The sequence below is a fragment of the Phalaenopsis equestris genome, unplaced genomic scaffold (assembly GCF_001263595.1).
Source record: "Phalaenopsis equestris unplaced genomic scaffold, ASM126359v1 Scaffold001278, whole genome shotgun sequence".
NCBI classification, from domain to species: Eukaryota; Viridiplantae; Streptophyta; class Magnoliopsida; order Asparagales; family Orchidaceae; genus Phalaenopsis; species Phalaenopsis equestris.
In genome coordinates, this window is record NW_018165717.1 from 123,574 (window position 1) to 179,502 (window position 55,929).

A 55,929-nucleotide genomic window follows, 5' to 3' on the forward strand; every position below is an offset into this window, starting at 1 on the left:
TAAAACATTCATTGTCTTTTTCTATTGTAAGATATTTCAAAGTTTTTGTACTATTAAATTTTACTTCTTGATCATTAACTCTCATTATTAATTCTCCTTTTTGCACATCTATCACAGCTTTTCCTATTGCAAGAAATGGTCTCCCCAAAATAATATGAATCTCTTTATCTTCCTCCATATCTAATACTATAAAGTCTAGAGTGAAAATAAATTTATCCACTTTTACTCATACATCTTCTATAACTCCTTTAGGACAGGTGATTGATAGATCAACTAAACTAAAGAGTTACAATAGTAGGGGAAATATCTCCTAAATCTAAACATTTAAAAATTGATAGAGACATAAGATTGATACTTACTTATAAATCACATAAGGTTTTTCCATAAAACTTTTCACCAATTGCACAAGGTATAGTAAAACTATCAGGATCTTTTCACTTTTCAGGAAGCTTTTATTGGATAATAGCGCCAAACTCTTCACTAAGTACAATAGTCTCACGATCTACAAAATTCTTTTTCTTGTTTAATATATCTTTCATAAATTTCACATAACTTGGCATTTGTTCCAAAGCCTCAATGAAAGGAATGTTTATCGTTAACTTTTTAAGGATTTCCAAAAATTTTGTAAATTATTTGTCTTTATTCTTCTGTTTTAGTTGTTGAGAAAACGGAAGTAATGGTTTTTCTTGAGGAACTTGTGTTTGTTCATTTTCATTATGGTCACTTTTCATCTCTTCCTTCTTCTCATTAACTTCAGTTTCTCTTTGAATTCTTGTTTCAATTTCTTTTCCACTTTGTAATTGAATTGCTTTAATTTGTTCCTTATTTTGATCTTTGGGATTAACTTCCACCGTACTTGGAAGATTTCCTGAAGGTCTGTTACTAAGTGCAGTACCAATATGTCATAATTGATTTTCAATATTTATAGTAGTAGCCCCTTGATTTTGTATTTGATTTCCCATATTCAACATTACCTCTTCCATCGTTAACTTATTTTCTTTAACTTGTGGGTTAGGGTTAGAGTTAAATCCAAGAGGATAATAAGGTTGATAATTAGGATTTCCTTGGTAATTTAAATTTCATGAGGGATTCATTGAATTGTTAAAATTATTTCAACTAAAATTAGGGTGATTTTTCCATCCAGGATTGTAATAGTTAGAATAAGGATTGTTATTTTGATTATTAATAGCATTCAAAGTTTCATAAGATGATTGGGTATCAATTATCAAATTTTCTTCTAACATTGGTGGTATTTGAGAATAGTTCACTCTAATTTGATCAATCTTTTTTAATATAGTAGCAATTTGAGATGCCAGCATCAATTTGAGATGCTAAAATACACATTGCATTAGATTCATGGATACTGACTACTCTCTTAGAATTTGCCCGTTCAGAGGATAATTAAAAATTATTAGTAGTCATTTCTTTTATTAAAGAGTATGCTTCATCAAAAGGTTTTGACATTAAAGATCCACCTGCAGCAGCATTTATAATAGATCTAAGTGATCCTACTAATCCATTGTAAAAAAATTAAATTATTAACCAATCTGGTAAAGCATGGTGTAGACATTTTCTATGGAGATCTTCATAAATTGATTCCCCTTCAAACTGAAAACAAGATGTAATATCGTTTCTAAGCTTAGCGTTTTTCAAGGGTAAAAAATATTTAGCCAAGAATTTTGGTGATAGTTCTCCCCAAGTTCTAATAGATTCAGGTGTTAATGAGTTTAACCAAGCTTTGGCTTTATCCCTTCATGAAAAAGGAAAAAGTTTAAGCCTAACATCATCATTAAACACTCCATCATATTTAAAAGTAGCACAAATCTCAAGAAAACTAGCAAGATGTAAGTTAGGATCTTCAGTAGATGTTCCTCCAAACTGATTATTTTGTACAATTTGGATAATAGCAGGTTTAAGTTAAAATGAATTAACAACAATATTTGGATTTTGAATAATTAAGTGAAGTTTATCTGCTGTTGGATTAGCATAATCTTTTAAAGGTCTTTATCGATTTTCATTTATTTGATTAGCTAAGTTATTCGTCATTTTGTTCAAAATTTTAATTTCTTTTTGTTGTTTTCGAATTTTTTGAACTTTTAAAGGTCTTTGTGATTTTTCATTTATTTGATTAACTAAGTTATTTCCCATTTCATTCAAATTTCTAATTTATTTTAGTTGTTTTCATACTTTTTTAATAGTACGTTCTAATTCCGAATCGTAAGGTACTAAACCTTCAAATCCAATAATACGCATAAACAAATATAATAAGCAAAGTAAAATTTCTATAAAAGTACACTTAAAAAAGTATTTAATAATAACTTTTTTTATGATTTTTAATTTTTTTATTTTTTTATATTTTTTATCTATAAATTTCCTAATTTACCAAATTTATTTAATTTACCGTTACCTTCCCCGGCAACGACGCAAAAAACTTGATCATGATTTTTTTATAAAAAACTTGATGTGAATTTGCTGAAATGTAGTTGTGAAAAATTTATAAAGTTGACTCCGCTTTACAATAATGCCAAAAACTTGAAGTGATATTTTATTAATAATAACGTTCAACACTTAATGTTGGTATTCTACGCAAGTATACATATCGTTATCAAATAATATAAGATTTTTTTTTAAGTTTCAAATATCGATCCCACTAGGAATGTTTAAATTTGAAATGATAAATTAACTACAAAATTCACAGAAATTAAATGAAATTACTGTAACTAATTTTGAATGTTTAAGATACTATAAAAGTTAAATTATTAACTACTAGCAGAATTTAAATGCAGTGTTTTAAAATAGTAATTACTAAACTAGTAAACTATGTTTATCTGATGAAGTTTTCTAATATGAAAAAGCATCTTTCCTACTACAATGAGATTTTGGTAAAATGAGATGAGATAAATGGTTTAATATATATTTTGCCAAACAGGAGAAGTTTTAATTCTCTACCATAATATAGTGTTATAGAAAATCATTGGCTAATCCCAGGTCTAGTCCCTAAATTCGTGGCTAGGCTAGGAGGATACTGGCTCCCTACTCCAGAGTTCCCACTTCCCTTCCCCTGAAGGTTAACTCTCGCTTTAGTTTTTAAACACTAAGATCGAATTAGAGATTTTTAGTCTGTCACCTTAAAGATTCTCCAATTCTACACCCAACAAAGAATATTTTAATTCTACACCCAACAAAGTATATTTCCATATTTATTTGCACTTAATTCCATGAACAAAATACTCTTTCATGGACTTTAATGTGATTCTCACTCTATTGTAGAACTCATACTCCATTTCCCGGATCATATGTTTCACAACATATTTTAACAATTCAATTGGTTAGATCAAAATGTAAATTAAGAGCGGAGTTGAAAAATCATCAAAATTTATTTTAAATTTTAACATTGGCACATCCATATTATCTATTCATTTCACCATATCTCAAAGTAAGGAGAAAGATAAATGAAATTACTAAAACTTCATGAGAAAGATACAACAAAACACGAATTTCATATATAAAAAAAAGTTCATACAATAATAATAAACAAACAACACTTATTTGAAGCTCTTTCTCAAAATAAATCTTTTGTAACCTCTATTAGGAAATGTAGGAAGAAGAAATCTCTCACATCTCTTCCTCTACAACACTTAGAATTCACACTTAAACTAGTCACAAAAACTCAAAACTATCAAAACAATAACTAACTAATGGTGTTGAATGACATAGAATGTAGGTGTGTGAAGAGGAAAACTAATTGAGTGGAAGAATTTGAAATGGTGCGAAGGGGGGGAGGGTTTCTGATCAAATTTCGACCCTTAATAGAGCATAGGTTGGTTCTCCAATAGGTGCATCCAAAAACTCTTTAAAAAACGTCCAAATTCGTCCAATATTCTAGAAACATGTCCTGCATCGACACTGGCGCCGTCGGCACCAGAGGCCAATCAATTAATTCCTTCTTCTCTATCAAACGGCGCCGTCAGCGCTGAATAATTTTTTAACTTATCCATTTTGACTTTAAATTTCATCATTTTTGCTTCAAGTCTTCAAAATCAACAACCTGCAATAAAACACAGAAAATATCTTCCATTAAAGTGTAATATCACAAAAAATGAGTATAAAATATGTGTCTAAAATGCATATATTTTTTGTGTATCAGTCCTCTGCCTTTATGGTCCAAACGTGTTTTGACGTATTGAGATACCCTTGTCAAGATAATTTAGGTTATTTCGTGGGCTAAGTATGTTGATGAGATGCTACCCATTCAGGATGTGAGAGACTCTCTCTCTATCCTATGACTTAACATGAGCTTTGAAGCGTCGGGGTATTCCCACACAGAAACAATGCAAACATGTGAAAATTACAAAAGATAAGCAGGTGTGAGATCTCAGAGAGCTCACCACACTAATCAACGAATCTGCTACTACAAGAAGACATTAGACTTTGTAAAAAAATGTGATTCTTGGTTGCCTTTTACCTAATTAAAATCAAACTCACATGTGTCATATATGTATATCACAAAAAAAGATCATCGAGAAGATCCTAAAAAATCATATCACCGAAAATACAAGAGGAATTCAGTTGTCTTCATTAGTAACTGAAGTGTCATTTTTTGTTGTTGTGATTTGAGATAATAAAAAATTTGGTAGCTGGTAGTAGCATTAAAATGCACATGACCAAAACAAAAAAGATTAATAAATTCATTCACAATTTTAACTTCACAAAGAATGTTTAAAGCTAGACATCCAATGGAGGCAACGATTGCTTCTACTCAAGAGCTTTATCAAGCGAAACATCCATCTTCTACCAACATATATTTAATTTTCAGACATGCCATTAAAAAGCTCCCTACCATCATCTAAAGGTATTCGAAATCAAAACAAAAACAGAAAATGAAATTTCTGACATCCCCTAACCAGATTTAGACATTAACCAAGCTCGATCTACCAAAAAAAAAATATGCCATCACAAAAAAAATTACAAAGATAATTGCGAGATCGGAAACCACAGAGGGAAAACCGGTGCAACGACAACCATAAAAATTTAAGAAAAGATACCAGCAGATCAATAGGAACAACCAGACAAGAAAGAGGGGCAGGAGAGAAAAGGCGAGGGCAACTGCAGTCGAGCGAGAGAGAAGGGCACGAGAGGAATTCTTTCCCTGAAATACACAGGCCACGATATCGATCCCGAGGCCCACATATAATATAACTGTCAAACTGTCGTTCTCTACCCGTAACACGAAACATGTGTTTTCAAAATGCTCAACGCATATGTAAGGAGCACCAAACACAGAAAAAATATTACCTCAGGAGTACTGATGCATCGGTACTCCAATGAGGGGGTGCCACGTAGGCAATGGTCCCACCGTGGTGCCTACGTGGCACACCCTCATTGGAGTACAGATGCATCAGTGCTTGCTCCTGAGGTAATATTTTTTCCCAAACACACCTAAATCTACATTTGTGATACATTTTTATTTACTTCGCAAGGATTCAGGGCATTTGCGTAAATTCACAAAAAACTGGAATAGGGTTTTTACTCGGTGTCGAATTATATAACACCACTGCGCTTCAGTTGTGCTAGGGTTTGAAGTTGCCGCTCGCCTTCAGATCTACCAAAGCAAGAGCGGCCATTGGACAATTCGGAAATGGTACTACACGCTTTGTTTTCTAGAGATATTTTTGATTTCAAAGTATATTTAATTTTTCTGTAGATGTTCTACTTGTTCTTTAACGTATCATTGTATCAAGTTCCGTAATCTAATTCGAATAAGCATATTAGATGATGAACTTCTTTCATATATTCTCGTTGGTAATATATTAGTGTTTAGAAAGGATTATTGTAATCACTGACGATAAATGATCGGCAAAACCTTGTAGGAAAATCAGATTTAAGGATTTCCAAATTTTTATTTATGATTAGAACTGAATTGTAATCGAATTTTTTGATGTTGAATTGGCTCAAGCTCATTTAACTTTCTAGGATTAAGTGCATCTCTATCTTGTGTTGATATATTTGAAAATTTAATCACATTTTCATTCGTCTTTTTGTGTTGCTCTTAGTAGGGGATTAATTATAATGATCTGCTGATTTATGCTTTTTAATGGCCAAGGGTGCTAGTTACATTTTGCTATCTTGTGACCTAATAAGCTTTGCGGAATTAGTTTTCTCTGAACGTCATTTCTTTACCATCACCATAATCATCTGCTTTTTGATTGGAGGCCTGCTGCATATTTTGCTTTATTTTTTTTTTAAAGATCTATAAAGAATATTACTTTGAGATGTGCAATGAATCTTTCTTTCAAAATTTTGATTTATGATACTATACTATGTAGAATTTAAACTATCATATTTACGAAAGCAATCTTTGTTGTACTTTTTCAGTGATGAAGGAGTAGCAACTTATCTATAGCCTCTTCATTTTTATTTATTCTTAGTATATATTATTTTGCTTTTATATATCTCCTTTTTGTTTCATTTTACATTATTAGCTCACATATTTTAGTATGCTCCACTTTTTACATTGCTTGAGGTAGCTATTCTCCTTTTTCTCTTTTCGTTTAAAACCTAAGCACAGATGTAAGAAAAGAGCCATACATAAATTTATACTTGAATATTTTGGTATTTCCAATTCATTTAATTTGCTTCTTCACTATAAAAGTAGTATTAGAGCTTTGAAGAGATTGTGCAATGGCTAGTGGAGGGGAAGGAAGTCAACATGCCGAAGTTGAAGAGCCTGATATGCGGCTTTGAAGAGCATGTAGTATGGCCTTTGAGATGAGATTTGATTCAATTTTGTTGGATGTCTAATTGAGCTATTTCGTTGAAGTGTTTGCTCCACCACCACTCCAACTATATAGAGTAAGCAGGAATTAACACTAACAACAACTCGGATGATGCAAAGGCCATCGAGAGGGAAGGCATGCTATGGTGCAAAAAACCAGTGACAAAATTCCAAAGAGACCTTTTAGTCCTTACATGGGAACATCTTGTTGTCAAAATAACTCCATCTCCAAACTTAATTGATTTTGATTATGACAACAAATCCAAAACTTGGGCTTTGTTTGGCCCTTAGCATGCACAACACCCTCCAAATTTGCATTACCAAAAATACAAACTTAAAGTTTGATATTCCTCCTCTCTTTAATGGTTACATGAATAGTGAAGAGTGTTTGGATTTGATTAAATTTATTGAATATTTTTTAGTACTTTGATATCTCTGAAGATTAATAAGTTACTGGCTTATAAGCTCAAGGGGTGAATAGTAGTTTGATGGAAGCAACTGCAAACCCATCGTCGATGTGAATGTACAAAACCTTAGCCCTAGATTTGTTTGTAGAAGTTGTTGAACGAAATCTTATTTTTGTTTGATTATGACCAATTTTTCTACAATCAATACCAACACCACCAATAATGGGGATAGTTAATCAATGAGTATACAAAGCTCTATCGCTTTAATGCTCATATCAACCTCAAAAAACTAAAATGAAGGTTTCTCGATATCTTGATGGTTTGAAGGATTTTTTGCATGCTTAATTAGCAGTTTAATCGATAAGGTGATTGTTTGAAGCTGTTATTTTAAAAGTAGTACTTCTTGGAACTTCAACTAATTTGTTTATAGTCATAGATTATAGTAGCAATCATCAAGTACAAAATGATAGCTTATTGCTGGCCAGACTTATTTAGGCAAGCTGACCTCCAAACTCATCGCACTGTGGCCTTCCTATGACCCTTCTATACTTGCTGAGAAAACCCAACTTCAATTTAAAGGAATAGTACTTATCATATTGATCCCATTTATTGTTATTCTTGTAATCAAATGTGACATAAATCTAATGAGTTTTTAATGGAAGGCATTAAACGTTATGGTTGAAAGAACTACTGAAGTAAATGAGCGAGAACAATTTCTTAACAAATTCTTGGAGGACACTGAAATTGTTGAAGTAGATGATAGAGAGCCAATTGTTTGTATTGTTGAATGTCTCTCACTCATCGAGCCTTGAGACTCGACTCAAGTCCATTTCATATTTAGATTTGTTGTGCAATATTTTAGGAAGTTTGTAATGGAATTGTGGTATCTGTGAAAATATTGTATCAAAATCCATCGTGAATTGCCCTTAGCTTGCTGACAGAAAATTATCGCAACCCTTGAAGATCAGATGATAAAAAAAATGAAATAGAACTTACCAATGTATGCAGGGGAACACTGCTTATTATGAAAATCTATTAGGCTGATGTTCATTGTGATGTTGATATGGATGTTTGCCACATTCTCATTGTCCAGTCATGACAGTGTGATTTGAATGTGACTCGCCATGTTATGGATTACAGGTCACCTTGATAAGGAAACAACTATTCCTTTCATTGACGAGAGAAAACAATTGACCCCAACCTTTTCAATTGCATGAATGCTTAGAGAAGGTGAGTCTCTTGCACTTGTTACCATCTTTGGAATTGAGCTCTGTGTGGAGATTAAACATATTGAAGTAATCTGGCTCATGGTCACCAAACCTTCCTTGACCAGTCTCGCACCAATTCCACTCAATATGGAAGATTTGCTAAATACTTTCGGACTTGCGAGTAATAATCATTCCTTGAATTGCTATGATTACCAAGTTGACTTAATCCCGGGTTTGAGCCTATCAAATTGGGCACACTATCTTATGTGCTCGAAAGAGCAAGGTTGAAATGAATCAAGGATGAATTACTTGCCATGCACTTAATTTGAGTAGGCAGATGAAAAAAAAAAAAAAAAACTGAATTGGCCTGTACTTTGAAATATTCATGTGATACAAAGCTTCCATAGGCTCATTACGTTTTATTACTATTTTGTAAGAAATTTAACACTATCATGCTGCCACTAATTGATTGGCTCAAGAACGAGAAATTTTATTGGGGTGACAAGCAAGAAGCAAGCTTCTGCATATTGAAGGGGAAGTTGAATTTCACTCTCGTGTTCATTTTTTATTGTTTAAACTATCTTTGAAGTTGAAGGTATGATTGTAATTGTAACAGTGCTTATACAAGGGGGTAACATATCTATTGAGGCTATAAGAAATATGCAAAATAACCACGGATTGAATTAGATGATGTATGAACAAAAATTTTATGTGAACAATATCCAATGAAAAGGTGTTTGTCCTACTCAGCTTCCATTATGCCTACAACTATATGTACTCTCAAAAGAACCTATGTTGGATGCACGCTTCTTGGTTACTCCTTTTTAAAAAAATGTACGTTTGCTTTTAAAAATTTAGTTAGGAACTTAAATTGTTTCTTGGATGCTCCAAGTCAAAACACACTTTACTTTTCACACGTTAGGTTAAAGGTATTGGGTTCAAACCTCCTAAAGAATAGTATGCTAATGATGAAGAATTTGGCAACATATGTAGAAATTACAATTAACAAAAGTATCCTTGAAACCTTTAGATTTAGAAAGATATTTATTCAAGGGAAATCAATTATGCATACCTAAAATGTCATTTACTTGTGGGCGGTATTGTTGCTCACTTGGGGCATGATAAAATTATAATGATCATGATGGTTTAAATTTATGCAATATGAGGCGTGCCTTAATAGTTGTCAAGAATTTTTGCCCATATTGCATGTGCCTCTCATGGCCTGTCACATGAGGCACACAGTTCCTTGCTCTAAATTTTAAATTTTATGAGATGTCTGCTTCATGTTTAATATATAGCTCAAATGAGTCAATTCTAAAAGATATGGTGAGTGCAAATTAATAAATCTGGACATGTTCATATAATATTCAAATTTTGATTTAATCTTGCTCGAACATAAACATTGATCGAATCGACTAACCTTGCTAAAACTTATTTGAGTTGATCAAATCTTGTTTGGATTTTAATGTTTTGAATCATATTCAGACCTTGTTCGGAAGTACAAACAATATTCAAATAATTTTTGAAAAATGTTTGAGCAAAATTCAAATGTTATGTGTTGAATTTAATTTAACTTGTTATATTCTTACTTTGACATCCTATATTACTTCGATATTTGGATGACAACTTTTACATTATGAATTGATGTTAGAATGTTAGTATGTTGCATTTATTTGATATTTTGATGTTAATATGATACTAATCTTGCACAATTTATCGGTTTAGAGGTTTACGTCTTGCCTTGTAGAGAAAAAGATGCCTCAATACTCATTTGTGAAAAATTTTAAAACTTGGTGATCATGGCGAATTGATTTTGTAAGCCAAAGATGCAAAGAGTAAATTTTCTATATAGTAATGTCTTCTTTCAATCCGCTAAATTCAGGCCCAAAATACTGTTCTCTACACAACCCATATCAATCTACATTTTGGAATATATTATTATTATTATTATTATTCTTTTACTACCTCTTAGCGGAAGAAGGATTTGATGTTAGTGCGTGTTGCTCGGTTCAAATATCAAACCTTATCGGAAGACAGCTAACGCCATCAATTTTGATAATCTGTTTTTTGAAGTTGCTCGGCTTCATAAGTTCCATACGACAATCATATTTGTTTGTGATATCATATTCATTGTAATTTTTGGTGAGTTTTATGGAAGAAACATGATATGACCTTAACTTTTAATAGCACCTTTTACCCAAAACTGACAAACTGACCGAAGTAATTAATTGCAACTTGATCTCTACAATTCGATGCATAGCTCAAGCAGGCCTAGGGTATGGGATCATGCCCTTGCACTGGCCAAATTCCTCTTCAATAACATGTGAATTGGTTAACTAGCCGAACCCCATTCTCTATTCTCACAAACTCTTAAGAATAATTAAACGATTTCCAATCATGAAAAAGATTGGCGACAGTGCCTACCCAGTTTTGAATTGTTGAGTGATCTCAAAATAGGCAATGACGGTTAGTTTAGAAGACATTTTCAAATATCACCCTCATAAACCCAAGAATTGAACTCGGAGACCAGTTCTTATAAAAACTTAGGGATTTTATGGACGAGAAGAATGTCCCCTCTATTCTCTTAATTTGCATCGTCAGAGGTGGTTATTTTCTTATTTCTCTTTTCATATATGAGATACACACAGCTGTAAGAATTAAGGGGTCATGTGGAAAATAATACCTCGTTTATGTTGGTATTTGGCGTTTCTTAGCATTTTTAGACATGTATTGAAGTTGTGCTTGTTTTGTTGGCACAGCCGAAGCAGATCCATGAGATCAAGGATTTCCTTCTCACAGCTAGAAGGAAGGATGCTCGCTCTGTAAAGATTAAACGGAGCAAAAGTGTTGTGAAGTTCAAGGTCAGATGTGCAAAGTATCTTTACACGCTCTGCGTGTTTGATTCTGAGAAGGCTGATAAGCTCAAACAATCTCTACCTCCTGGTAACTTTTACTGATATGACATTCATTCTGTTATTTAATATTTGCTGTAGTATACCTTTGGTCTTCCATTCACTTTTGTGAAAGCTTTGATTCTAAATTTTACAATTTTCTTGTGTTATTACTTATTTCTTTATGTAATATTCGGATAAAAATGCTATGTAAAATTATGCATGCTTCTTAAGGATTGTATTGCATGTATTAGTAAGTTACGGAAAATGTATACAACAAAAACAACAACAACAAGCCTTAATCCCACTATGTGAGGTTGGCTGCATGAATCATTTTTCTCCGTTGCATCATATTTAGTGTCATATTTTCATTTAGTTTTAATAAATTAAGATCATTTTTTATACAATAAGCCCAAATCTTCCTAGGTCTACCTCTGCCTTTCTTAACACAAGTCAAATCTAAAACATCTACTCTCCTAATCGGATCATCAGATGGTCGGAGCTTAATGTGACCAAACTATCTAAGAACTTTCTCTAATTTTGTCTGTCACGGTGTCACGGGAGTTACACCAACCCTATCACGGATATATTCATTTCGCATTTTGTCTTTAAGTGTAAAGCCACTCATCCACCTAATCATTCTCATCTCGGCAACACTAAACTTAGTATTATGCTTCTCATTTAAAGGCCAATCTATTCATTTAAAAAAAAATTTCCCCCTGCTATAAGATCCTTGTTTACCTTAAATGGTTAGGAAATATATAATGATATTCTTTTGGGGCGATTTACATACATACCATGTAATTGTTATGTGTCTACATATCTCACACCTAGATTTTAATATTTACTTCTTTAACATCACATAAAAATATCACTAATAGTGATATTTTAAACTAAAAAAAAATGTCTTTTCATGCATAATAGTATCAAATTTTATATGCTACATGTGTAAATTTTAATTTTATTTGTTTAATTTTGCAGGTTTGAGTGTACAGGACCTGTGAAAGCGAGAGTAGTACTATGGCTGTTTTTCTATTACTTGTGATGAATCGTTCATTGGCATTGCAAAAGTTTTTCTTAAGAAATTCAACTCTTAATTGAACTATTATTTTTTTTAAATGCATGAAACTACGTACTCTGCTAACGTTTTGACAGTAATTTAATGTCCGCCTTCTTTGCTTAGCATTTTATGTTGATTGGTTTACTGTTAGCTGGAAAAAAGTATTTCGTCCGGACGTGCCGGACGGGTAACCATTGGTAGTCATGTTGATCGCCGATGATGTTGCCCGCCGGTGATGTATATGGCAACGTGACTACCAGTATTTGGCCGTCCACGTGTGATATCTGAAAGGAATATTTCTCCTGTTGCTGCCATCGCTCGCAGGCCCCGTCCATTGCAGAGCATTTGTTGCAGCCACTGGTCAGTGCTATAACAATTGCTAAGCATGCTTTACATTAATATAATATTTGTTTGAATCAAACACAGAAATGTAAGCTCTCTTATTTATTTTAAACTAAACAAAACAATATTCTTTAAATGTAAATGAGAGAATAAAGATTAATTAAAAACCTAACAGAACTTAAATGTCACAACTATTCTTTACTTTTCTCTTGTAATATCAAATATCACTACTATCTGAAGAGGATAAAGTAAAAAATTAAATTCCTCTAAAACATTTTTTTCATTTTAATCATACAATTTTATCTATATAACTTAATCACATTCTTGTATGATCAAACAAGTTAAAAGTAAATATTAGCTTTATGTAAAAAATAATAATGATCACCCCGAATATATCTTATAATTTTGAATAAAAATATGAAATAGTTTTCATGTTCATTTCTTTCACCAAATTATGTATGAAAAAGAACACAATGCCATCAGTTATTAAAAACCGTGGTCGATCGATTTGACTCCGGTTTTCACCGGTCCAATTCCTGCTATTCAAAATCCGGTTATCTCAGCATCCAGGCCGGTTTTCCTACTGGTTCATGGTCCGACCGTCCGATTTGATCTGGTTTTAACAACCTTGGTCTAGATGAAAAGTTGCCTCAGCACTAGGCTTCGTTTGGGGCTGCTTTTTCACGCGGCACGACCCGCAAAACTTTTCCATTTTGGTTCCCAATTTTGCGACCACAGGAAGCTGAAGCGGGGGGAAAACCTGCTGCGGAATTGACCCTGCGCCCAGCTTTCCCTTCCCGCGTTAGTGAGTAACGTTCGATAATACCTCCTCGATCGCAGCATACAGAGCCGAAGCCCCTGCCTTCGAAGCCCCTCCATCTAATTGCTTCTTCTTCTTATTTTCTATCGCTTCTTGGCAGCAAAATCATGTTCTTCCTTCATCGATTTCAGCACCAGTAATGTTGATTTCTCTTCTATCCTCGCTTTTTTTTTCTGAATTTTTGTTTCCCCTTTTTGTAGTTTTATTTGTTTTCCCCCTTGTTTTCCCCCTTGATTGATATTCCTTAATTAATATTGGGGAAACTCTAAATTGGTCTTTGGGTCCCGTCCAGCGAGGAATGGGGATGCGATAATCTGTTTTCGTTTTGGTCTCAAAATTTCTGATTTTACTTGTATTGTTTCATGCTTTCTTCTTTGTTTTAAATGAGATTGAAATGGTTTTTGAAGCTTCAAGAAGAACATATGGGGCTGAGTTTTGTGTTTATGGGAAGTATTTGATGTTTGCGCCTACAATCTAAGAAATTTGTACTAATTAGGAAAGCAAACTATTCTGTTTTAGGCTCCTAAAGTTGCAGTAAGGTCATCTATTTTCTCTTGCAGATTTTATTATAGCTTTTTTGAAAATTTTGCTCAGATGGATAAAATGCAGCAACATATGACAGTTTCTTTCCTTGCTTAACTGAACTCTTCCCTATTTCAAAATTGTGTGTCGAGGGATTCTTTCCATTTCTGCATTGTTTTTTCGTATGCTCCTTTGTATCAGTTTTATGAGTTTATGTTAATTTTGCTAACCCTATTGTATTTGGCATGTGGAGCTTGCTATTGGCGCTCTTCTCATTTCAACGCAATTTTAGCATATCATCTTGTCTTTTCCTGAGAAGTATCAAATTTATGGGTTTTGAGGTTGGCTAAAAATTATAGAAGTCTATTTTTTACATTTTTAACTTGTAAAGTGAATTTCTGCTTCTGTTGTATCATATATATATGATTGTCATTATTTTGTTTCAAAAAGTTTAATTAAATAGGGGCATAATTGTCATTTTTCAAGAAAGTTGCAACAAATAACTAGCCAGCTTCCCCACAGCAGCTTCCTAGGACAGCGTAGCTGTAGTTGAAAATTGGAAAGCTGCAGTTGCCCCAAACAGAGCGTCTTGATAGGAAAACAAAATTTTAGCCAGCTTCCCCACAGCAGCTTCCTAGGCAGTTGAAAATTGGAAAGCTGCAGCTGCCCCCAAACAGAGCGTCTTGATAGGAAAACAAAATTTAAAGCCAATTTGGAATATTATTTTTATGTTTTGCTTCTGGGGAGGTTTCTTTGAAAGAGTGCAAATTGCATTCCTATATCAAAACCGCTAATATGGTGATTAATATGTAGGAAGTTGGTTTATGAAAAATTGCCAATTTTGTGAAGAAGTAAATGCGCAGATTGTTATTAATTTTTTAATATAGCACTTGAGAAAAATGAATGGAAAATGATTTTTTTTTTATTTTATTTATCAACAACAATACTGTAATTCTTGAATATTTTGGGTGATATAGATATAAAAAATAAAATTTTGGTCAGATATTAAAATACATAAGAATGAGGTGGTATGTATGTAAATACCCCTTTCTTACATCTTAATTTGTGTTTGTTCAAGAAAAATCCTTAATACCATAGTTATTATACAATTTTGTAACTGAGATTTTATTTTTATTATTATTAATTTACTTAATTTACTTAATTTGTCCCAAAAAGAGCAAGATGTGCTTCGTGTTTCATAATCTTGAAAATGAAAAAAATATTGCATCAAGACTGCATTTAGAGTCACGTGTGGAGTCCAATAAAATCACACAACGTAGATGTGACAGGAAAAAAAAATCGGCACGGTAACACGAGGAATATTCTCCATTGTTATTCAGGTGTTATTATATGTTATTCACGTGTTATTGTGTTCTGAGAATATTTTCAGTGTTATAATAACATAATAACACATCAATAACACTTGAATAATACACAATAACACTTGAATAACACACAATAAAATTTGAATAATACGAGAATAATATTCCCTTATATTACCGGGCATATTTTATTTTATTATTGTCATCGCCACGTGATATGATTTTATTGGGCTTCACACCTAACTCTAAGTGCGGAGTCCTGATGCAATATTTTCTCGTTGAAAATAGGGTTAATTTTGTTACTTCTGACGATTGATTGTGTAGCATGAAAAGAAAATGCACAAAAAAAGGAACCAAAATCCAATTATTTTTAGAAATCTTTTAGATTTTTCCCTAAAACTATGAATAAAAATGTACAATTCAAGGTTTAAAATGTCATACATATATTTTGTGTATTATATTCTAATATTTACAAAAAAAAAATAGTCTTTAATATCTCTTTTAGATAAGTACATTTTGATTAAAATATGGTCATATATGTAATTAAAATTTGGAAAAAAACATATATAACTTTTTAAATTCTGAAAAAAAGATTAAAATATTTTTGAAAATTATTGAAAGTCGAAATATAAAATGAACGCAATAATACAGCAAAAATGACATATCAATGATGGATTACATGACAGAAATTGAAGGAGCTATGAGCTATTGGAGTCATCTTCAATAGAATACTTATGACATATTCCATCAATATCGATTGAGAGAAAATAAGAGATTAAGGGTCTATTTGAGACACTTTTCTGTCAGTTTTTGCATTTCAGACCGTTGTCACGGTTTTGTTTGGGGAATTGTTTTCTTATTACTTTTCAGAAATTTCTATGTTAGAAATATGTTTTTTTTTCTTTCAATTTGAGTTGTTAAAGTGTGGTGATTGTCAGAAAGATATGACTTTTTTAAAATAAAATAAATTTGCAATAGCCACCGCAATTTTTTTAAAAAATAAATTCTTCTGCAGTAGCTTCACAGCTGCTTCTTCAAACAACTACAACTATCTCGAACAAATCCTAAGGCCTCTAGTATAAATCTAGGTGTTGACATCACAACGAGTTTCTACAATGTGCATCAACATATTAGCGATGGTGTGTTAATGTTGTTGGCATGACATGCAATGAAATTGATAGACGGTTGACAATATGTCAATGATATGCATTAGTTGTATATACAATGACATGTATAAATGTTTTTTTTTTCATCTACTCCAAAGATTTTGGCGTGCATAACACAATGTCAATAAGAGATGAAAACAATGTAACATTTCTATAGAGTCCAAGTTGAGCGAGTTATTGGATAGTAGTAGACCGATGAAATTCGAGCAATGATAATAAGGAAATGGTGATCAAGGAACCATAAGCAATCATAATTGGGCGAAAATAATTGCCTGCAGTGATTTTTGACTTTGAATACTTCAAGTTCTCCCAAATTTTACGTGAGTTTAACTCCATTTATGTTAAGAATGATGCTATATTTATTTATTTTTAAATAACAACTTAATAAATTTAACCAAAAATCTTACAACATTCTCATTAGAAGATTTATTTAAATTACCTTAATCATAAATAATTCTTTTAACAATTAAGTGCTTTAATAATCTTAAAATTGCTCATCCTAGTCATGTTAAATTTCACCTTCCAACACGCTTCTTTTGACCATAAATGTACAAGATTCAGAAATCATTTAGATGCTTAATTTGGACTTATTTAGAGGTAAATTAAATTAATTTTGATGTTATAGAGTATATGTCATGTCAATGTTCATTTTAACCATTAGTTTATCTAAATAGAAGTTCAAATACTATAGAATTTTTCTAAGAACTTTAAATTCAATCACATATTCATGATTGATCAAATGAATTTTCTATGACATACAATTTGCAACCCTATTTTTAGGCAACAAAGTTTGTGTAATCTGACATTAAATTAAATCCTAAATTTTGCACAATAAGATTATGAGGCACCACTCCCAAGTGCCAACATAAAGCCTGCGGAGTAATGACTTCGTTAGCAAAACATAATTCTCTTCTTAGGGCCTGCACTCTCATATTAGCCAAAGCATTTGTCCAAATATAGGATAAAAAATGCTAGCAACAAAATTCTCATAGCCTTTCCCTCTCCATCCTTTTCTCTTCTAATCTACTCACTTTTTCTTAGATTGTGAAACTTTACAAATCTTGCCAGTAGAGTTCTAATCAAGGCCGTAAAAATTGAATATGTTGAGAATTTTAGGGCAGAGAAAACACAAGAATCGACAAAAATCAAGAAGTAAACATAGAGATTTTAACGAGATTTAGCAATTTGCCTACGTTCATGGGAGCAGAGCGGCAGTTTTTCTTTCAATTCAGAAAAAAAAGAGTACAATACCCTAAAGTCACAAACAAGACATATATAACAAAACCGAACTAACCAAAATATGGAGCACCTACCATATGACATATATACAAACAAGACATATATAACAATAAGACATACATAAAATACCCTAAGGCCCGCTGACTCGCTCCATTTTGCTCCAGCATCTGCCTCTTATTTGATATATGAGTCATATCTAACAAAACCGAGCATCAAATCAGGAGAAAATTTTTTTTAAGATTCATTGGTTCAACCTCGGTTAAACCGAGAATTGAACCAGATGATATAATAATTTATAAATTTATTTTAAAAGTTATTAATAATATATTAAAAAAATTAATTATTAAATATAAAATAAATACCTGATAAATCATTTTAAAATTTAATAATTAATTTTTTAAAAACTTGAATATGAAATATAAAGGTGATATTACAATAATTAAAAAAATATACATAATGAATAAAAATTCCAACAATTTTTTTTTCCTATAATTGTTTTCTCAAGATTCCTATTGGCTTGTCTGCCATGTTGCCGATCTGAACATATGTTGGCTCCTCTTCCTCCCATCCCTTACCACATGGCACTAAGGAGGTTTTGCCGACTGCGTAATTTTCTTTCACAAAAATACATTTAGTACCCGCTTTGACTCCATTTCCAATGTTTTTACTCTTCTTTGGAAACTCCTCATGCAGAGTCCAAACCGGACCGGCCATCATTTCACGATCGAACCGACCGATCCGGTCCGGTTTTCTAATCCTTTGTTCTAGCAGCACAAATTGATTTGGGTCAAAAAATTTTTTTAGGGAACATGGATATGGAATTACATGCGCACAATATGATTGAAATAGAATGTGTGTAGTGGGAGGATATACAATTAACATGTCAAACTCTGTTAAGATGAAACATTTTTACAACATAAGATTTGTGTAAAATACAAAAACAAAAGAAAAAAAAAAGAGAAAGAAAGAAGGAGAGCGAAGTTTAAAATACGAAAAGAAAAAAAAAATGCAAAGTTGACTAACAAAAAACAATGCATTTTGATTAAATGTAGATCTTCGACAATTATCATGATAACTGTAGAGATGCAGTGAAAGCAGCCCAGACATTCAATTCAATTGGATGGCTAGGATTGAATCAACAATTTTCTTTCTAAACTCATCCAAATTCGAGGGGCCACTCACCCAATCAATAGAAGCGGCTCATCAATGCTTAATCCCAAATGAGAAATATTTGCATACACACTACGCACGCAAAACTGCGTGCGTAGTAACCTCTCAAAAACCTCCTATTCGCGGTCATTCGCGGTTATTAGGGAGTTATTGAGAGGTTATTGATGTATTAATTTAAATAACTTATAACCCCAATAACCTTTGAGGGTTTTATTTCGATGTTATTCATAGGTTATTATGGGGGTATTGCGGGGTTAATGGAGTATGCATGCAGAGCTACGTGCGTGTTCCGTATGCAAATATTTCCCATCCCAAATGACCAACAATTTTGTCATCAAGTCAAACTTCCCTTCTAAAAACCAGAGATCTCATCTATCCAACCCTCCCCATCACTCGCCCAAGTAGTTACCCATGTGTATTCAATAATGTTCTCACCATGATGTTCGCATTGTGCCTATAACTCTTCAATCAAATATTTATTCCATTCACTACCCATAAGTTCAAGGTGCAGCATTTTCTGCAGCACCCAAAAATCTAATAATATAAGTGCAAACGGTATATTTTTAGAAATGATCATTCTGTGTTTTGTGCTAGCAATAAAATTCTCAAAAGCATCCTCTTTTCAATTCTCTCTCTTTTTCCAATCAACTAATTGTTCCTTTGTGAAACCTTGTAAGACTGATTAGTAAGGTTCTAATATTTTCACCTACAGATTTGAATCCATCAAGTTTTTTAGGACATGATATTAAATTCCATGCACACATTAATATGTTAAACTCTTTTAAATCCAGACATTTTCACAGCCTAAGATTTGTGCAAAACAAAAAATAAAAATAAAAAATATAAAGTTGAATTAAGAATGCAATTTTATAGCCATAGAGATGTGGCGAGGCATTCCAGATATCCAATTCATTTTGGATGGCTAGGATTGAATAGAAAAAATTCTATTAAAATCATTCTGATTTATATGATTAAATCATTCTGAATGTTTGGAATATCTCTTGTGAGCAGGCAAAGAGATGATAAACAAGGCCATTATAACCTGAACTTATAATTGTATAAAGTAAAATTGTTGACAAACCCAAACGAGTAATCAGGCAGATGAAATCATGCCGTTTTCCACTTTTTACCAAAAAGTAGCTCCCAGCTATCAGTATTGCCTTTTCCCTTTGCAGCATTCAAACGATTTGCACCAATCTGCAACAAAATTTTATCAAAAATATGTACATCAGAACAATAAATGGAGTGCTTTATCTAAATCATCATCTCAGTTGCTAATTAAATCTCTCTAGTAAATAGCATCAACATCGTGCAAGACTGGCTTTGATTGTTTTGTGTAATTAATCTACTAGGCTTCATCTAATAATGACTTATTTCTTTTTTTTTTTGCACTTACTATTAGTGCATTTCAAAAGCTGTCTTCTCAATTATAATTTCTATTGTGTCAGAATCAATTTTTCTAAGAAAAAGTTATGAAAAATTTGAGGGAAAACTATTCAATTTTATCCATCCGTCCAAACAGGCCCATTTTTAGTATTCCGTAGATTTAAAGGTCTTTACCTTGTCGATTAACCATAATCCAACTGTTGGCATGTACTGTGCCAAGTACATAACTAGCAAAACAGGCTGCAAAAAAGTGAGAATGAAATAAATATTACGCGGAAAATGATCAGATAAACATGACATAAATATTAGCCGCGCTAGTTACCCTCTCAAAAACATGAAAGGATAATTACATATACCACACTGGAAACATTATTACTTATAATGCTAGCACCCATGTGATTTTTTTTATCTACCAAATCGATGCATTTATGCATGCCACAATCAAATCATTGTGAGTTTGATAAAATAAAAAACATGTGTTGGGGATTTATCATAAATTTTAATATTTGAGCGGGAATTTGAAAAACTTATGAAAGGCTGTGCTAGATTTGTAATAGCAATGTTTTCAAATCGATGCATTTATGCATGCCACGATCAAACCATTGTGAGTTTGATAAAATAAAAAATATGGGTTGGGGATTTATCATAAATTTTGATATTTGAGCGGGAATTTGAAAAACTGATGAAAGGCTGTGCTAGATTTGTAATAGCAATGTTTTGAGTACTATGTATGTAATTGTCTCAAAAATAAATCATTAGTTGGCCTATTACAGAAATGAGAATTACATGGTATGATATCCAAGCTTCCTTCAGCCCATGGGTTGCTGCAACGATAGTAAGTTCTGCACATCTTTCTGAAGATACTCGCCTCTGTCAAACCAGAGATAAAGAAAAAAATATCTCAAGCATCACTATATAGCATTGAAGTAGATGGTATGGACGACATTTGGATTTCCAAATATAGCCTTTCAGTTTGTATGACATGAAAAGTAAATAATGCAAAAAAAAAAAAAAAAAAAAAAAAAAACAACTGTGATTCCTATTTTGCTCTCACAGCCTTGGCTTAATGTCATTTTGTATTCCTAGAAGCTATTTAAAAATATATAAATAAAAAAATAATATTGTTGAATCCAAAGCGGATTCCTTTTAGTTCTTTTTTATTTTGGGTTTGAGGTCCATGATGAGACGTTCAACCTTGTGGATTCTTTTGGATGACCTATTGGTCACTGTTAGTTGGTGTCACATGTGAAATACAGATAAAGACAAATAAGTTCCTCTTGTCTTTTCGATGCTGGGGTTTTTGAGATACTTCTAGATGACCTGTTAATCGTTGTTGTTTGGTGTCACATGTGAAATTCTAATAAAGACAACCAAGTTCCTCTTTTCTTTTCGATGCAGAGGTTTTGGAGGTACTTTTGGATGACATTTTTTTGGTAGTATGCATATGTGATACACATGAGCTTGTGACATACTGTTAGATGGTATCCCTGGAGGACGACGTAGCTCGTGACATACACCGTCTGTATTTTAAAATTAATAATATCATATTTTTAATTGTAATTTTAATAATTTTGTTTTTTTTAGCAATCTTGATATTTACTGTTAAATGAGATGTGCATATTATTTTTTGTATTGTTCTGAAGTCAGTTTTTATTTTTCAAGTATCAAATATATTGTTATGACAGTTCTGTTACAAACAACATTACTTGACAGAGACATAATAGTCATTTATCCAAAAAACAACTGCAAAATAACTATTTTCTAATAACACAAACCAAACAACAAACCAGCTTATCCGGATCAGCTGCTAATCAACAGCTTATCTAGATCAACTGCTTATCAGCAGCTTATTAAAAAGTTGCAGCAACCCCAAACAGTCTCTTAAGTGATCTTTGGGGGAGTAGTTGATAGAGCTTCACATTGATACTTGTGAGATTATTGGGTGGTCTTTAACCTTTATCTGGTCGTTGGTGTGGATGTCTGCCCCTTGTTAGCATTGGTTGCCCTTTGATCGTCTGACCTTCGGTTAGTTGGAAACCCTTCGGTCGGCTGGTTATCAGTTGGTTGGGTGGACTTCAACCGGTCAAATTCATGAGGACTTGTAGTTTTTCATCACGGAGAATCCCCATCATGTTTCCTTTAATCTGGACCGTAGATTATCTCGAGATTCATGCAGACCATTATATATATATATTAAGTTCCCCAATTTTCTTTTTCCTTGATAGTGACAGCTGTGATAAGAATAATTTTTTTTTAAAGCAATAAATCAAATTTTAATAGTCATAAATTAATGCAATAGTTAGCCTTCTTGGATTTCCTTGCCAATGACCCTTATATATAGGGCGTAGTGGACGATTATCGTATCTTGAGCCTGTTTCTCCTTGCATCTGCTCGGCTTCTGTGACGTTTTTATGGAGAAGCGATCTGAGTTGACGTTGAAATGTATCAATTGTGGCTGCTCTTGGGGTGAAGTAGCAGCACCAGCAGAAGGCAAGCCAAGAAAAAATGGGAGAAGAAACTGGCTAAGAAGCCGAAGTAGTCCGAGTGAGTGGGGCAGGAGGAATCGTCGGACTAGATTTGAGAGGCTCTAGAGAAGGGTCGACCCAACACTTGGAAAAAGCAGGGTGGTTCGACGGTTGGTCCTTCGACTAAAGCCCTTGTTGAGGTTCCAAGCTAGCTAGAGATTGCAAGTGCTCCTCAACCGGCCGGTGTATCGAGAATTGGTGGAGGTGGCCGACCAATCATTGAATGTAAACGAAACTACATAGTTCGAGGTTGAGAGGTTACTTAGTACATATTTTTATTTGTCTTAGGACTTGGATTTTTTTCTTCTTTCGTATTAATTTTTTATTCTTGAAGTAAATGAGGACGCTCAGATCGAGGTTTGCCTCTTGTTGGTGATGGCCAAAATCACATTGTGATGGCTGCTCTAGCACACCAAGCGGAGGAAAATGTAGTCAGCTACCTGGTCGACCCTATGAAGATTCACAAGGAAGTGGTTGAGGGATGCAGGATGTCCCCAAGAATATTGACTTGTCGCCTCGACGAAATTGAGGTTGCTCGAGCTCGACAAGAGGTAGATCTCCACGAAGTGTTGATCCAACTGGAGGAGATGTCAGAAGAGACAAATACTCTTCGTCATGAAGTGTCCGGACTTGGGGAAGGTACCTTCGGGCAGAGGGCTCACTTTGAGACTGATCGATCGAACAGTTCAAGCTCGACGGTCAGATGTTGCATAGAAGATTAGTTAGAAAAGGTTTTGTACTGTTCAAGGTGGTCGATGACCAATTTGTGAAGTATCTTCTATTGAACTAGAGCCCGAATGTAATTTCTTTATTTTTGAAATAAAAATATCTCGATTTATGTGCTGATGTAATGCTTTACTCTAGAAATCTTTGTGTGATGTTTCCACTTCCACTGCATCCCTATAAATAGGAGTTGAAGTATGTATTTGCATGCTTGCTATCTTTTCTCTCTGAGCTTGTGTCACTCAGTTTTCTTCCTTTCTTTTAATTTTTTCTTTCATTTGATCTTCCCTCTCATTTTTTGATGGTTCGAAAAAAAACTCTTCCAACTTTTGGCTTGATAGCTACGATCGAGAGTTCGATTTTGTCCCAGTCAAAGATAGATTTCATCTCGAATGAGAGGGAGACTGATCGGTTCGGTGACGACCTGGTCGTTTACAAAGACCAACAGATATATGGAGTTATCCCGGCGTAGATTAAGCTGAGTTATATCACGACGATTATGGTCTATTAAGTTTTCTATCGGCTAAAAGGAATCTCGTAGTAGGCTGAATTGTTCAGCAACATGTTTATTTTCTGGGTGGAGGCTGACAGGTACGTGCAATTTGAAACATTCGGTTGGTTTCAGTTCTCAAACTTGGAGAATAAAGTGCATGAGTTAAAGTTCAAGTTCTTCATCGCCTCGTCCTTTGCGAACTGAGGCATCAAGACTGTGCCGACCGGGGATGCCTTCAAGAGAAGGAAGGGGGAGGATTATTCTCGGGTTGAGGGAGCTGAAATTGACGGGCCGCTACTTTCATTTTGCAAGTACACAGATCCAACGAAAGTCAATAGGGTTCTATTTCCTGGGGTATTTGGCCGAATGACAACGAATTTGTGGTTCGCCACTGACATAGAAGAAGTCGAGCAGAAGGTGGTATTCGTTGCCTGGACTGCCCGAAAGAAAGCAAAAGTTGAGGCTTGGACTAGGATAGTTCCTACCTAGGAAGTTGAAGGAAGGTCGATGGAGGCTCGCGGCGACGAAGTCGGTACATTAGGTTCGGAATTTTTTTTCTATCTCTGCACCTACGGTGGTGATCGAGTAAATTTCCATCGGTGAACTAACCAACATAGAAAAAGGACCATCGACTTTCAATAACAATTATTGGTTGGGTGCAGCTTTGGATGCGCGTCGGCGAGAGTTTGGAGGCACCTAGTTGCCCAAAAGAGAGTGAAGCTGAAGATGGAATCCTCTAAGGAAAGAACGAAAACACGGTCGGCCTTGCCTCGCCCAGATGCTACGTACATTGGGTTTTCTACACAAAGAGAGGCTAGTCAGCCTGCTTCTACCGCTCGGAACGAATCAGAGACTGATTCAGGGCAGCATCTCAAGAGGAAATGCAACATCAAGAAAGGAAAGAGTCGGTCTGTGAGTCTACTCCTCCAGTTCCTCCCTCCTATCGAAAGAAAAGGACAAGTTCCCTAGTTGATGGGGTTCCTTCTTAGAGCAAAGGGGAAAAAATCTAGAATTGCTTCGACAGTCGTTGCAGTTCAATCCATCGGGAGGTAGATTGATACGATGGCTCACCATCGGCCAAAGTCTAACCGTCTGTATTTTTTTAATTGATCTAGTACCGAACCTACGCAAAGTCCCTCTGGGCACTTGAGCGTCCATAGCTCTTCAAGAAGATAAATTGCTACCATCTTAAGGAGTGGATGGCTTCCCACCTCAAGTTAATTGCGCTCGACCAAATGGAGATGAAGTGGGTTGCTGCCTCAAAAAGGGCTGAGATCTCAATCATGCTCGCTAAGGCTGAGAAGCAAGCGGGGTGATAACTAAGAGGAAATTGGAGGCAACGGAGGAGATTACTACTATGTCGGAACTTCTGTCAATCACACAAAAAGAAGCTAAGGAGCTGAAAGCAAAGGCAGTGACCATGAAGACCAAGGAGTTTTTTTAGGAGCTCGACTCCCATCCACAACAGGAAGGATTTTGAGAGAGAAACTTTAGGTTGGTAGCATTACAAATATCGACCAAAATGAGTCCGTCGAGCCTTGTCACCTGAAGTTTGAGGACTCAGATAAATTTGTGGCGTTGTACACTAGCTCCTAAGGATCTTCAGGAGACGAATTGGACTTTGGAGACCATGGAGGTCCTCCAGTATGAACTCCAAAAGACCTCTTCTCGAAAAATTTGGAAAGATATTTTTTGTAAATGAATTCTTTTGAATAGAAGAACTTATACATTTTTACATTTAGAAATGAATGAAACTTTTAGGTCGTTTTGTGTACCTTTGCTTCTTTCATTATTTCACCTTTAACGTGTTATTTTATTGTGATAATTGCATGATGATGAATGTTGGTATTATTTGATGACTCGAATCTTGGGAAAGATCCTCGATCATTTTTGATATGTCATGACCCGACACAAGCCTTATATTGTCTGCCTCATTCGCTCGGTCAGATTGTTGCCTCATTTAGGTAACCGACGAGAATCGCTGTTGGGGAGATTTGCATTGTACCATTCGCAGAGCTTGTAGCTACTGAGCAGGGAAACACCTCCAAGGTTTTATTCACGTTGAGCTTTGAGACGGGCTTTTTTGATGCTTGGCGTTGAAGGTCGGACTGTGTGTAAGGACACCAAGCAAATGTTTATGGCATCGTTGTTGGTTGTCTTTATTATTTTCTATCAATCAGATGTCTGTTGCATCATCTCAGTTTACTTAGGGTATTGGCGTTTGAATCGCGTCTTACACTTTTCAATGTCTCGATTGCTTGATCATTTTGTCACCTCAGTTGGGCCTCACCCTTCACCATGATTTAAGTAGATTTTGTCGCCGTCTTTGCAGGGGTAACCATCGAGACTTGTTGCAGAAGTGATTTATGTACCATTTATAGAGCTTGTCACTACTGGGCAAAGAAGAACCTCTAGAGTTTTATTCAAATTAAATTTGGAGATCAAGGTGTATAATGTGCGAGCATTATGGGTTGTTTTGTCGGTCGAACCTATTTAGGGTCGCCAACAACATTGCTGCTTAAATTTGAGTTTCTCAAGTGTCAATCAAACCTGTGAAAACATTTAAAATGATTTGTGTCATAGCACAAAAATAAGTTCTGAAATGATACTCCCTTCGTTTGCTGAGCTAGATGTCAATTGCCCGAAATCGACTGAGGTCCGCCTTCTCTGAGAGAGTGTTCCAATCGTTATAAGCTGGTTGACCATTTAGGGGGTGTGGTTTTCTCCTTAAAGCCAAAGCTTCTCAGAAGACGACAAAAATGGATTTTTCAGCTATTGGATCTGTTACCGCATGAACTCCATCCTGCGTCTTGATAAAAGCCTCCCAGAAAATGTTGTCACTTTTCTTCTTATTGATAACATACTCCATGCTCACCACATCTTTTAGGATGTTGAATCCAAATTTATTCTGCGAGGCATGCCCAAGGATCAGAGCTGCAAGAATCATGAGAGAGAGTAGACAGACAGAGATATGAGAGAGAATACGACTTGTCCCTCTATGGAAAACAGGGATATTCCGAAGTTGTGTGGCCCATTTTATATATTGAAAATGATGGTTATAAGAGAGGAAACAAAGTTCTTCCTACAGAGAGTGAACCTAAAGAGGAGCCAAAAAATACATAATACATGGTATGATCCCCTCCTTATAGGAGATAGAGAGAAATTGTATGTTTTACCCCTGTTTTAGGCAGGTTGTACAACGTAATATTATCTTTTTACGTATCGGGACCTTTCGTTTGGTAGGTCCTTGGGTCGGCCAATTGAGTTGGTTTTGATCAGTTTTTATTTGTACATCGGTCGACCTTTGCTCCGTAACAGTCCTGTTTCAATTACTGGGAGAAGAGGAAAAAAAAGCCTCGTAGAAGATGAAGCGAGTTGGAATTGAAATGAAGGATCGAGACCATGAGGGATGATTTCGCTCTATAAAATGTTAAGTCGACTTACCTATTGTGTCGAGCAGGTTAGGACAGCGAGGCGGTGCTTGCGTGCAAAATATAAGAAATGGAAGGGAAGCTCTTTGTGCACAACTGTAACCTAGACGACCATCGTAGAAAAGAAGAGGAAGAGAAGAGGAGAGGAGGCTTGCGTTCAAAGGAGGAGAAGAGCTGCAGTGGCAGTGTCGGTGTCAAGAGGAGGAGATGACGACACTGTCGAGCAGAGGAGTAGTTGACATCAATTTTGAGCCGCCGAAGAGGAAAGCATCAAGGCAATTTGGAAGAGTCCTCGTGCGATTAGGTCCTAGCACACAGAGAGGAGGAGGAAGAAGAAGAAGAGAGGAGCTCGTGTGGTGGGAGTCAAACTCGAAGGAGATATATTGTGCGTAGAGAACTAGAATCACGTGCAAGAAAAATTTTTCCATAGAGTCCAGAGGACTCCAATAAAATCATGGCACTTATTTTGGTTGGACCCACCTAAAAAATGACGAAAAAACACTTTTTTTCGCATGACCGTACCCGAACCAACCTAATGCTTTGAAAAATAGCATGTTATTTGCGACAATGGTGCTATTTGCGTGTTTTTTTACCGCAATAACACCGCATCAATACCGCAAATTTGCACGAATAACACCCCCGCCGAAAACAAGCCAAAAACACCACAGGTTACCTAAAAAAAAACTACAATAACACTAGAATAACACTGCAATAATATCATAAATTTACTCGAATAACACCGCCGCCGAAAACACGCCCATTACCTCACGGGTTACCTCAAATAACATTGTAATAGCATTTGAATAATGCCGCAATACATCACAATAACATCTTAATAACATACCAATAATACCGCAATAACACTACAATAACAACGCAAATCCACGCAAATAACACCGCAGGTTATCTCAAAAAATATTGCAATAACACTGTCAATAACTCAAATAATACCGTAATAACACGTCAATGATATTGATATGTTATTGATACAATAAAATTTATTGAATAATATCTTAACATTTAATATTAATTTATTAAAAGTTTAACTGGCATGTATCTTTCCTTTTCTTTTTCTTTGTATTACTGTAATTTAAGAATATGAGTATGTATTAACTTGTTTAGCTCACAATTACTTTTAAACAAACTTTTCAGATTAATTAATTAATTAAAAGATGAGCAATAAAATGGATAATATTTATAGAAAACATGGATAACCGGTAACAAAGTAAATTTAAATATATCACTTTAATTTAATTTGATAAGTAGCTATTTCATTTGTTAATAGTTATGGAAAATTTAATTCCTGCCGTCCAACCTTCTGGTCCAGCCTTGATTAATTCTAAGCCCCGAGCTGGGTCGTGACAAAAGTGGTATCAAAGCCAGTTTATGAGTAATTAATGTAATCTTGATGAAAGAGCCAGAAGGGTAATTATAAAAAAGTTTTAATAACAGTAAAATTAAAAATTTTAAATTTTAAGGACAAAATTTTGGTTAGTGCGAAAGATTGTAACAGTTCCACTTCAATTACTCGGGGAAAGGGAAATGAAGAGAGCGAGAGGAAACAAAGAGTTGCGTAGAAAAGAGAAGAAACAAGTCAGAAATGTCGAAGTTGACTTACCTGTTGTGTCGAGCAAGTTAGGGCAACGACGTGATGCTCGCATACAGAAGTCAGATGAAGGGAAGCTCTTTGCGCACAATTGTAACGTAGCCGACCATCATAGAAGAGGAGGAAGAAAGGAGACGACAATTGCGTGTAAAAGAGGAGAAGAGTAGCAGCGGCGGCGACAATGTCAAACAAAGGAGAAACAAACGTCCATTTAGAGCAGCCGAAGAGGAAGGCGTCAAGGCTCTGCGGAAGAGTCCTCATGCAATTCAGATCTAACGTGCTGAGAGGAAGAAGGAAAAGAAGAGATGAGCTCATGCAGTAGGGAGCCGAAGCCGAATGAGATACATTGTGTGTAGAGAACTAGAATCACATGCAAAGTGGATTAAGGTTCGACCAAGGAAAGTTTTAATAAAGTTAAGTTAATTGATTTAATAATAAAATGAATATATATATATAATTCGAACCCGTGACCTGAGGGGACTTACGACTAGGTCACGACTGATGACACACACGCCGGGAGATTTGAACCCGTGACCTGAGGGACTTACGACTTTCAGAGAGGCTGCTCTACCAACAAGCCACGGAACCAGCAAGCGCGCGCGCGCGCACCCACGGAACCAGCATGCGCGCGCGCGCGCACACACACACACACACATATATATATTTTAAACAGGATTATATAAAGTAAAGTAATAATAAATTTTACACTCAAATAACATAAAGTAAAAAACTAATTAAAATAATATAAATTATTAAAAGTGCATATATGTAATAACATAATAAATTAATTAAATTTTATACGATGATTATTTTAGGCGTTTCATCATATAAAGTCGGCGTCAAGAAAAATCAAATAACAAATTAATCGACATAGAAGTGAGTACTCATATTTTGTTAATATAACAATATTTTATTACTTCTCAACTAAATACATTTACTGTTACTGTTACATTACTGCAAATTCATGATTTATGCTTCTATTAAATTTTGTTCATATTGTAAGAATGCATTGTGTACTCTAGCTTTGTTAAATTATCACATATATTGAATCTTGTACAATAATATTGATTGTTATGTAAATGAGTGAAACATTATTATTGCATGTTTGTATGTACATGATTGACTATAATGAAGTCATATTTTATGATATGAGTAGGGGAACACTAAGTTATCCATGCAGGTATATAAAAAAGAATATGAATATTGAAGTACCTTAATTAATACAAATTTTTAGATAGTCATGTGACGGTTGAAAAAATATATTATGATATTGATATGCTATTGATATAATAAGATTTATTGAATAATATCTCAAATATTAATATTCATTTATTAAAATTTAACTGACATGCATCTTGCTTTCTATTTTTTCTTATATTACTGTAGTTTAGGTATGAGTATTCACTGACATGCTCATCCCACTATTATTTTTATACTAACTTTTCAGATTAATTAAATGATTAAAAGATGAACGATAAAAGAGATAGTATTTATAGAAGACATGAACAATTAGTAACAATGTAAATTTAAATATATCGCTTTAATTTAATTTGATTAGTGACTCCTTTATTTGTTAAGAGTTATGAAATATTTAATTATCATAATCCGACTGTCTGTTCCCGCTTTGATTAATTCCAAGCCCTGAGCCGGGTCGTGACATATCAGAGCTAAGGTTAACGATTAATTAATATAATTTTAATGAAAGAGCTAGTAAAATAATTATAAGAAAATTTTAATAATATTAGAATTAAAATTTTAAATTTTGAGGAAGAAATTTGGGTAAGTGGGGAAATTGTAACATTCCTGACTCGGGAAGATGAAATGAAGAGAGGGAGAGGAAATGAAGAGCTGCCCAGAAGAGAGAAAACGAGGAGTCAGAAATTTGAAATGAAGGTTTAAGACCACAAGGGATTAATTCTTTCTATAAATTGAAGAAGTGGACTTAGCTGTTGTGTTGAGCAAGTTAGGGCAGCAACGCGGTGCTCATGCGTAGAGAAAAGAAAGCGGGAGGAAGGGAAGCTCTTTGCGCACAAATGTAACCTAGCCGACCATCGTAGAAGAGAAGAGGAAGAAAGGAGGAGACGAGGTATGTGTGCGAAAAAAAAAGAGCGACAGTGGAGGCGTCAGAATCGAGCGGAGAAGGCGAAGACGGAGTCAACATCAATTTTGAGCCCCTGAAGAGGAAGGCGCCACGGTTCTATGGAAGAGTCCTCATCCGATTCAGATCTAACATGTAAAGAGGAAGAAGGAGAAGAAGAGACGAGTTCATGCAGTAGGGAGCCGAAGCCGAAAGAGATATATCATGCGCAGAGAACCCGAATCACATACAGAACTGATTACGATTCAAGCGAGGTAAGTTTTAATAAAGTCAATTGATTTAATAATAAAATTAATAGTAATAATATATATAATAGAAAATTTTAAGCGGGATTACATAAAATGAAATAATAATAAATTTTATACTTAAATAACATAAAGTAAACAACTAATTAAAATAATATAAATTATTAAAATTATATATATGTAATAACATAATAAATTAATTAAATTTTATACAATGTTTATTTTAGGCATAATATTTTAAAAGTCGACATTAAGACAAATCAAATAACAAATTAATCGACATTAAGGTGAGTACTCATATTCTTTTATTATAATAATATTTTGTTTATTCTCAGCCAAAGACATTTACTGTTACTATTATAGTATTGCATATCCATGATTTATGCTTCTATTAAATTTTAGTTACATTGTAAGAAAGACATCTTTGCTTAGTTTTATTTAAATTATCACAAATATTGAATCTTGCACAAGAATATTGACTACTATGTAAACGTGAATGAAATATTAATAATGTATGCTTGTATGTGCATGATTAACTATGATAGAGTCACCCTTTTATGATACTAGTGGAGGAAAACTAAGGTACACGTGTGCATACATGAAAAAGGATATGAATATTAAACTACCTTAATTGGTATAATTTTTTTGCCGGTGCTCCTGTAATGGTTGTACAAATATATAATAATACTAATATGCTAGTGATATAGTAAGATTCATTGAATAATATCTCAAATGTTAATATTGATTTATTAAAAGTTTAACTGACATACATCTTGTTTTTTCTTTTTTCTTGTATTACTGTAATTTAGGAATATGTTCATTTGTTTAGCTCACGATTATTTTTAAAATAACATTCCAGGTTAATTGAGTGATTAAAAGATGTGAGATAGAATATATAATATTTATAGAAAACGCAAACAACCAAATATCGAGATACATTTAAATATACTGTTTTAATTTAATTTGATTAGTGATTCTTTCATTTGTTAATAGTAATGAAAAATTTAATTCCCACCATCCGACCGCCTGTTCCTGCCTTAGTTAATTCCAAGCCTTGAGCCGAGTCGTGACACACTTTAGGAAGTCGGTCGACTCTTGAGTGGGGTGGCCGGTCAGTCTTTGGGCATCTGGTCAACTTGCCTAATTATTGTTCTTTGGCAATCTTAGGTGATGTTTGGGGAAATTGTTGAAATAGCTTTACGTTGAGATTGCTGGGGGGTTAAGCCTTTGTCTAGTTATTAGTATCAATGTCTGCCTCTTGTTGGCCAGGGTGGCCTTTTGGTCGTCTAACCTCGCTCAGTCATCAGTCCTTCGGTCGGTTGGGCGGTCTTCAACAAGTTGGATTCACGAGGACATTAGCTTTTCATCAAGAGGAGTACCTATCATGCTTCCTTTGATCTACACAGTTAGATTGTCTTTAGATTCATGCAGACCAAATTTTATGTACAAATATACAAAATATCAAAAGAGAAATTTCAATTAAACTTGAAATTGCATCTACCAATTAATTTAATTGATAAAGGTCTTAGACATTATTGCTAGAGTTTCATATCAAATTTGTGCTTTGATACTCAAATTTTAGCAAAATAAAAATTAGAAACCTTTGTAATTCCATTTTTTTCCCTATCCCTGTGTATTCATGCAAAAAAAAAAAAAAAAAAAAAAAAAAAAATGCAAAAAAACCCCTTAGTATATATAGGCAAGCCAATATGTATTTATTAAAATTACATTCATCAGTAATAGTCGCACTCTTTACACAAATGGTTAGAATACTCATGCTCGTTCTCTTCATTTCGAGTTAAAATATAAAAATATTGATCATGCGTTGTTTTTCTACCCATATTTATTACAAGAAAAATTCTATTTTTATGGCAGATAGAGGTCTAACCAATAGGAGTCACTCTCAACAAAATAAACAGGAATATAAATAGCAAATAAAATAAATTTTCTCTTAAACTTTTCCTCCCGCCATATTTGATGTTCCAGCCTAACGATAAAAATACCAGAAATTGTATTGTAAGAAGGTTTAAGTAACCAAATCAGAGATTGAAACAGAGAAAATGTTTTGAGGTTCAACTAAAAGTTGATCTTATGGTGACATAGTAAATATAAAGATACAAAAAAAATCAATTAAATAACACAAATTGTATTGTAATAATGCAATCCACTTAGAGGATAAAATACAAAACATTAAATATTTTTTAGAAAAAGATTGATCGACGGTTGGAGACTGCCAATCAACCCCTCTAGGTTGGACTGACCGAGTGACGGACCCCTCTTCCAATTCGTGTGCTATTTGAATCCTCCTGAAAGGCTTGGGATTCGAAACCCCAACCCAAGGGTTTTACGCTAAGGTCGCTATCAATGAGCATTAAATATACATGAATGTTAAATCTTAAGGAAATCTTTAAGTTTTACTTTTAATCAAATAAGCAATAGATGAAAATATTTTTTCTACAATACAATTAAATGCATCCTTAATTTGCTATCAACTGTTTGAGGATATTCTCACAATAAAAGAAACAATGCTCCAAGAATAAAAGAACAAAAGAAAGTCGAATCAATTAAAAAGTGATTTCTTATGTACATTTGGACTTTAACTTTGAAGCATAGAAAAGTGCCCAGTTTCAAAAACTGCGAACATTTTACCGGTTTAAGTGACCCTTTTCAATAGTTAAGTCTGGTTTTTGTTCGCTAAATCGAACCCCAGTTCACAGTGTAACTGGTGTGGTAAATATTTTTAAAATATTGACTATAACAAATTTTTTATATACACGAATATTCAGCTGAGCTCATATATATAAAGATTGGTTTCTATTAAATCGTGTGAGGTCGCAAAATTTAAAATAGAATCATGGCAATCAAAGCTCTTACCATATTTTAACCTTTAAAAAACTATCACAGTTGAATTAACAAATTGAAACAACATGAGTTATACAAGTAATTATCATTCATATTTAAAGATTAAAACTTATAGTGGCTGATTATTAGAATTTTATACTCATCAGAAACAATGAATTTTATGTTGTCTTAGTTTAAGTTCTCTGATTTTGGGTGCCCTCAAGAACGGATGTATTCTGTATGATTGGAGTACGCCCTAGCTAGTACGATTTATTGTTGCAAGTTATTTTCGATTCAAAATATGAGATTCCATTGGAAATAGGAGAGTTCAAAACTCATTTTTTCTACTATATGTTGACCCATAGCTCACGGCCTAACAAGTAGAATATGTTGGTCCAGTGAGTTTTTTTAAAACATCGACAGTAACAAATTTTTTTTTTAATGGAAATAGAACAACAAAAATGAGGACGATAATGTTATGTTGTCCTCCTAAAAGTTTTTTTTTATAGTCATTAATAAACTATATGCAAAGAAAAAGGTGAAACTGAAAAAAATAAAGAACATTGGAACAGAAGCTTATAAATTCACAACTTTGAGAAGTTTTTATATTAGTCCAGTCATCAACATATCTAATTTAACTTTATTTCATGAACCTACTAATAATGTCATATACGATTCTCTCTTTTTACTTCCTCGTGAATTCATATCCATCACCTCACCAGACAACTCGATTCATCTTATTTCTAAAGCAATTTCAAATGAGATTGCATCCTCTATGGATGGTAGATATCAGATATATTGTGTTAGTATGACATACCTGTTTGTGATGATTTATGAATTACTTTACAAGTACCACAATGGCTAGCCCAAATTTGCTTGAAAAATATTCAATGGTCTATACATGGGAGTGAAATTTCTTTTTTAAAGTTAGGAAGATTTTATGGAAATTAGAAAATTTACGCTCATCAAATGCATAAGATGTGAGCTTTGAGTTTGGTGAGGTTCTAGTTCTTTTTTTTCCAGCTTATTTTTAATGTGCTATGCCTAAGCGAATGAAATGTGCTCTTTAACATTTAAAATAATTAGGTGAATTTAATTTACTACTGCAAGTTGTTTTCAGTTCAGCTCCTAAATTCCCTAGATTTTTTATTTCCAACTCCCCATTCCATCCAACCGTTTGATATAAAAAAATTATAAATTACTACACTATACATCACACAGCTTAGATGGCACCTACTAATTTATGATTATCGGAACTATAGTAAAGATCAGATCTTTGATGTTGCCATGCACGCTGCTTGTTTTGGTCTTATCAAGTACTTCTGATATCTCCTTAGTATCGTGGTTCCTTATCTACAAAGATTTTTGCTTACCCATGCCTTTACAATGTGTACGTGTTTTTCTTTTTTGCTTCAATATTGCTCTCAGTATCTCTTCATCCAAAACGGATTTTTTACTCTCTCTACTATCTTGAGGATTTTCACTGTAATCAACAATGCCTGCAGTTGGTTTCAATTTTATGACTTTCCTATTGTAACAATTTTAAGCTGTTTGTTACCATTTCTAAAGAACCGACTATTAATTACTGCAATTGAATTCAGATTGGAGGCTTGTTGTTTTCGGTTGGAAAAATAATATTGTTGATTTAAAGACTCAATGTTTAGCCAGACCTCAGAAACTTTAAAACATTACTAACTTCGAATCTTTTGGACTATAAAAAAGACACTTGAGCTATGTATTTCACGATGAGTTGTTGAATAAAATTTGTATTTTCTTCTCAAACTTATAAGTGCTCGTTAGATGGTAATTTTGTGAATGTAGTAAAGACTTAAGAACTTTAGACAGATGTTTTACTTTGTACTAATTTGGGAACTTAGATATTCAATTTATTGACTTTTACCATTTTTCTTATAATCAAGATACTTTGTAATTAGTTTTGCATATATGATTGCGATCTCTTCAAGTTTTTTGCTAAATTGCCATGTTTTTCATTTGTTCTCAAATTTCTTATAAAATTTGAGATTTAACCTCATTTAAATTATTATTTATAGAGAAATGGATTTTTTTCTACTTTTGCATCAAAGAAAGCTAGCCTTCATCAAAACAAAAAGTTGAAAAAAAATGTGATTTGTCATTTTTGGTGTCTCTTTATGCATCTTTCCTTGTGTTCATGTTAGTGAAACCCAAAACTTAAGACATCCTTATCATAGAGTACAATCAAAATATTTATATTTATATAATATATTTATAAAGAAACATACAAGTCAAGTCCAATCACTACAGAATGAATTATTTGAAATTGTGTTTCTTTCATTCGATCATGTAATATATAATTTTTAGTTGATCTCATTAGGTGATTAAAATATAGCTGGCATGAAGCTTATCTTCTTTTTCATTTTGAAATATATAAATTCATTATTTTGAGCTTTACATAATATTCTCTCCTCATTCACAAATATGAGTCTCTATGATATCCTTTTAACTCAACAACTGCATACATATTTTAGCTCTATAATCCTTGTTCGCATTTTCAAGAATGCCATTAAAATTCACGTTGAAAGCATAAATAATCAGTGCTATTATTATCACGACCCGGCCCGGGGCTTGAAATTAACCAAAACGACAACAAAAAATTGGAGGAAAGAAATTAAATTTTTTTCATATTTTTTTCTATAACTATTAACAAATGAAAGAGCCACTGATCAAATCAAATTAAAAAAATATATTTAAATTTACCTTGTTATTGATTTGTCCGCGTCTTCTATAAATATTATCTCTTAAATTGCTCATCTTTTAATCAATTAGTTAACTTGAAAGTTAGTTTAAAATAATAATGAGTTAAACAAACCAGTGAATACTCATATTTTAAAAATATAATAATACAAAGAAAAAACAAAATAAAATGCATGTCAGTTAAACTTTTAATAATCAATATTAACATTTGAGATGCTATCAATAAATTTTATTATATCAATAACATATTAATATCATTTTATATCTATACAACCGTCACAGGAACACTGTCTAAAAATTATACCACTTAGGTTACTTCAATATCAATATCATTTTTCATATACGTGTATGGGTACATTAGTGTCTCCCACTAGTACCATCAAGCGGTGACTCCATCATAGTTAAGCATGCAAATACAAGCATACTATAAAAATATCGCATTTTTAATAATAAATATTTCATTCTCATTTGCATAGTAATCAATACTATTGTACAAGATTCAATGATAATTTCAACAAAGCTAAGCACACATATTATTCTTACAATAAGAACAAAATTCAATGAAACCATACATCGTGTGCACGTGGCACTATAACAATAATACTAAATGCATTTAGTCAAGAAGAAACAAAATATTACTATAACAAAAAAATAAGTACTCATCTCCATCACTGATGATTTCAAAACATTCTCTTCACTTATCTCCAATGAGAAACCTAAAATCAAATGCATAAAAAATTATTATTAGTTTATTATATTTTAATCTTATTATTAAAAGACAATTTTCATTTATTTGACCCTTTGATGTATCATATTATTTTAATTATTTTTTTATTACTATCCTAATTGTTATCTTCATTTAATTATTTCTTTTAAATAATTTAAGCTTAAAATACTGATAATAGAGTTGGTTCTTCTGGTTTAACTTTCTAATCACTTTATATAATCTGTATCTTTTCGATTAGTCATATAAACATACATACAATTACATTTATATTGTGTACCAATTTTTTACTAATTAAACAATTAAAACTTAAATAAAATCAAACTCTAAACATTTTTACTATAAAACTTCTTTACCTTAAAACCTGATTTATTTAAAACTTATTATTAATAATTAGTACAATTAAATTTATTTACCTTACCTTCAGTCTTTCCTAAACTCGGCTTGTCCCGCACAAATTTCATCTTCTCTTCGTTCTCCTTCGGCATCAACACTTCCTCTGCACGCACAATCTGGATTGAACACATGATTTCCTAGCTTCGACTCCCTCCCGCATGAGTTGCTACTACGGTCGACGCCTCCTTCCTTCTGCCGCTCTTCTCCTTTTCGGCTTCAACACCCTCCTTCCTCACGCTTCATCCTTCTCACAACTTCTTCCTTTGCGCTTGAACGAGCTCTCGCACGTTAGCCGCTAGAAGCTCGATGTTGCCTCCTCGCATAAGAACTCCTTCGATCGAACCCACACGGGGCCTCGACTCTACTGGTAAGTTCCTGCCAGTTTTGTCGATTTATACGGCGAAGTTAGTTGTTCGATTTCCCGACCTTATCGCTTCTTCTCTTATCTCTTCGACTTCCTGACCTTCTCGATTCGTCTCCACTTTGCTCGACTCCTCACTTCCATTTCTACGATTCTTCGTTTCCTATTCGCTGGGTAACCGTAACGGGACCGTTACAATCTTCCCACTTAAAAAATTCCTCTTCGAAATTTAAAAATGGACCACAAGTCACATCTCATTAAGTAGGTCAATATTAGATATCCATAAATTTTCTATCGTACTCCCTTCTCTTATAATTTTGGATGTATCATTATTCTTGGATGGATAAAATTATTAAATTTTTAATTTTTATTAGTATTAAAGTTTTAGTTCTACTCAAACGAAGGCCTTTAGACTCCAATGCAGACCTTCATAATTCAAGTTTTCTCTGAGTTCTTTCTCTAGTCTTATCCGCAAGAAGGATATCATTAGTGAAAAACATACAATAAGGTACATCCTGCTTTAAATATCTAGTAAGAGCATCTATAACTAAAGCAAAAGGATATGGGCTTAAAGCCGATCCCTGATGTAATCCAACACGCTGTATGGTCTAAATACAGTGAAAAGTATGGAAGAACCGCTACACCGACGCTCGAGCATAGTGTCAAATAAGCAAGACTTTTCACATTACAGACAAATGCAAGTAAAAAAGTTAGTCCATAAAACTAATATGAGGATAAGATCTTAGAATATATGTGCTTTGACAGGTAAACTAATGTAACTAGTTGATATTATGATTCATATAAACATAAATATCTTATGTATTCAAGAAACCAAATGAGTTGAAGAAAATACTAAAGAAATTGATAGCTTAGGTTTTAAATTTTGATATTCCGGTAAGTGTCACACTACAAATAGTATAGACGTAATTATAGATAAGAGTTTGAAAGAAAATGCTGTAAAAATTAATAGAATTAGAGATAAAATTATAACCCTCAAGATTATTGTTGATACTATAATTTTTAATATTATAAATATTTATGCTTCTCAAGTAGATCTAGATATAGACTCCAAAAAAGTATAGAATCACCTTGAAGAATTAATACAAATGACACCTCTTGAAGAAAAAAAATTTTATAAGGAGATTTAAATGGACATGTTGGTAGAGTGTAATAAGATTTTAGAAATATTCATGGTGACTACAATTTTAGAATGATTAATGAAGAATGTAAAGTCATATTAGATTTTGTTTTATCGTATGCTTTGGTTATTGCTAATACTTTATTCAACAAAAGAGATTAGCATATTATTACTTATAAGAATGGATCTAATAAAATACAAATTGATTATTTTCTTATGAGAAAAATAGATAGTCGAGAATGTAAATATTGTAAGATCATTCCAAGTAAGGATTTAAGTACTCAATGTCGATTATTAGTTCTTCATTTTAAGATGTTGAATTCAAAAATAAAGAATACTAAGAAACATTGTCATAAAACTAGATGAGGACACTTAAGAGACACAAATAAAATTACTTTTATGAGTAAATTTTAAGATTTCAAGATTTGGGATGTTCATGAAGAAATAAATTCTATGTAGGATAAAGTAAAACAAGATTAAATAAGTGACAAAAGATGTACTTGGAGATTCAAAAGGAAAAGCTTCCATGAATAAAGAAGTTGGTGGAATAATAATATGCAAGAAAAGATAAAATATAAGAAATTATGTTATAAAAATTGGTTTAGATGTAAACGTTTAGAGAACTGGGAAAAAAATAAAATGACTTATAGAGAGTTTAAGTGAATAGTCAGTGACGCTAAAAATTCTATTTTTAGTGATCTTTATAATAGAATAGATACTAAAAAGGGTGAAAAATATATGCATAAACTAGCTAAATAAAGAGAAAATAAAATTGAAGATTTCTCTCCTCTCTTTGGCTTCTCGACCTTCTTAATTCGTCTCAACTTTGCTCGACTCCTCGCTTCCACTTCTATCGTTCTTCGCTTCCTCTCCCCTAGGTAACTGAAACGGGACCATTACAATTACATTCTGTTTTAATTACTTCGACTGACAGTAACCAACAAGAACAATAAAAAATACTTAACTAGATCGTGCAAGATTTTTGTGTGTGTGTGTGTGTGTGTGTGTTTGTAGAAGTCGGCTTACAAAGTTGGGAATATATTGGAAAGCATTTGAAGGCCTAAACGGGTAAAAAACAACATTATAGGGTTTTAATTTGTCAGGCCATTACTATGGAAACTAGTTAGCTCACATTTGAGAACACCCCTGAACAAAAAGAGACAATGAAAATGTGGCTATAGATAACTTTCAAAAATAAATTGACAAACTAACCTCAGATGAACCACTACTAGAAGTTCCAGCTCCAGAAGTTGATGATGTTTCTATAGGACCAGGACAGACAACTGTTATTTTGATGCCTTCAGAATATAACTGCATTAATCCAAAGAATATTTATAGGACAATAGATTGGTTAGCTACTATACATCAAATGACGCAATAAAAAATAATTCAATGATAAAGTTGGCGGACAATAACAAAAGAACAGGCAAATCACTTTAGGTTCTTGTGCTCTAGATTAACTCATACAAATGCTAACATTTTTTAAACAACTTACATATAAAGCCACTATAATTCAAAGCCGTACACATTATTCCTACAAAAACCTTCTCCATCAGCTCAAAATTTCTGATTTCTCACTCATATATAATTATGCCCACACACAAAAGTCCATTATAATTCAAAGCCGTACACATTATTCCTACAACCACCTTCTCCATCTGCCCAAAATTTCCGATTTCTTGCTCATCTATAATTATGCCCACACACAAAAGTCCACCAATACCGCACACTACCTCCTCCTAATATCCTCTCTAATATCACCCCCATCTTAAGAGTGAATTGGGGTGAAGCCTAGGATGCTAACTTCTCATTTCTCCTCCCACAATAAAATTTGTTTAAAATGTAATAGCTTTAAATTTAGTGTTGTAAAAAAAGTAGAAGTTGAACACAATAAACCACATATAGCGTTATGAAAGTCGCCTACTCTTTAATCTTTATTGTCCAAAGAAGAAGTTGACCAAGATTCACAGAAACCACAAACCGCGTCAGCCACTTGATCCTAGTCAAACAATCGACTCTGATACCACTTGTTAAGCAGTGTGAACTAAAGAGGCATAAAATTTGTGCCTCTTCCACTCTTTTTTTTTCAACAAAATTGTGCATAAAGATCAAACACTGAATATTTCAACACCAATGAATTTTTTCAACTATCACATGTAGGACAGAATCCAATACTCTCACGTGCCTCAAAAATTTATGTCAGAGCTCCTAACACCAACAATCATTCTCATGTGGCCTGGAATAAACCATCCTAAGGCTTAGAATTTTTGGAGTAGTCTTCTAATATTCCTTGGAAACCTTAGGCATTATTTTGGAGGACTTTAGAAAGGTAGTGGATTGTTTAGGGTCAGCTAAACCACCATGATAATTTATTGGCTGATTTCTTGTCTGCATGAATTAGAACAACTAGGGTTTACAAATGGAGAGTCCAATAGACTTATAAACACTTGGAGATGATGGAGAAATTTTTAAAGAATTGATTTGGATTAGGGTGGAATTTTTCTAGGGTTTTTTGTTGGGTTGATGAAGCCAAACCGAGACAAGATCTTCAAACCATGTTGAGGCTGATAGCATTTAGGTTGTCTTTGAACAACTAATGTATTCAAATGAGAACGGCCAGAAGGACTTCGAACTTCAAATCACTGGGAGATTGTTAAGGGATGTTTGTAGATTATAATTGGAGTTTTGTGGAACTTTTCAAGTGATTTTAATAGGTTAGAAGAGATTAAAATCGACACTTGGTATGGAGAGTCTAGTCTAGGCCAATTCTAGTAAGTAAAACTAATATTTTATTTTCTAAAAGGAAAAGGTAGGGATTGACCATGGGATGTCAGGGGAGATGCAGAGGTTCATTAGTGTTGAATTTAATCAATAATTACAGAAAAAAAAAAGAGTTGCAAGATTAGAATCCCCCACCAAAGGAATTCACCGCGGCTTAGCTCCAAGGAAAGAATTGTTTACACCAATAATAGCAAATTTCATTCCAAAATCACATTAATACTAAAACATTCAAAATAATCAATCTTATTCCACGGGCATTGACCTTTAAATTCAAATTTCCCTTTAAAGGAGGGAGTTGGTTCCATGTCTTAAGGTAGTTGAAGTAGTTGATTGGTTAAGCTGGTCAAACCCCTTATCAAGAATGGCAAAGTGACGTGGCCACTTAGGGCTAAAGCAGTATCTGAAGTTCTCCATGAACATCCCTCAACACAGGCAAACAGTTCTATTGGCTTCCAAGTTAATATTTCTTCAAGAACAAATCTAAAACAAGAGCTAAAGTTGCCACTGTCCAAAATTATCATCTTGAATGTCTCCTGTGTAATTTTATGGCTTCATAATACCTTTAGAGCTTAAATTATGTCCATAAGACTCTTACAAGTTCACATAATATATAATATATCTACCAGTACATAACACATCCATAAATTACAGCACATCCACCTAAAACACAATAAATCCATAAGGTGTTTATTCTTTTGTCAAAGATCTAGTAAAAGGCTATGATGCACTGCATCGTATTCTCCCTCAAATGGAAGCTTTCAACATCTTCAACTATCATGCATTAAGAGTTACCCAGTCATATGTAGCAGTCACAGGAATTACTTACACTTTAACAGTTGTTTAAACATCTTAGTAAACAACTAAAATCAAAGAGAATCACAAACTGCATATCACTCAATCACAATCGAATCATCGACTTTAAAAACGCTTACTAGGAAATGCAAACTAAAGGTAAGAAAAAGTTAAGCATGATACACCACTTATTTTCAACCTTAAAGCTTAATCTTAAAATAAAAAACAGTTACTCAACATTTCAATGCAAAACTATTCTTCTAACTATCAGATGTAGGACTAAGCATTAATACTCTCGCATGCATTAACAAGAGGGCTCATCATTGAGGGCAAAAAATTATATAGAATATTGTGTAAGGGGGAAAAATCTCGAGGACAAAAGAATTTTGCATGGTGAACATGGCAATCTCATGAGGTAAGAGATGATGAAATTTAATGGTCGAAGATTGATGATATTGCACTTCAAGGATCCAAAAATATCAAAAATATAACTTAATTACCTAGATATAAGATTTACAAATGTAGTGGATTATGTTGCATGCAATTTTCCCAAAAAAAAAGGAGGGGGGGGGGGGGGGTGGGGGGGGGTTGAAATGATCACTCCCACTTTACAAGTGCATTTTTGGGCACTTTGAGGATACAAGCATTGAAATTTTCAGCTCAAGTAAATAAAATCAATAGTTAAATGAAAATATACTTGGGAACATTTCTTAACAGTCAAATGTAGATAATACTTCAAATTTCCATGAGTTTAAACAAGACAATTAATGCCAGGCAAAATTAACAAATTTCCATTCTCAAGCATTCAAATAACTGGCAGAAACAATACCTCAGATCGCAAAGTGTGAAAATATCCATTGAGAGCATTCTTGGACGCTGAATATATCGCCTGCCCTGGTGCAGGGCACTTACCTGCAGCACTACTCATATGAAAATAAGATTCAATTACAATTTGAGAAAATCTTTATGCGAGAATCATAAATCAATTCATAATCATCTTATCTTTAACGTACCACAATAAAATGGCCTCGTCTTTTTTTAAGCATGAAAGGTGCAAGAAGCTTTGTAAGAGTAATAGTTCCCAATACAGTAATGTTGAATGTGGTCTAATTGAAGAAGACGTGCAAGTCAAACTAACGAAAAACTTAATGCTAGCAAGTAAGCAGTAAAATAAATTAATACCTGAATCCCCTCCTCAGTTTCACCCACAGCTTTTCTCTTCTGCAATCCAAATAAACAAATTAAATAGATTAAGTTGTTTAAGATGGTGACTACCTATCTCTGGTAAGGAAAAATAAATCATGTCATCATACTGCAGAGACACCATTAGAAACCTCAACTTATAATTATGAATTAATTTCATCAGGAGTGCAAATTTAAGCTTAATAAAAAACTAGAAACACTAACCGGATGCTCAAAGGCTGCATTATGTACCATATAATCGACACCAGAACCAGAGAAGAGGGATTCAGCCTTCTGAACAGCAACTTTCAGAGCTTCTTCACCAGATGCCAAATCCAAAGGCAGTATCTCAATACAAGAACCAGGATGCTTGCCTAAATATCAACAAAAAATAAATGACAATTAGATAAAAGCTCTATTCAAGCTCATGTTTGTAGTACAGAACATATTGTACTTGCCAACAGTTTCAATTTTAACTCTCTCAAGCTCTCCTACATTACGTGCAGAAAGTATCAACTTTGCACCTAAACTTGCAAATTGGCCTGCAAGAGCTTCTCCTGAAAATGTGAGAGAAATATAACAAATATTAACATGCAGCTATCCTCCTCTTCTTAAAGAAAAAATATTGAGAAAAGTAATGACTCACTCTCAATAATGAATTAGTGTTGCAGCACAAAAATAACTATTTAGAGTTTGTTCATATTGAGTTCAAATTTACTTCAGTTTTTTTTTTTTTTTTCATTTGAAATTAATCATAGCAAAGCTTCATATTGATTCAAAGTTGAACCCGAAGCAACTTCTAAAATGTCCAATTTGTCAAGTGATGAAGTTAAAGATCAAGCGATCATGACCTACAAAATTATAATAAAAAAGGATATTTACCTGGCTCCCGAAATGGATTATAAAATACTCAGTCTATGACCCAGCAACAATGCTGGCACCATCACCAAAATTTTTACTCAAAACAAGAAAACCAAAACTTAGTATGCTGACTACACCCATCACTATACTTATGTCAGGGAAGCATTTTGTTTGCTTCGACTTGAAGTTAATCAGCAAACAAAGGTCCAGTTAGATGTTCATGGATTGAGTGTGTATGCTACTTATCAACCCACCTTCAAATGCACAATGAACCTTTCATAATTTAGTAGTTTCTGAGTTGAATCAAATCCTGTCAGTGTCATGAATTTGTTTCCTAAAATACACAGTTTTATGGTTCAGCCCAGTGAGGACTAAGCTTCGACAAATATGTAATAAGTCATAACATCTACTAGGTCAATGGAAAGTCGTAAAATTTCAAGTGGTAAAACTAAATGTTTGCTTGGGATTAGGGTTGTCAAAAAAGTGCGTTGTTCGCGAACAGTTCGTGTTCTGTTCGTCAATGAGTTCGTGCTTGATTCGTTCGATGAGTAAACGAGATGAATGTGAACAATTTTTTTCGATCGGTTAGCTAAACACGAACAGTGATGCGTTCGTTTGTGTTCGAATTGTTATTGTTCGAAATATAAAATAATTTAAAATAATTATATATAAAAAAATTTATGATATTTTAAAAAATTAAATTTTATAAATTATAATATATAATAAATTAATAATAATAACATATTAATATACTATATTAGTAATATACTAATATAGATATAAATGAACACGAACGGTGACTTCACAAACAATTTCGAACTCGAGCTTATTTCAAACAAACTAAATTTCAAACGAACTGAACACGAACACAAACTCTGTTCGTTCGTGTTCGGTTCGTTTACAACTCTACTTGGATCACTTTTGTATTTTTATTTTTGTTTTTGTTTTTAGTGTAAAAACATATTTTTTTGGTACATTTTTTGATGCTTTTATTTTTTATTTTAAAAAATGAATTAATTTGTTTTTAAAAACACTCAAAAGCACCTAAAAGTTTTTTAGAATGTTTTTAAAAATAAATAATCATGTTATAACATACTAAACATGTTTCTTTTTATGCAACAATAAACAAAATAAAACAAAAACAAAAAAACAAAAAATAAAAAATTACAAGTGATCCTGAACGTTCCCTAATAGTTACTTTTTGTTAGGCTAGTTGCTCAAATCAAACTCAAACAATTTTTTTATGAAATATGAACATATGCCATGTAACCTGGCCAACATAATATACAACTTATTTTCATAATTATTTGGAAACAAATTATACTCATAAGAGCTTACTTGATCAATATAATATACAGGATGTGCTCATATTAGTTTTTTGCAAGTGATAATTGGAATTAATCTTGTTCCCTTAAGCACATGGATTTATTTCTCAAACCAGATATAACTCAAATCTAACTCATAAATTAACCGAAGGCTTGAGATAGCCTTGTTGCCAATTCAAGGCTTGATCACAATAAAACTTGCAATGTTTTAAGATTTCTAGGTTGAAAGTACGTACAAATTGGCTCATCACCCCATAAAGAAGATAGATAAGCAAAAGGAAAAACGCAGTAATTTTAAATGTTAACATTCATTCACACTAGATTGACAAAGCCAATGTCCATGCTAGAATGAAGTGGTTAGTACTTGGCAATTGAAGAGATTATCCTTACCGACTGCATGTTAATAAAATAACCTGGAAACTAAAAGCAGATCTCACCTCTTTAGGCCAACAATGATAAATAAAATATTTCATAAGATTTTCTCAAAAATTCTTATCAACTTTCTCATGTTTGTTAATGCGCATATGAAGTTATTCCATCGAAACAAGCAACATAAAATAGCATCACTTGGCAATATTCTGACACCTTTTAAAATAAAAAAAATCCTTAAATATGGTGCATCGCCTTTATAGGAACTAATTTCCTCTAATTTGATATGATTGTTCTACTCTTGCTACTTTGCAAATCTCAAACTTAACAAGCCATTGGTCCCCATGTTAACAAGGTGTGCAGTGAATTGGAGATGTTCATAAGGTGATTGGATATCTGATTGTTGTTGAAACCAGATCTGTTCAGTGGAATTTAACTGACTCTAAACTCAATACAATTGGGATCACAGAGTTCTGAGGGCCAGAAGGGAGGATTTAGTTCAAGAATTACTTCAAGGAATAGAACAAACTAAACAAACTGAAAATTAAACTTCCAGGTGAATTTTCTTCAACTATACACAAATAAATATAGAAATACATAGACACGAACATTCATACATTAGGGATGGATCTACTCACCAATTCCACGGCTTGCCCCAGTAATCCAGACGACCTAGTCATTTACATAGAAAAATACAGCATTTACAGCAGAAATCAAATGGAGAAACCGCATTCGAGTAACCAATCACACCTTGCCTTCCACTCGCTCGCGCTTCGCCCGACCCTTGGATAGCAAAGTAAAATCCCCTAGCCACAAAGCATCATCACACAACTAGGTGAATTTGCAGTGAAGAAAAAAAGAAAAAGATTACCGTTTCGAAATATAACCATCTGCCGTTGCGAACTTCGCGAGAAAGGCTCCGATCACGGCCACGGAGAGAGAGCCGATAACAAATGCCAGCATTGTCGTTCAACAGGACGCACTGATAGAAAGCAATCAGATCCGGCTATGCCCTCTTTAAATGGATAAATAACACAGAAATAAGTATCCGCCATCACTATCCTAGCAACAGGGTAGAAACAGGGTCCCGGAGGAAGAAGACGACGATAGCACTGTCCAGAAAATTTCATGTAAGCTGAAAAAGTCGGAGCACTGTCCAGAAAATTTCATGTAAGCTGAAATGTCCAGAAAATTTCATGTAAGCTGAAAAAGTCGGAAAATTTCATGTAAGCTGAAAAAGTCGGATGAAAAATTCAAAATGTGCCATTATAGTGAAATGAAAATTGATTAAATATATCTATTATTTATTCTTAAGAATGGAAAATGCTTTTCCAAATAAAAGTACTTCTAATTAGGGCTGTAAACGAGCCGAGCTTGAGCGAGCTCAGGCTTGGCTCATGTTCGGCTCGTTCGAAATCGGCTCGTGAACAGTGTGTGCTTGTTCGGCTCGATTTAAACATTTGTATTCATGTTCGGCTCGAAATTGACTCGTTAAACTAAAATTGAGAAAAATAGATGTAAATTATGGGATTCGAACCTGGATCAAATCTATACAAAAGAAGACACTAACCACATTGCTACATGAGGTGTTATGATTTAAACTTAGACATAAATATATTTAATATATTATTATATAAATAATATATATAATATATTATTATATAAAAAATTATATAATTTTTTTTTCGAGTCATTTCGAGTCGAACACGAGCAAACAAACTGTTGGTCGTGTTCGGTCGTTAGGCTTAACGAACGAGCCGAACACGAGTCGAACACGAGCTGCTTAGCGAGCCGAACACGAGCTGTTCACGAACAACGAGTCAAATTGACAGCCCTACTTCTAATATGAAACAATTTTTTTTATATTTATGATTATTTGTTGAAGTCAATGTATATAGGAAAAATTCAGACATTTTTAAACTTGTAATAGTTCAAACTCATCTTGATATTTTATTTGAGCTTAGATTTAAATTATGTTATTATTTTGGGGTTGTTTGGTTTGAATAGAAGCAAATATAATATAAATACTACAATGCAACTAAAATGAGGTATATATGAAATGATTGGGTTATTTGAATCATCGTAAAACCCAACAACGAGCTATGAGTGAAAGGTGACAATTGCAACAGATCGATTGGTGGCAATAGTGAGTGACAAGTGGTGCTTGTTGGCTAATGTGTGGCAATGTCTGCAAGTTAATTAGCTGTATTGGCCAACATGTGGCATTCAGTCAAGGGTGACAACATTAATAACAGGCGATAATAGCTAGACATGGTGGCTACTTCCGTGATGTATTTGAATATCCACTGAACTGATTCATTTGTAAATGTGTTCAACATTATGAATTCTAATTCCATCAAAACTTTACATTTCATTTTATTTACATCTATTCAAATGCTGAAATTTAACATTCTCATGCATTTAGTTTGTTTTGCACCACTAATGTAAGCAAACAAAAAGCTCTTTTATTCTTTTGATTAAAGTCTGAACCTAGTTTGAATATGGCTTGAATTCAAACGTCAGTTTGAATATGTTGAATCACAAGAGAGTTGTGGTCATGAAGCACTCCATCACACATTGTGCTCCTATTGATGGCTTCCCTAGCAAGCTCTCATTACAAGCTGCTCTTCTGCTTTACATGCCATCATGTCTTTCGATGCCTTTCCTCAACAAGCTCCTATTGTAAACACATTTCTCCTTCATATGCCATCATTCTATCGACCCCTTTCTTTATTAAGTTCATGTAGTGGATGTCACTTCACTTAACTACAATATCAGTCTTATCATACACCATTGCTCTCATTAATGTCATCTCCAGGTATTCACAAATAACAGTGTTTCTTTGTGAATAGTAAGGTATGTAATGACATCATAAATCCATTTGATTTCCTTACAACAAGATCCACCCCTTGGTTTGATTCTAGCTTTAAATAAGATTCTAACTAGTTTAAATTTTGTTCAAATGTAAAATTGAAACTTTATGAATCGGGTTCAAACTAGGTTAGATGCAACACTGAATCTTTTGAGATACAAATGAGGTTAAAACAAAGGTTTGAATTCAAACTAGTTAGAACCAAATTTGCTTGCGATAGACCTTAATAAGTTGATCACATATATACGATTATGTATTTTTCATATGAAATAACATTTTTATAATATTTTCCCAAAAAATAAGCAATGGGAAGAATTTTCCAACTTTCACTATTATGAAGCATATGATGTCAATTCTCTCTTTCATTTTGAATAAAACTTAATAATTGTTATATTTTAGTTTAATTTTTTATATTTTCCACAATATAATATAAAACTAAAACTTTACTCTTTTAAATAATTTTACATAAAAAAATTAAATTTCACATAATTTAACCATAAGAATCAACACTATTCTATTTAATAAATAAAAATACATGTAATGTTTTTGTTGTTTGGTTGATTATTTATTGTGATTAAATATGGATTAATGTATTAATTTTATGAAAAATTCTAAAACAATTACATGAAACAAATTTGTTATAACAGATGCTAATTTATTTACATAAAAAGTAAAAAAACAAGAAAAATCTTATAAGCCTAACAAGTTGAAATGATATATCATATTTGTGGTTATAAAAATTCACTCTTCTCCACCATGGAGAAGATGGAACTGCAAATTTAAGGGAACTTGATTAGCTCTTTGATACTGATAAAATTAATGGAGTGTGATAACAACAGTCAAACAATGACATTTTGATAGGCACAATCAGACAATGGTGATAGAAAGATGACAATCTAGCACAATGATAAAAATATAGAAGTTGATAATCAAACAATATGAATTAAGTAGTGTTATTATGATAATAATGATTATATGACAACAACTGAGCAATGACATTCATATAATAGTAGTTATTAGTCGTGGTGGTCAGATAATAATCTCAAGTTCCTTAACTCTTCAAATACTCTCAAATTTTAAGTTTAGATATTTTTTATCTGAAAATTGATTTTTGATCTATAATTCCTTAAGGTGATATGTTTATTATTTTTGCTAAATCAAAAAATACCCCATCAATCGACATGTGTAGTTTCTTTTAATTGTGGACCATCATTCAGTATTTAAGAGTCTTAATGTCATAAAAAATGAGTGTTCTTAGATTCATTGAAATTTTTGTATCAAAATGCTTAATTTAACTAGACACATGTAAAATTAAAGATTTTTTAACTCCATAAATAATATTCTAGAATTTTTAATCATACTTAAATTTTTTGACTAAAACTTATTTAGACTCAGATGTGATAACTTTTAGTATTGTTGAGTATGTATCATTAAGATATTTAGTTTTTATATAAGTTTGTTGCAATCATATTTTAAATAGTTTCAAATTTAATCCAAAAAGTTTTTAGTTCAATTATTACATCAAGATAAATATTAGATCAAGTGGATTTTTTTATAATATATTATTTGCCATTCTATTTTTGAGTGATAATTTTCTTTTTAATTCAAGAAAAATATCATTTAAAAAAATGAACTAGGCAAATTTATGCATGATATAGTATATTATCTCTTATTATTATTAATAGTGTATTAGACCACCTTACGATAAGACTTTATGATGAAAATTTATCATAATTTTCATCTTAAATTTAATAATGTCATTCTTCTAATATTTATAATTCTTAATGATAAAAACTAAATATAAATATTATCTTTAAACTTTGCAATTCTACTCCTCCAATATTTATAATGTTTCATATGGAAGATTGAGTGTAAATCTTGCATTTAAAGTTTATAAATGCCTCCAATATTAAAAACTTCTATTTATTATTTCAAGTATAAATAATGAAGGAAAACTCACTCATCTCAACTTTTTCTTTTGTCAACTTTAATTCCTTCGACTAAAAAGATTCAACCTTATATTTTATATTTAAAGTATTATATTTTTATAAGCTCAAACATTTTTTTTATACTTGGAGTTTTGAAAAACCCATATAGGTGAGGTATTGTTTTTTTTTCTTTTATATGATATGATTGTGAAAGAGAAACAAAACATCATAAGCTGGTGAAGTGTTCAACCTTTATGAGCTTTAATTATTTTATAATGGGAGTATTGAATTAATAATTCACCTTCATATGTTCAATATGGTGATGTAGAGATGCCAACAAAGAAACCCAAGAAATATTGATAATTTACAAGGTTTGTTGATTTTTCTTTTTCTTCAATAGTTTTTTTCTCTCTTATATTTTCATATTTTTAATAAGGTTTTAGCATCATGTTTTTAATATCATTTATTTGTTTGTATTTTTTTAAAATCTCGTTATGATTTCTAGCATTTTGTTTTATTTTTAAAATTTACATTTTAAAAGTCATGTTAATAAAATTTTGATCTTTCTATTTTAAATGAATTTCTATTAAAAATTTTTATCTTCAAGTAATTCTTAACTTTGTTGTGAATGTTGATGATATCATTGACAATTTACTTTAATTTTTTTATATAAACAATATCATCATTTGATACAATAAATTATTGACAAAATTTAGCTTTTTTGGAATTTACTATTTGTAAGATTTAAAGTTCAAAAAAGTATTTCAATTTATCCACTTGATGAAGGTAGCCACATTGAAAGTTGGGGTTTTGACCATCCCAATAGGTTGGGTAACAATGCCAAAATGTTTGAAAGAATAAGAGCATATGGGGATTTTGAAGGACTAGTTGATGGAGGAACCCATATTTGGAACCAAACTAATATCTCCCCTCCTTGATTGAAGATAAGCTCAATTTGGTCCTTAGCACATTTAATTGAAGTTAAGTTGATAATGGTGAGATCATTGAAAACTAGAAATCAAACACCTTTTTAGTACCCAAGGCGCCCTTAAGTTATCCTTAAGACGCTTGGATTTTGGAATCTAATTCAAAGCCTTTGGAGCCTCTGAGTTCTTCTAGACCCACCCTTTAACTTAAGGTTAGATCAAACCACTTAAAGCAGTCCACCCATAGTAAACTGTTGACCTCATTTTCGGTCAATCTTATTTTTTGGGCTTAAGCTTTACTGGACTTTGCTTGAGTTTGGATTTGAGCAAATCATACCTTAAGAAAATTTAATTTTTAACTTAATAAAATCAAAATAAATTAAAAAATCTTTAAACACAATCTATTCAAACTAAATTCAGAGACAACCCAAAAAACATCTTTAATCATTGAAACCTTAGGATTATTGTTTTCTCTCCCGAGATGATTGTTTGACTTAAATCTTCATTTTGAAAGCTGAATGAGGCATATTATCACTTATAAATACCATGCAAATAAGTTTGAAGATTGTTCAAAATTATTTTTACGTAAAGCTCTGCAAATCAAAATTTCTACTTACGATTATCATCGTAAATCCTAAAATTAACGTTCTCTTCCACATGTCAATCCAGTAATCAAAATCACATTTTGTAAGTTGCATGAACTTTATAACCACATATGAAAATCATGAAAATAATTTTGGTGGTCACAAACACCATTTTTACTTAAAATTATGCATTTAGGGTTCCCATGGATGAAAAATGATCATACAATTTTTTTTCAACGAGTCATTATTTTTTAAAATGGACTTCTTCATTGTGTCGGTATCATTGAAACCTTTCAAATGAATCTTTCCATGATTAAATCTGACTCCATGTGGAGGTCTGTTGAGCCGATGAAAATCAGGAGATAGAAAATTGATAATAAAAAATATTTTGACCATAACTTCTCAAAATTACTTCAAATCAACCTAGGACTTCCATTAAAGTTGTTCTAAATTTAAAAATACACATTCGGAGGAATTAAATCAATTAATTTTTTTTTGCTCAAAATTTACCATTTTCATCTCTTAAGGGTTTAGACCCACATTGATCGATCATGTCTTTTCATGGATCTTGAATTAGCCAAAACAACTTGGAACATTAAATGTCTTTTATTTACATCAATGAAATGAGTCCAAATTAATTTTTGACTATAACCAACTCCCAACCAACTTGTAACCACCTCACAACCAATTGAACACTTGAAATGCTTTATAACTTGAGCTAGAGACTTCCTTTTTTTGAAACAGTTTAGACCATTAGATTCCTTGTATTGTCCTTTTAAAAATTACATATACTTGAATTTTTGCATAACTACCATAACTATGTACCCTTTTTAAAAACTCCTTTAACGTCTATCCCATTGAATCCTCTCTTCATTCCAAACCATCACACTTCTCCCCTTATTCCAATTTTTTTTGGATTGCCACTCCATTTCTCTCCTCTCCACATCAAATTAAAATCCTCTCTTCATTCGTCATCCTCTCCACACCAAACTAAAATCCTTTCCTCACTCCCTTCTCTCTCTTCATTCCTACTTCTAACCATGAACACTAAGGATTAAAGAGAATCAAGGAGCAAGGAAGATCCCCAAGCAAATCACATCAAGCCAAGGAATTCTAACAAGGAAGGTATAAATCTTTTATTTAAACTTGTAATTTACATTTCCTCTTCACCACAAACCTTTAAATCTCATGTTCTTCTTAATGATTGCTTGTTCTTCTTGATGTTGTTTATTAATTTCACATCAAATGTTCAAATCCTCCATCCATTTCTTCATGTTACTTATGAATTCATGTTTCGATGCCAAATTTGGAAAGTTTGTTATCATGTGTTATGTTTAGTATAAGAATCCATGGGTATTTTAGTTTAATTAAATTATAATGTAGTGATGTTAATTTACATATTACGCATATTTCTTTGTTCTTTTTGCCAAAACCAAAAATTTCATCCATGTTTCTTAGGGCTTTTGGTTTAATTGCATTGTAAAATGTTAATTTCATGATAATTCACATAATTAAGTATGTTTCCTTGCTTTTTTAGCTGAAACCAAGAATTTCATGTATGTTTCATGTGTAGATGTTAGGGATTTTAACTTTCTTTATGTCATTTGTTTTGAAGGTTGATCTTTTCTATAGAAAATCATAGGGCTATCTTATATGTTGTGTTCTATTAGTAAAGGAAACAATGGCTAGTGGTTACTCTACCTAATTCACTAAAACTGAATGTATAATCTCTCATTAATTCATCAAAACCAAGCACCAGCCATTGTTTCCTTTACTTATTCACTTCATAAGCTTTTGATCACGCCCTAATCAAACTCCAATTCCACTAAACACTCACTAATTAACTACTTAATCAATAATCCCATATTAAATAAGACTTAACCCCTCTAAACCCTCACTAATCCAAGCCTAACCTCTAAATGCCACTCTAAACAAGCCTAATTTCCTGAAAACCTCACTAATCTTCATTCTAGCCATTTACATCAGCCCCTTAACCTATTTAAATAGACTTAACCAAAATTTAAAAATTAAAGTAACCCATTACTTACCCTAGTAACACATGACTTACTAAATTAACTCGTTACTTACACAATTAACTCCTTTGACACCTACCTAACCCATTAAGCTTTCGCTCAACCTAACATACTCACTTTGAAGAGATGACAGTGAAATTCAAAATTATTAAAGCCCTATCCAGATATAGTAATCCTCCTATAGATGTGTTAAAGATTGAAAAACATCCTAAAGAAAATAAAGTAAAAGATATATATATATATATATATATATATTAATGGAGGAGAAGTTTGAGAAAAAGTTTGATAAAAAATTAGTTTCACTTGAATCTTTTTAAAGCAAAAAACTTTAATACAATCCTAAACTTGTTTATATTTTAAAAAGTATTAGTCGATCTTTAGAAATAGAGTGATTTAATTCTATTTTCTATACTTTCTAAGGATCCCATGTTTGACAATATCAATGATTTTCAAAGAAGATAGAAAATCAGGATTTCGAAGTTGAATACAAGGTTTTTATATCCTAATTCTAGGCTGATTTACTAGATTGTTCTTAAACATATTATATTCTGGGATCTTTTGTACTATAAGACTAACATGATTAGACAGAATCTCGATCTTATGCACATTAAGAAGAATCTTTTTGATAACATCGTCAACATTGTAATGGATATT

At 32.8% G+C, this 55,929-nt stretch overlaps 2 protein-coding genes across 2 annotated transcripts; one reads left to right on the forward strand and one right to left on the reverse strand.

The window, feature by feature from the left end:
- Positions 1–5,543: 5,543 nt before the first annotated feature.
- LOC110033756 (60S ribosomal protein L38) lies at positions 5,544–12,466 on the forward strand. Its single transcript, XM_020737835.1, has 3 exons — positions 5,544–5,641; positions 11,150–11,333; positions 12,263–12,466. The coding sequence occupies exons 1-3, from the start codon at positions 5,639–5,641 to the stop codon at positions 12,283–12,285; spliced, it is 210 nt and encodes a 69-aa protein (XP_020593494.1). The 5' UTR covers positions 5,544–5,638; the 3' UTR covers positions 12,286–12,466.
- Positions 12,467–19,841: 7,375 nt separating this feature from the next.
- LOC110033753 (dehydrogenase/reductase SDR family member 7-like) lies at positions 19,842–48,054 on the reverse strand. The gene is made up of 12 exons (XM_020737828.1): positions 47,820–48,054; positions 47,683–47,738; positions 47,571–47,604; positions 44,836–44,934; positions 44,603–44,751; positions 44,378–44,416; positions 44,210–44,301; positions 44,025–44,124; positions 40,835–40,933; positions 21,095–21,178; positions 20,483–20,548; positions 19,842–20,119 (listed from the first exon to the last, which is right to left on the reverse strand). Exons 1-12 carry the CDS (start codon positions 47,893–47,895, stop codon positions 20,030–20,032), a joined length of 984 nt encoding a protein of 327 aa, XP_020593487.1. The 5' UTR covers positions 47,896–48,054; the 3' UTR covers positions 19,842–20,029.
- Between the last annotated feature and the right edge of the window lie 7,875 nt (positions 48,055–55,929).

Excerpts from the sequence above, each read along its gene's own strand:
- LOC110033753 (XM_020737828.1), bottom strand. The coding sequence starts at position 47,895 with ATGCTGGCATTTGTTATCGGCTCTCTCTCCGTGGCCGTGATCGGAGCC. Across the intron at positions 20,549-21,094 it reads AAGCTTGGATATCATACCAT|CCTGTTTTGCTAGTTATGTA; the intron begins GTAATTCTCATT and ends ACTTTTTTGCAG. Across the intron at positions 20,120-20,482 it reads GATTATGGTTAATCGACAAG|ATTGGTGCAAATCGTTTGAA; the intron begins GTAAAGACCTTT and ends ATTTTGTTGCAG.
- LOC110033756 (XM_020737835.1), top strand. Across the intron at positions 11,334-12,262 it reads CAAACAATCTCTACCTCCTG|GTTTGAGTGTACAGGACCTG; the intron begins GTAACTTTTACT and ends TTAATTTTGCAG.